Here is a 72,089-nt window from a genome sequence, read left to right on the forward strand (position 1 = left end):
TCTCACACACATATGCAACATACCCATGCACACATATATACACATCCACATCCATACATGCACATATACTCACAGAATTCAACACACATGCAGATTACACTCATACACTGATACGCTCATATACACCCATTAACACATTTATACACATACATGGGCACACACACCTGTATGCACACAAATAAATACCCAAATACAATCTCTCTCTCTTATGCACACATGCATGAATACACACAGAGGCTCAGTCTGCTGGCCATCTTTACTTGCCAATCAAGAAAAAAACACGCTGTTACCAATGCCCAGGTCTCACCACTCTGTATGCAGGAGGAAGAGCGGCTGCTGTCATCTCCCCACCAACCCCAACCCGTCCTCCTGTGCACCCTCCCTGCTTCCACCACCTGGACGTTATCTGCCGCCCTACGTACCCAGCCCCACCATTCTCAACCCTGGCCGCCCATTAGAGTCACTGGGGGCCCTGCCCCAGAGTTTCGGCTTCAACTGGTCTGGGATGGCACCTGAGCAATGAGACTTTTTCAAATTCTACAACCTTCTGGCATACATTCCTGTTAACAACCCCATGTCCCTGGGGAAGTTACATAGAAACTTTCTGGCCTTAGTTTTGTCATCTATACAATGTGGGGGGAGGGACGTGCCTATTTTAAGATTAAACCAGATAATTCATCACAACCATACAGTACAGGGCCTGACCCATAGTAAGACTGCACAAATGTCACTCTTGTTACTTCTGTTGATTGTATACAACTCCAGAAGAGCTCTGAAAATTTTTCAGACCGAAGTTTTAAAAGCTGAAAACTAGTCCCTGAAAATGTGTTTGACCCAGGAACCCTCTGTGCTCCATTTGATCATCTCCCGTCCCCCTTCCCTGCAATATCAGCAGTGCACTGGGGCTTCCCCACTTGGAGAACATCTTTAGGAGTTACATAAAGCCCTCCCCCTGCCTTTTCTTTTCTTCTATTATTTTTTTCTTAGTGTAAATAACAACAAAGGTGCCACCCTACACATGTCCAAGGATACACAGGCTAAAGCAGGAGATTACCATCTAGTTTTATCACCACTCCAACCCGCTGTGGTCTCTGGTTCCCATTTTTGTGATGAGACAGTGGAGGCACAGAGAACTTAAGCCATTTGCACTGTGTCACATAGTTAGCAAGCGACAGAGTAAGGTTCAAACTGGCATCTGGCTGCACATCCAAAGCTTCTTCCCCCATTGTCATCCTGCAAGCCTGCAAGTCCCCTCCATTCTCTGTGCCCACTTCACACTCCACACACCATCCCATCTGCCCAGAGGCCCATCACAACCATGTTAGCTTGTCACATGTCAGCATGTCACTACGCCAAGTCCCCTCTGAGTGAGCACAGCTACTTAGCCTCTTCCAGCTAAGATGGGGACCATATCCTTCTTACCGGTGTATTGTGCGATCTGATGAGATAATGCCCAGCAATTATCTGGTGTCTGGTGCATGCTAAGAACTTAATAAGCACTAGTTGTTTTTACATTGTTAACTATTATCCATATTTCAAAGTTTTATTAAAGAACCAGGTGAGACTCTAGAATATGTCAAAATACAACTATGCTGAATAAACCAAATGGTATTCGTTGGTTGGACTCCGCTGTCAGTGCTGCCCAGCAGTACTGAGTCTCAGCTGTTAACGGGGTGTGCTCCCCATTTATAACCACGAAGGAGGTATGACCCTTCCTCCCAAGAAGCTTAGATTCTCTTAGAGAAGAAAACAGAAGTTTAGAAATCAACATAATGTAAGAAAGTAGATGAAAAACATAGAAAACAACACATACGCATTTGAAATTAAGGAAAATAAGAGTCAGAGAAGCAAAATGGCACAGCTGATAAACGGCAGAGTGGGGACTGGAACTCAGGTCTGTCTTGGTGTCAAATCTCATACTCTTTCCACTGTACAAAAGGGCTCAGGGGCCTCCATTTTTAGTGCAAATACAAACTCCGGCAGATTAGGATACTGGGTTCCTAGAAAACACGACCTAACCCTCTCAGAGTAACTCAGACTTAAAGAAAATAAAAAGTCTTTGAAAATGAATAAAGAAAAGAAAATGGGGAATGTTTAAGATTCCCATCCATAAACATAGCAAAGGACATAAACAATCCAGGAAAGACCCTAAAGGGAAACTAACACTGCATTTTCACAGAGGGACTTAAAAAGACCGGAATAAATGGGAACACATATCATATTTCAACATTTGAAGAGTGACTACTGAGAAGATGGTAATTCTTCTTCTTAGATCATGACTTTAACAAATTCTAATTAAAATTTGGGGGAATTTTCTTTAGAACTTGGAGATATGGTTCTAACATTCATATGGAAGACTGAATAAAGTTGGGCAAGAAATTATTGAAAAAAGAAACAGACATACTGGTTAATGAAAACATAACTATAAATCTATAAAATTTAAAACATTGGTATTGGTACAAGAACATATAGGTCAATAAAACAGAACATGTAGCCAGAAACTGATGCTGGTGCATATTAGAACTTAATGTCAAATCAAGGATGCTTCATAAACCACTGGGAGCAGGATGATGACTCAATAAATGGAGTTGAGATCACTGGATACCTAGAAAAAATCATTTTAGAGCCTCACCTCATAGCATTATACAAGGGTGCAAAAGAAGGAGAAAATGTGGAAGAATATGTATCTGGTTTCTTGATGGGAAAAGACTTTCTAATCACAATGGAGAAACCACAAATGGAAGAGAAAGAGTGAACCATGTACAAAATTTAAGCTTCTGAAAGTAAAAAAATCAACATATGTACAACTAATGTATATGTGGGTATGTATACATGGGTATGTCTAAATTTTTCCATGGTTAAAAATGTAGGTTTTACATGGGATTAATGAAACAATGCCATCCTAACCAAAAGGGGGAAAAGAAATGCAACAAATAAGGTATCAGTGGCTGTGACAGTTCAAATACAGTCAAGGTACCACTCTGGAGGTCACTCTTAGGCAAGCTTCAGTTAGACATTGCTACCTATCATAACTTGACAAACCCCAACCAAAACCATTCCAGACAATCCCAAAGAACACTTAGGGCAATATATAAGATTCTACAAAGGTTCCACACGCTAGGGTAACTTTCCAGAAACCTACAACCTCCATATGGGCCCCTGGACCAGATAAGTTCTGTAACCTGGAGGGGCCAGCCTCTCCAGAGCATCAGCTAGTTCCAACTCCCTACCCCATATTACTGACAACATGAAAAAGTTAGAATGGGCATAGCCCAAATACCCCTAAAGAGTGGTGTGGTAGTTAGGTTCAGGCGTCAACTTGGCCAGGTGAAGGGGCCTAGTTCTGTTGCTGTGGACATGAGCTAATGGCATGTGAACCTCATTGTTGCTGATTACATCTGCAGTCAGCTAGGAGGCGTGCCTGCTGCAATGAATGATGTTTGATTTAATTGGCTGGTGCTTACATGAGAGAGCTCAAGGTAGCACAGCCCAAGCATCTCAGCATACCTCATCTTAGCACTCACATCTCAACCCAGGCCTTTAGAGATGCAGAAAGGAATCACCCCAGGGAAAGTTGTTGGAACCCAGAAGACTGGAGAAAAAGCCTGCAGAGATCACCCTGTGCCTTCCCATGTATGAAAGAACCTCAGCTGAAAGTTAGCTGTCTTTCCTCTGAAGAACTATTCATTTTTAACTAAATCAACCCTCTTTTATTAAAAACCAATCTATCTCTGGTGTGTTGCAATCTGGCAGCCGTGGCAGACTAAAACAAGTGGGACTGAAAGATCAAAGGTGATGGTGGAGTTATACAGAGAAGGTAGGGTTTAACAAACAAATATGATTGCCGAATCTTTATATTGATACTTCTTTTAGTCTCCAGTATCTTAGAGCAGCTAGAAATAAAAACCTAAGATTGTGGAATTGTAACCCATACCAAACTCTGAAATCTGTTCTACAACTAATTGTTGCACTGTGCATTAAAATTTATTGCTTTTTTTGTATATATGCTATTTTTCACACACAAAAAAGTCTATTGTAATGCTTATATATATATATATATATATATATCCCTTCCAGCCTCCAATGTTCTGGAGCAGCTAGAAGGAAAAATCTGAGATGATGGTATGGTAGCCCATGACAAACTCTGGGATCCATCCTGTAACTACTTGTTGAAGAGTGCTTTGAAAACTATTGCTTTTTTCTTTCTTTGCCTTGCATATATGTTATATTATACAATTACAAAAAAAGTTTCTAAAAATGCAGTTTCTAAATAAACATAAAATTTAAAGAAAATAAAATATTTACCACCAAAATGGCATACAAATGGTTATTCTTTTTAAGGTGTAAAGAGCTCCTCCAATCGACTACATGCACTATAGCCTCAGTAGACAGAAAGTGACCATTCATTACATTACCTTCTCAGCCTTCTCCTTCGCAGCCCCGATTCCTATTAACTGACCTACAAGCCAACTTCATCCGGGGTGCCATAAGGAAATCATGTGATCTGTCTACACCAATCAGTGCAGCCCAGTCGCCAGCCACTGTGATTGGCTTCCGCTGGGGCAGGTGACCAAGGTGGCCGGCAGAGTGGGGAGAAGACCCCTGAGAATAAAACCAATACTAGGAGTCCGAGCTGAAAAATAAAGACAAGACCAAATTCTTGGTGACAGCCAGTTAAATCAGGACATCTGCTGGGCCAAACCGACCGCCACTGCATCCGTCCACAGCGGTGGCCTTCTCTTTGGAGACTGTAATACCGCCTGTGGGTGGCGCCCTACAGGCCTCTGGGCATCTGAACTCAACGCGAATACAACTCTTCACCCCAGCTGTGAGGGGCCCAGGAGTCTGCCTTGAAGGGCCAGAACTCTCCACACCCTCCATTCCAGATCTCTGAACGCTGCACAAAAAGGTATTTTGCCAAGTTTACTTCTAGGAACGCCGCTTTTCCAAGAAAGTCATTCCTTCTTTCCCACAGTTATTTTTGTCTGTTTTTTGAATTATTTCCCTTCCTAATTATAATTTTTGCATTCTTTCTAATTATATTTTGAGCACAACATTGAATAAACATGAAAGAATAAATGTAACAAATAAGTTAAAATGCACAATATTAAAATGGCTAGCCATCAATTGCCCACTGAACTTAAAAGTAAGAAATCATCAGTAATTTTTATCTACCTACACTTCCCCACCCAAAATATCCAAGTCTTGAATTTCATGCTTAACATTGCTTTATCTTTTTTGCAAAGTGTCCTCACATACAAATGAATTATAAAATTGGGCTCAGAATGTTTCGTAGTCTTCTGTAGGCTTACTTATATCATGTAATATGAAGTTTCCAAGATTCAACTGTGTTCCAAAGAGCTGAGGTTTGTTGATTTTTAACTGTTACATAATATTCCATTGTATAAATGAATACCAATGTATATAACCATTCCCCAGACTACAGGCATCTGAGTTTGAGTAGCTGAGGCTTTACTGCTTTACTAAACATGCTGCTGTAAACATTTTTGAATATGTCTCATAATAGTCATATGTGAGAGGTTCTCCGCGGCACTGCCAAGTCAGTAGGTACGCAAACGTTCAGTTTAACAAGATAATGTCTGAATTTTTGCCCACATTCTAAGTTTGTGGTTGTTTCTGTTATTGTTTCCTGTTACCCATATGCCCAAACTATAAGAGAATTGATTTAAAACCCTACCTGTGCCAGTGGCTTGCAGTGGCCTCTTGTGGACAGAGTCTGTGCCCCTGCCATAAAACTCATGTTGGCCAATGGAACATGAGCAGAAGGACGAGTACTTTGTCTAAGCAGAAACTTTAGGAGCCATCACAAGGTTTTGTCTTTGCTCTTTTTCCCTCTTCCATGGGAAAAAGATGATTCCCAGCTGCAGGCTGTGCTGTTCCACCAGTTTGCATGCTAGGATGAAGATACCTGGAGTAAGAAGTACAGCCAACATAAATGGCAAAATGTATGAGTGAAAACTGTGCTTATCTTGTTATATAGCATTGCAATTTGGAGATTGTTACTGCGTAAAACCTGATATTATGCTACCTGGTACTAGTATTTACTGAGCATCTCCCACACACCAGGCCCTGTGCTAGGTTTTATAAAAGCAGTGATCCCCAAGGCATGGTTCATGGCTTTGAGAAGTTCGCACTAGATAAGTAGCAGGTCCCAATGGCCCAGAGACTTTCTGGTATAACTCTCAGAAACAACCTCATCAGTTAGGACTCTTACTGTTGAAAGCGACACACAATAGAAAACATGAGAATTTATTGATTCTCATACATAAAAAGTCCAAGAATGAAGCTTGAGGCCAGGATAGATCCAGGAGATCAAACAGTGTTATTGGGGGGCCATTTTCTCTGTCTCTCGGCTCTATTTTCCTTCTTGTTTTTCTCTAGTCTCAGACAGACTCTCTTCTCCTGGTGACAGAATGGCCACCCACAGATCCATACTTCTATCCCCACAGCTTCAAGGCCACCAACTCAAACAAAAATCCTCCCACAGCCAGAGTGGCTAATACGCCCAAACCTGAACCAGTCCATGTCCAGGGAGATGGGAAAAACTGGCTAATCCAGATGTGGGTCACACACACCCCCCCTGGAGCTGGTGATGTGGTCACACAGGCACTGAGAAGAGGGTGAGTACACTCAGGAAAACACAGGGCACTGTTACCAGAAGAAGAAACAGTTGCTGGACAGGCAAACCACAGATGTCCATGCAGCATCCTCATTCCACCTCCCTGTGTCTGCTGGAGCCAGCTCACACTGGTGTGGGAGAGACCCTTGCACATATCTCTTCTCAGCTTCTTATTCAATGACATCATGTTGGTAGCTTGAAATTGGCCACAATGGGAGTATTTATACCACAGAGAAAGGCAGGCACTACGAATTAAGGCTCTAATTTTCCTGGCTAGATGGCTGTTACACATTTACCAATGCACCACTGCCCCTAACCCTGAGTTTCCTGTTGGTTATTGTTCTAGTTCTGTCCCTATGCCAGAGTGTCACTTTGTTAAGTCCCTTGCCCTCCCTGGTACTTGATTTTTCCACTGTAAAGTGAGGAGGTTGGGCTTATTCGCCTCGACTGTATCTTCTATCTCTGACAGTCCTTGACTCTGTAAGGTACTGCAAGGTGGGCATGTGCATGTGCGCGCGCGCGTGTGTTTAAATCTGCTTTCTCTGCATCAGAAATCATGAATGCAAGCATTGCTATAAACTCCAGTCCAATTTGGTGAGCTGTACCTCTTCACTTGGGTTATTAAATCATTTTCCCTCCAAAGGTACACATGTTGTGGCATAAGGAGCAAACTGTTGACAGATGGTGGAGAAACTTCACAGGCCCATAATTGAGACTTATTTTCATACATTCGTGCCAGTTTAAAATCTAATTGCCAATAAAACAATACTGTGATACTGCCACATCTAATACCTCTGCCACTCTCCAAAGTTACACTTGAATCCACTAGTAAATTCTAATCTCCCAGAGAAAAATATTTCCCCCTCTCTGTCGGAAAAGCCGAGCTATAAATCCATGTACAGTGGTTCATTTTCAAATGCGAACCTCCTTTCCCTGGTCCCCAAAGAGCCCTCATTTGGCTAATGTTAGTGCCTGCCTGAGAGCAGTAGATATTCTTTGTTTACTTGACAGAAGCACAGATGTGGCTTGGCGAGTCTGTGATGGGGTCTTTTCAGGGAAACGCTTTGATGAACCAGGTGACCCCCACTTTGGAGGGACCTACTACCCTGCTTGGGTGATATTTCACCCCTGATGATAGGAAAGTAGCCAGAAACTCAGCACCACCCACTGAGCAAGGAAGGTGGAAGTGCCTCCACCTCCCTCCCTACTTTTCTGTTTTCACTCTCTTGATGAAAAGGTTTGAGGACAGATCGATTGAGATCAATTTGAAGCTGTAAATAAAAAACGGGCTTTCCGTGGGATGAAGGAGCACATGGGCTGGGTTCATTTGTGTCTATGGATAAACACAACCTGTCACCTCAAACCACAAGCCTGCTAATAGCACAAATAGTAATCCTGCACATGTCAGAGCATTGCCCAGCTTATAAAGAATTATTGGTGCCAGATCTGTGCCAAGCCCAGGGATGCCATGGTGAGTATTGTAAATGTAGTCCTTGCCTGTGCAATCTTCACACTAGTCCTAGGAGGTGAGTTATTATTTTTCTCCTTTTGCAGACAGTAAATTGAGACAGTGATTAGCAGAAGTGAGGTTTGGAGCTGATTTTCTGACTTAACTCCAGGTCCAGTTCTTTTCTTAGAAGGACTCGAGTGAAATAGCTGTGGGAGCTCCCCTTCCTCCCACACCCTGCCCTTCAGTCCCCAACCATGACCCTCCTCCTTCCACTCGAGACCAAAGCTTCCCCACCTTCCACCTAACAGACCTTTAAATACCTGGTGTGTTAACAAAACTTCCTGAAGTCTTCCCTTTCCCATGTAAATACACTCACTTTCTTAAATCAGTGCCTGAAATCCAGACCCCTGCATCTCAAACCATAATAAGCTTAGGAATCATCTGAAGAACTTGCTAAACTGCAGATTTTGATTCAGAAGTTCTGGATGCGGCCGGAGATTCTGCTTTTCTAACTAGCTCCAAGCTGACGTGGATGCTACCGGTCGGCAGACCACACTTTGAGTAGCACAGACACAGGCCTGCGCCATCCAATATTGCACGCCACCAGCTGCATGGAGCTCTTGAGCCCCTGAAGTGTTGTAGTAGGACTGAGGACCTGAATTTGTTAATGTATTTAATTTTTTAATTCAATTTTAATGAACTAAAATTGCGATCCAGAAACTAAAGCAGTATAAAATATTTATCTACTTTATTATTTTGGTAAGATGACATTTTCATTTTAACTACTGAAAATTTAGCATCTGAATGAAGACGTGCTGTAAGTGTAAAAATTTGCACTGGATTTTAAAGACTTCACACTTAGGGGAAAAAAGGATGTGAAATCTCAATAATTTGTTTTTATTGCTTACCTGTTCACATGACAATGTTTGGGATATATGGAATGAAATGCCATTTTTACTTTTTATGTAGTTACAGAAAAATTTAAATTATGTATATATATATATATAGAGAGAGAGAGAGAGAGAGACACCCGCACACCCACCCAAGTACATGTGACTGTAGATGTGTGTGAACATACATGTGCGTATAGCTTGCATGGTTTTTCTATTCCACTACTCTGGTCTAGGTCATTCACCAGCTTGAACACCTTTCTTTGGCTGAGCTCCAGCTTATCAGCATCCAACTTATATATACTCAAATTGATACAGCCTGAGGTCCTTAGGCATTTTGCCTAAGTCTGTGGGGCAGCCACATCGCTTTGATCCTTGTGTGCTTGCATGCAGCCTGATATCCAGCTGCGTCTATGCCACCCTTCACATGTGTGGTCTAATTTTTTGAAACGTTATCATTGCAAGCAAGTCCAGTTTTCTTATTCAGTTTTCCCCTATTTGTTGCATCCCATTCTTCCCGCCAGTTAGGGTCTCCTTGCATCTTGAATCTGTCATTCAGCAGATCTCTCAACTTCACAGCTTCCCCATATTTGTTAAGCCTGCCTTCCTGTCTTCTTCTGGGGCAGCGATTAAATTGTTGAAGGGGCCAGGCCACATCTAGAGACTTATCTCTGGTCCCAGAGCCCTGCTTCCCAGATGACAGCAGCTGTTTTTTTCAGACACTTTGGGTAGGTATCATTGTTCCCTCAGTCTGTCTGTGTTATCACCCACAATCTGCTCTTTATTCTGTGTGCAGGAAGGTGAAAGGGCCTGTCCTCAGCTCAGCTGAAATTCCAGTGCTGGGAAGCTGCCCTAAAGAAATAAACAAGGATGTGGGTAAAAATAGAGTTGCAAGGAAGTTCATTACGGGGCTGTTTATAATAACGAACAGTAGAACAACTTACATGAGGTCTACAATCAGGAATTGGTCAAAATAGAATATGGTAAGTTCTCCTGATAGAATGAACCACATCCACTAAAAAAAAAATGATGTTGTGGAAAATTGTATTTAATGTAGTTAAAAGCTAAAAGCATGTTACAGAACAGTATGCAAAGAATGATACTATATTTATGTTTGTATTTATATATATGGGGAAAGAACTTGCAGAAAATACATCAAAATGTTAAGCATGGTTATCTCTCGATGATGGGATTGAATCACTTTTCTATTCTGTGCCAAGTGCTCTGCTCGCAGTGTCTTGTGGAGTAGGTGGGGTCATTTGCATTTTACAAAGAAACCAAATTTGAGGCTCAGAGAGGTCACACAGTTTATCCCCAGCCCCTCTGCGGGAAGGACAAGCACCACTGGAGATCCCTCTTCCTGCTAACAAAACCCAAGGGCTCTCCCCCGAGATTCACCTTCCCCCTCAGGAGTGGGCATGGAAGGTCTAAGAACAGGATCCCTGGACTTGAGCAAAATGCCTAATTATGGGCAACCCTTCCTCCTATGCATTAGACCTCCCTCTTGCCTACTCAAGAACGTGGTCTCAGCAATCCCTCCTCTCTCTTCTGCATCACACTTTCTCCTCTCTACTGAATCATTCCCTTCAACACACAAACAGGCTCTTATCTTTTTTAAAAAGGAAAAAAAATAACCTCTCCTAACCCTATTTTTCCTTCAATTGCCACTCCACTTCTCTCCCTCCCTTTTCAACAAAGCTCCTAAAAAAAAGTGGAGCAGAACAAAGTATTCAATAAATAGGAGCAATTTTTAGGAACCCGATTAAACATGGAAAAGACATGACAGAGTGACAGCTTTGCAAAACACTTCATGACAGTTGCCTTATTTGTTGTTCAGAGCCAGGGCATCGTGGCACAGAACAGCCTGCCGTTTTACAGCTGGCTTCCTGGAGAGCTCATGTCTCCTGGTTTTCATAGGAAACCTACATAAAGAAAATTGTGAAACTCCCAGGAACCAAGCCTCAGGCAATGCCCCACCTCTTTAAGAATAGCAGGTGTGACAGCTCCTCCCCAGGCTGAGCATCATAAGGTCATCATGTGTCAATAATAAGGCCTCATGTATATCACAAGTCATCCCCATCATTTTGTATTTTCTGAGCATATCTGTTAACTGACCTCATGGAAAGTGCATGATTTCTGGGGTCACACAGATCTGTATTTGAATCCAGATGCTGTGTATCTTTGGGAAAGTTACCCAACCTGTCTGAACTTCCATTTCCTCAACTGTAAATAAATTGCCATGAAATCAAAAGAAACAACAAATATGTACCATTAGAAACTTGATCTCTAGCACCAAGATGTCCATAAAATTGCATTCATTGACCTTTTCAACTGCACTGTGAGGTACTGAGGTGGTAGGTGTCTCTAGCAAAATTCCACTTTCTGTGGAGTCTGGCCTGCAAACAAAAATCACCTTAAATGAGATGTTTCCCTTTTGGGAACCAGCTTGTCCCCTATGTAGGTTGAAAATTCTAACCTCAAGTTATAAGAAGCACATGTGAATTTGTTAGAGGACAGTGGTTTCAGTTCACATGCAAAAGTGACCATGAAATCGTAAGAGCATGTTAGGCTTATAGTGACATAATCTGAAAGGGTTGTAGAGGTGTGGCTTCAGGGTGCCCTAGTTCGTGAACACTTGGCTATCTCCATGAAGGGCATAAATACTCTCAGGTACCCCCATAAAAGTGAACAAACACCATCAGGACTCTGTGAGGGCCACCTGCTGTACCAGGACACGAGAGTCCTGTCTGGAGTGCTGCTGTTATTCCAGATGATGGAATGTTTCTCCTACCTCTGAGCAGACAAAGTGGACGAAGCACTTTCTCTGCAGAGACCTACCCATGTCCCCGACGACAGGCCCCAGGTCCCCACCCTCAGCATGCAGCAAACCCTGCCTAGAGGATGGCATTGTAACCCTTTACTCTGCCCAGGGATGGGTCTCCCCACGTCCACCTCAGCTGCATCTAATGGCAAGAGGCAGCGTCATTCCTTTCATTGCTTTACTTACACTTGGTGAGACTATGTTCTCTGGGTGAGGGTCCACTTAATAAAAGGAAAAAGAGTCTGATCTTGGTTCCCCAAAGAGAGGATTCGGCTGACGGTGAGTGAGACAGAGGTGTGCACTATTAGAGTCCATATACAATTTAGGTACCACCACTTGGTAATGACAAAGGAGTCAGTCATTTGAGCTGATTTACCAGGCGCCTGCTTTACAAAAAAAAAAAAAAAAATTCTGATGAGTATATCCATTATTCAGGAATAATGATCAAAAATAGAATCTTTATTAAGACAGTTAAGTTTCATCAATAAACCAGACTTTCAGAGCAATACCTGTAGAAGTGTTTATGAGATAAGTCAGGGCTATTCTCACACTGCTTGGCTATTCTCACACCGCTTGGCTATTCTCACACCGCTTGGCTGTTCTCACACCTGCTCCTAATCTTGGGTGGGAGGCAAGAGCCTTCCTGTATTTTCTCAGAGGAATTTAAAAGAACATGGACTCTTGAAAAAAAGACCAAAGCAGAGCTGGAAGGGACAAGAGGAGATGAAAAGAAAGCCATAAAAGCTCAGGAAAGAAATTTTTAAAAAGAATAAAATTAATTACAGAAATGCACACTGCATTAGAAGCAGTAAGAAGGTGAAAGGAAGACAGGCCTAGAAGACAGCTTGAGAAAAAGACACAAAATATAACAAAAGAGATCAACTCTTTGACAGCGATATGAGTAGATAGATGATATCCAGCAAGCACTTATTTGATGTTCCTGAAAAGGAAAACAGAACTTAGATATGATAGAAAACAACATTCTAAATTAAAGAAAACCTGAAACTGCCAATCAAACGGCAATTTGTGATTTCAGACTAATTTACTTAAGGAGAAGTGAAAAGTCTAGTGGGCATCCAAGCAGATAAATCAAGTCAGCTACACAGGGACTCAATCGGTGGCCTCAGTGTTCCTCTCTGCCATAATAAATGCTAAAAGGTGGAGGAACAACTCTGACAGAATTCGGGGAATAGAGATAAACAGGATGTGGGAAACCCAGCCAAAGTGTCATTATGAATAAAGACAACATAGAAGTTATCAGGAAAATATTGTCACTGTCAAGCCGTTCTAAATGATGAAATCTAGCCAGCCAATAAATGACTTCAAAAGGAGTAAAACAAAGAATTCATAGAGGAATGCCATGCTGTGAAAGATGTGGTAATAAAAATCGAGTGTATTTTAACCACAGAGGAAAATCCAGAGAAATGTAAAAACTAAGATTACCAAAAAAACTTCAAATATCATAGACCTTGACAATATAAAAATAATAATATAGGGTGGGCCGCAATGGTTCAGCCGGCAGGGTTCTCACCTGCCATGCCAGAGGACCCGGGTTCGATTCCCGGTGCCTGCCCATGTTAAAATAATAATAATAATAATAATATAACTAAAAAAATCAGAAGGGTCAGAGGAGAGAAGAAGATGGAGGAAGTCTGTGTGCCCTGAGTCCCTAACACTTCCTCGTGCGAGGTCAGTACTATCTAAAGTTGAGCTCATGTTTTAACCTTCAAAGCCTTGTTGCATCACTATTCAGCTCCTTCAGCAACAGAGTGCTTCAAATTCAACTTTACTGTGCAGGTGTGAAAATATTATGTACCCCAGAAAAGCCATGTTTTAATCATGATTCAGTTTTGTGGAGGCAGCCATTTCCTTTAATACTAACTCAATGCTGCAGGGCAGAAACTTTTTATTAGATTATCTCCATGAAGATGTGGCATGGCCCTTTGATTAGACAGAGATATGATTCCACCCATTCTAGGTGGGTCTTGATTAGTTTACTGGAATCCTTTAAAAGAGGAAACAGTTTGTACAGTCAGAAGCCTCAGAAGTGAAAGAGCAGATGTAGATGCTTGGAGAAAGTAGTCTCAGAGAACAGAAGTATGGATATTTGGAGATGCTTGGAGCCCAGCAGACATCACCATGAGATGTTAAGCAAGCCAAAACCTGCAGAGAGCCAAGGGAAGCCGAAAGATGAAAGCCAGCTTCAGAGAAGCAAAGTGAGGAGCCCCCACAGGTACAGAGGCTGAAAGCAAGGAGCCCAGGGGCAAGAGACCAACAGATACCAGCCAAGTAACTACCTAGCTGACAGATGTGTTCCTGATGCATCAGCCTTTCTTGAATAAAGGTAACCTCTTATTAGTGCCTTAATTTGGACACTTTCACTTCCTTACAACTGTAAACTTGTAACTTATTAAATTCCCCTTTATAAAAGCCTTTCCAGTTCTGGTATATTGCATTTCATAGCTTGCATACTAACACACAACTATCATGGGCAAAACTACTTACCCACACTCTCCTGTGGAAGCTTATTTTCACAAACTTAGCCCATTGTCAGCATTCCGATTAAAACACTACAGCTGATTAATCTTTCCCAACCCCTCCATAACAGAATCCTCCCTACTTGGGGCTGATCTCATAGCTTCAAACTTCCTTGGAGTTGAATATCTGTCCCCAGCTCTAATCTTCTCCCACCTCAACATTCCCCCAACTCTAGTGTTCCTTTCATGCCAGCCTCTCTACTCTGCTCAATAGTCCCTGCACTCCTCGATGTCCTCACCCTCCCCATTGCAGTCTGTCCTTTCTACTATGCCTTGACTCCATGGTTGAGGTGGAGAGGTTCATTTCTTACTATCCACAGACACTTGCCAACTATTGTTTCCCTTCAAACATTCAGTAAAATCCCTTGCTCAAAAGTGCCCACTTCCATCATCCTCCTTTTCTAGTGTTTCCCAAAACATGTACCATAGATACTAGTCCTACAAAATGCTCCACTACATAAGGGTTCCATAGTAACATGTATTTTAGAATCACAGATACTATACCCTCCATCCTGGAAATTCCCAAGGTACAGAGATGTGTTAAAGGCTATGAGAATTCCAAAGTAAAGATATCCAGCATTTCCAAAGCTTCCTCCTCTACTGAACATTTTTGCCATTAGATAGAATACATTCAGTAGAGCTGGCACTCCGTGGAATACACTTTGGAAAACTGCTCTTCCAACCTCCCAAGGCAGTCTCCCACTGTCCTAGTACCTTCATCATCAGGCACAAGTTTCTTTCCTGCGTGGCTTCCTTCCTCCACAGCCCCTCTCCACTTTGACCCTTCTGCTCTCATATGGACATGACTCTTTCTGCTTTCTAAGTATCCTTTCCCCATGAAAAAAAAAAAAAAGCCTTATTTTCTTTTGGAACCATCCCCCTCCACCCCCCACCCCAACTCTCAGACTGTAATTCAGCTCCAAGGTTAAATAGTACTTATGTCTGGTTAATGAAAGCATTGCATCCGCCAGTCACAATAATCAGATGACTGATGGGCTGCAAGCACCAGCCAGGTCCATAAGAACCAGGTCCCAGAGCTCTGCTGGGGATTCCAGGAAAGGTGTTGGGTCTTCTGCTGGCATTGCTGAGCTGTTAGGATGTAAGTCTGGAGCAGCTGGTGGCCAGCTTTCAAAGAGCCTTTCTGAGAAATAAGCCAACCCAGGAGAAAACAGAACCGCAAGATATTCCTGATAATCAGAATGGATCCAGAAATGTCCAAAACCTAATCCTTTTCAGTTATAAGAGTCAATAAATTTCCCCTTTTTCCTTAAGCAAGTTTGAGTTGAGTTTCCATTACTTGGAACCAAATCAATAATAATAATAGCTAATATTTATTTAATGCTTGCCATACTCCATGCATGTTATAAATACTTTTGTTGTCATTTATTCTAAATGTGAGGAATTCAAAGCATAAGGACATTAAGTAACTTGGCAGAGTTCATGCAACCAGTAAGTTGCAAACCCGGTACTCAAATGCACGTAGTTGCTCCTGAGCCCACCTTCTTAACCATAAAGCTAGCTGGTCTATAACTCAATTCAAGGATTCTGACCAATGTAGCAGGCTCTCAGCCCAAACACAGCACCTGCCCCTGTCCTTCATCAGGAGGGATTTCAGTGGCTGTTTAATTCAGGAAAATTTGACCTCAAGTAATCCTAAGCTCCGCTGAATCCCTCTTGCTGCTCAGCAAACCCTTTCAACCAACCTCTTGTCAACTCCCTATTTACATAGATTTCCCACCTCAGCCTTTCTGAGTTTTCTCTCTTAAAAAACTGAGAAAACAGAGGCTCTCTGACATGATTTTCCTCCACAACATTCAACTCAAACTCAAATTTTGTCTTCAGTTATTTATTCCTCACGATTTTCTGAGAAAGGCCCGTCCTTCCTCCCTTCCATGGCTAACCATGGACCTTGGTCCTGTCCTAGGTCTCTTCTTCAAAGTAACTGTCCCCAATTGGGGAAATGATTTAGCATATCGGAGCACCACACTTTTGATGGGATACTCTGGAACGATTTTATATGATGTTATCAAGTTGTTACAGCAACATGAAGAAATAGCATTCAAAGTAAAAAGCAGAATGCAAAGTTGTGTCTGAAATAGAATCTGAAATGCAAATGTAGAAAGATCAATAGGTAGATAATAAAGAGTGAAAGAAATCCACAAAAGCACTGATATTAGGTGTCTTTTCCCCAGTAGTACAATAGGTGATTTTTGTTTGGGGTTGTTGAGGTGTCTTGTTTTGTTTTGTTTTGTTTTGTCTTTCTCCTCTTCTCTACTTACCACATTTTCTGTTTGTAGGTATTGCTTTTATAAATGAAAAGAAAATTTCAGAAAATATTGAAAATCACAGAGAAGAGCATAGGCAAATTCATTAATTAAAATGTCTTTTAGTTACCATGCTTTCTGTTTCTCAACCCCCTGAAACTTTTGGGGAAAGGTACCTAAACTTACTTCCTCCACCTTCTTCAGTCCTAATCCCATCACTCCATCCCTCTGTTTTCTGGCTTTTCTCCACAACAAACCTCTAAAAAGCCCCACAGGAACAATACGATTGGCCTATTTCTGATCCTCTCATCAGATAACACTACTGACCACCCTTCACTTTATTAATGGAAATTTTCTCATATATATATATATATTTTTTTTTTTAAGTAAAGACAATAATGTAATGAGCTTCCATAAACTCATCAGCTTAATGAAGCCCATAGTCTTGGATTCAAGATCAATCTTTGCTTCATCCATACTCTACCTACTTCTCCCTATCTGATTTTTTTTCACATGCAGTTTTCTAAGTTTATTTTTTCAATTTTAGTAAAATAAATGCACACTGTAGGAAATATGGACATTCAGAAAAGTAGCTCAGCTAGTAGCATTTTCATTGTAAATGACAAAAAAAATGCTCTGTAATCAAGAAATTAGGATTTAAGGGATGATTTTTTTAATTTTTTTTAAATTTTTAAAAAATTTTTATTAATAAAACCAATCAACATACAATATGAACATTCTTTTTATCACATAGTTTGTATATTCATCATCATAATCATTTCTTAGAACATTTGCATAAATTCAGAAAAAGAAAACAGAAAAAAATTCATACATACCATACCCCTTACCTGCCCTTTCGTTGATCACTAGCATTTCAATCTACTACATTTATTTTAACATCTGTTCCCCCTATCATTTATTTATTTTTAATCATATGTTTTACTCATCTGTCCATAAGGTAGATAAAAGAAGCATCAGACACAAGGTTTTCACAACCACACAGTCACATTGCAAAAGCTATATCATTATACAATCATCTTCAGGAAACATGGCTACTGGAACACAGCTCTACATTTTCAGGCAGTTCCCTCCAGCCTCTCTATTATGCCTTAACTAGAAAGGTGATATCTATTTAATGCGTAAGAATAACCTCCAGAATAACCTCTTGACTCTGTTTGGAATCTCTCAGCCATTGACACTTTACTTTGTCACATTTCACTCTTCCCCCTTTCAGTCGAGAAGGTTTTCTCAATCCCTTGGTGCTGAGTCCCAGCTCATTCTAGGATTTCTGTCCCATGTTGCCAGGATAAACACCCCTGAGAGTCATGTCCCATGTAGAGAGGGGGAGGGCAGTGAGTTTGCTTGTCGTGTTGGCTGAGAGAGAGAGGCCACATCTGAGCAACAAAAGAGGTTCTCTTGGGGGTTACTCTTAGGCCTAATTTTAAGTAGGCTTAGCCTATCCTTCACAGGGTTAAGCTTCATATGAACAAACCCCAAGATTGAGGACTCAGCCTGTTGCTTTGGTTGGCCCCACTGTTTGTGAGAATATCAAGAATTCTCCACTTGGGAAAGTTGGATTTTCCCCCTTTCTCACCATTCCCCCAAGGGGACTTTGCAAATACTTTTTTATTCACTGTTCAGATCTTAAGGGATGATTTTAATTACTGAATCATTATATAAATTTTCCTTTTTGCTTTCTGGTAAATTGGAATAGACAGAGGGAAATAGCTGAAATCTCTACATTGTAATCCAGGTGCCTTGATCTCTGATAATGATTGTATAGCTTTTATCTTCTGCCCCTGTGATTGTAAAAAACCTTGTGACTAACCTTCATTTGTACCGTTTTTCCAGTTTTTCAACTTTAGAGTTTTGTACTCACTAAAAATAGCCCTGAATGTTTATTAATGAAGCCACTTGGGTCAGGCTAGAATTAACCCACCCCAAGTACAAAGTTATCTTGATAACTAAGACTGGATTTAACCAAAATAAGCCCGTTTGATATGCACGGTAGCTTAGACTTTAACCTACAAGTCACCTAACCTCACTCCACCATTTTCTTACACTCTGTGACTAACTAAGCTTTGTAATCAATCTGCACATGGTCATAATTAAATCACCTCTAATTACATCATCTGGAGTCACTGTGCTCATTAGCCTAAACCCTGCCCATCTTTTTTTTCTAGTAAAACTATCAAAATTACTGCAGTTCGGGGAAGGAGACAGATTTGGGGCTGATAGGCCATCTCCTCTCCTTCTACTGCCTAGTAATAAACGCTCCACTTTGAAACCCAGTTGTCTCAGGAATTGGTCATTGAATGCATTGGGCAAAATAATCCACTGCCTTTGTCTGGTAACATCCCACTCAAGTCAGCCTAATTGGCTCATTAATAAGGAAAACAAAATGAAGTGAAACAGCTTCAGGCATGGCTGGTTCCAGGAATTCAAACAACATCACCTGGGTGGTATATTTCAGAGGTGTAGATGAACACTCCGGCTGCACATTCCACTCCAAATAAGTCTCATTTAAAAAAAAATAATCATACTTAAAATTTTGGTATATTTTCTTCCAGGCTCTTTCCCATGCATAGTTCATTCTGCTTGTGTGGCAAAGTTTAAACCAAGCCAGGTATTGTATCCTAGAAGGTGAAATAAAGACATGGATACATTTTCATTGGCTTCATCACAATAAGTAAACAATGTACTGACATGGCTTCATAGGCCTTGCAATTAGGTGTCTAAGAAGGGGTGTTTGCAATGCCTCCTCACCCTCTCTAGTTGCCTTTCTGCAACAATGGAAATGTTCTATATCTGTGCTGTTCAATACGGTAGCCACTAGTCACATGTGCCTCCATTTCCACTATGGCTGGTGTGGCTGATGAACTGAATTTTTTATTTTATTTAATTTTAAATAATTTAAATTTATTAACAGCTTTATTGATATATAATTCACATAATTTAAAACTCAGCCTTTTAAAAGGGTAATATTCAGTTGTATTCAGTGTATTTACAGAGCTATGTGATCATCACCACTATCTAATCTTAGGGCATTTTCATCACCCCAAAAAAGAGACCCTGTACTCATTACCAGTCACTCTCATTACTCTCTCTCCCCATAGCCCATGGCAACCAGTAATCTACTTTCTGTCTCTATGGATTTGTCTATTCTTGACGTTTAGTATAAATTGTGTCCTTCAAAATGTGGTCTTTTTCAACTGGCTTTTAAAAATTAGCATAATGTTTCCAAGGTTTATCTGTGTGTAATATATATCATTATTTCTTTACTTTTTATTGCCAAATGATACTCCATCATATAAATATGGCACATTTTGTTTATCAACTTATCAGCTAATAGACATTGGGTTGTTTCCACTTTTTGGCTGTGACGAATAATTCTGCTGCCATGAATAGCTTTTCTATTGAGAATACAGAGTATCACACAGTTCTCTTGCTTGGACATGTTTTTATTTCTCTTAGTATATACCTAGGAGTGGAATTACTGGTCACATTACCATGCTATGTGTAACATTTTGAGGAATTGTCAAACTGTCTTCCAAAGCCCTGCACCATTTTGTTATCCCACCAGCAGTGAATGAGGGTTCTATTTCTCCACATCCTCATCTACACTTATTATTACCTGTCTTTTTTATTATAGCCATCCTAGTATGTTATGTTTTTTATTTGTGTTCCCCTAGTAACTAAGATGCTGAGCATCTTTTCATGTGCTTATTGGATTTGTGTTTATCTTCTTTGGAGAAATATCTATTCACATCTTGTAGCCCTTTTTATTTTTTTTTTGTTTGCTTTTCTTTTTCGTGAAAAATAACAGATACACAAAAAAGAAATAAATTTCAAAACACAGTGCAACAATTAGTTGTAGAACAGATTTCAGAATTTGGTACGGGTTACAATTCCACAATTTTAAGTTCTTACTTCTAGCTGCTCTAAGATACTGGAGACTAAAAGATATATCAATATAATGATTCAGCAAACATACTCATTCGTTAAACCCTACTTTCTCTGTATAACTCCATCACCTTTGATCTTTCTCCAGCTCTTTAGGGGTATTTGGGATATGTCCATTTTAACTTTTTCTTATTGGAAGGGACTGTCGATATGGGATAGGAGGACAGGACCAGTTGATGTTCTGGAAGGGCTGGCCCTTTTGCATTTTAGGACTTATCTGGCCCTGGGACCCATCTGGAGGTTGTAGGTTTCTGGACAATTAGCCTAGTGCATGGAACATTTGTAGAATCTTATGTATTGCCCTAGGTGTTCTTTAGGATTGGCTAAAATGGTTTTGGTTGGGGTTTGTCAAGTTATGGTAGGTAGCAATGTCTAACTGAAGCTTGTGTAAGAGTGACCTCCAGAGTAGCCTCAACTATTTGAACTGTCTCAGCCACTGAGGTTCCTGTAGTCCTCTTTAAATTGGGTTATTTGTTCTTTCTATAATTGGGTTGTCACAGTTTATGTACATACTAGACAAGCCTTTATCAGATAAATGATTTGCAAATATGTTCTCACAGTTTGTGGTTGTCTTCTCATTTCCTTGATGATGTTTTTTGAAGCATAAGTTTTTCATTTTAGTGAAGTCCTGTATCTGTTTTTGTGCTTTTAGTATCATGTCTAAGAAACCATGCCTAATGGAAGGTCATGAAGATTTAAGTCTATGTTTTCTTCTAAGAGCTTTATAGTTTTAGTGCTTACATTTAGATCTATGGTCTGTTTTATATATGGCATGAGGTAAGGGTCCAGTTTCATTCTTTTACATGTGGATATTCAGTTGTCCCAGTATCATTTAGTGAAAATAAATGATTTTCTTTCCCCCATTGAATGGTCTTGGCACCCTTTCCAAAATCAGTGCCCATAAAGGTGAGAATTTATTTCTGGATTTTCAATTCTACTCCATTGATCTACATGTCTCTCCTTATTCCAGTATCACACAGTTTTGATTACTGTAAGTTTGTTGTGAGTTTTTAAATTGGGAAATATGAGTCTTCCAACTTTTATCTACTTTTTTCAAGATTCTTTGGCTATTTTTAGGTCCTCCTTTGCATTTCCATATGAATTTTAAGATCAGCTTGCTAATTTCTGTTAAAAAAGAAAACCAAGCTAGCTGAGATTTTGATAGGCATTACATTGAATCGATAGGCCAATTTGAGGAGTGTTGCCATTGTAACTCTATTACGTGTTTTCATCCATTAACATAGGGTATCTGTCCATTTATTTGGGTCTTTAATTTCTTTCAGCAATTTTTTGTAGTTTTTAGAGTACAAGTCTTGTACTTCTTTTGGTAAATTTATTCCTAAGTGTTCTATTTTTTATGCTATTATAATTGGTATTGTTTTTTAATTCCATGTTTGGATTGTTCATTGCTAATGTATAGAAATACAATTGGTTTTTGTATTTTGATCTTGTGTCCTACAGTCTTGCTAACCTCATTTATTAGTTCGAAATGTTTGACTGTGGATATGTGTAAAGTCCTCAAGATTTTTTACACATAAGCCATTTTAAATGCAAATAGAGATAATTTTACTTCTTTTTTAGTCTGGGTTCCTTTTATTCCTTTTTCTTGCCTTATTGCACTGGCTAGAACTTCCAATATAATGTTGAATAGAGGTGGCAAGAATGGACATCCATGTCCTATTCCTCATCTTAGAAGGAAAGTTTTCAGTATTTTACCATTAAGTATAATGTTAACTGTGAGATTTTCATAGATGTTTTTTGATCAGGATGAAGACTTTCCCTTCTATTCCAAGTTTGTTAAGTGCTTTTTAACATGAAAGGGTATTGAGTTTTCACAAGTGCTTTTTATGTTTGAGTTGATCATGTGGTTTTTGTCCTTCATTCAATTGATATGATGTCTTACACTGATTGATTTTCATATGTTGAGCCACTCTTGCATTCCTGGGACAAATCCCACTTGATCATGGTATATAATCCTTTTCATATGTTGCTGGATTTAATATACTAGTATTTTGCTGAATATTTTTAAATCAATATTCATACAGAATTTTGGTCGGTAGTTTTTTCTTGTGATGTCTTTGTCTAGTTTTGGTATCTGGATAATAATGGCCTTACTTGCCTCATAGAATGAGTTAAGAACTGTTCCTGCCTCTTATGTTTGGAAGAGTGTGTGATTGATATTAATTCTTCTTTAAATGGTTGGTATAATTCAACAGTGAAGCAGCATCTGGACCTGGCTCTTCTTTGTAGGAATCTAATTGGATCTCTTTACTTATTCAAGATCTACTCAGATTTGCTATTTCTTTTAAAGCTGTTGGGTAGTTATATCTTTCTAGAAAATTGCCCATTTCATCTAGGTTATCTAATTTGTTGGCATAAATTAGTGTTCATAGCATTCCCTTTTAAACCCTTTTATTTTTGCAGAAATTGTAGTCACAGCCCCTCTTTTGTCTCTACATTCTCTCAGATACCTCATCCTCTCCTGGGGGTCCAACGATCATCTCAATACAGGTGATGTCCAAGGTTTGCTCTCAGGCAGGAGGCTCACACTTTCAGCTGCCTGATGGCATCTCTGCTTGGGAGCCCCAGTTCAAGATGAACACCTCATCAGACCTCCACACTTGCCCTCCTCCAATTTTTCCATCCTGATTGCCCAACATCATTCTCCAATCTCCTACGCTCAAAATCCCCTTAATGTGAGGCATACAACTAGGCGAATGAACCTTGAGAGCAGGATGTTGAATGAAATAAGCCAGAGACGAAAAGATAAATATTATAATGCCTCACTAACATGAATTAACTATAATATGCAAACTCTGAGAATTTAATTCAAGAGCATAGATTATCAGGTGAAGAGCTTATTGTAAAGTTTCCTAGATCATAAGTTCTTACAGCAGTCACATCTATCCCAGAGTTTTAACTGTTCTTTCTAAATTCTGAGCTGCTGAGTTCTTTGTGTATAACCTGGAACTTCAGGTATTTGCATGAAACCTGAGAGTTAGAGCTAGTGTTCTGCAGCTATGAAAGTCAGCATTGCTCCATAGCAACTGTTAAACACTGAAAAAGTGAAAAGACTTCAATTAGAGGTATGAATGATGTTGATCTGGGTAGGACTAATTAAATCAGACTAAAGGGTAAAGGATGATATTGACTGTTTTTTAAAACTTCAACTTCTGTGTGAGGCCAAATGAAGAGATGATTATTTGATGCAAAATTTATATTTTTGGTAGCACACTATCTAATGTAACTTGTATGGTCAGCTTATTCAAACACCATAACTTCATGGAACCTTGAATAGGGAAGAGATCTTGTTGGTTTGTGCAGTTTGGTGTGATGCCCTGATACATCCCAGAGTAATCTGGGCAGAAGATTTAAAAGCATTTGCCGAGTCCCCTTGAGGGACTGGGGGCAAAAGGTGGAAATATTAAACTTCCTCACCTGGGGAAGATCTGATATACTCACAATCATTGAGGACTGCAAATTTGATGGACCAAGCCCTCCATCTTGGGGCTTGCCCTTATGAAACTTATTCCTGTAAAGAAGAAGCTAAACCTACTGTTCTAGTTTGCTAGTTGCCAGAATGCAAAACACCAGAGATGGATTGGCTTTCAATAAAAGGGAATTTATTTAGTTAATGTACAGTTCTTCAGAGGAAAGGCAGCCAACTTTCAACTGAAGTTCTTTCTTACATGGAAAGGCACAGGATGATCTCTGCAGGCTTTCTCTCCAGTCCTCTGGGTACCAACAACTTTCCCTGGGGTAATTCCTTTCTGCATCTCCAAAGGCCTGGGCTGAGATGTGAGTGCTAAAATGAGGTATGCTGAGATGCTTGGGCTGTGCTACCTTGAGCTCTCTCATGTAAGTACCAGCCAATTAAATCAAACATCATTCACTGCAGCAGGCACGCCTCCTAGCTGACTGCAGATGTAATCAGCAACAGATGAGATTCACATACCATTGGCTCATGTCCACAGCAATAGAACTAGGCACTTCACCTAGCCAAGTTGACAACTGAATCTAACTACCACATGTCCACCCCTTGTTAACTTGACAACTACACACATCACCTTAATATTAAAATGCAAAAAAATTCTCTTCCAGCTGTGGACCTATGAATCTCAAAACAAGTTATCTGATGCTATAGAATATGCAAAGGAGGGACAGTCACAGGATCCACAGGGAGAAATTGAAAGGAAAGCCTGCAGGGCAAATACCATTGGATTTCAAAGTCTTAAAATCATTTATCCTTCAGCTTTAGAAAGTAGCAGTCCCACCCTTTGCAAGGGCCTATGCAGTGGCCTGCCTCTTTCTGAATCAACCTTGGGGGACACTGAGGAGACCACCTTTTCCTTGGCTCCACCCTCTCCAGGCATCGGGGCCACACCTGGGTTCTCTGCCATTTCTGGTGGTGGCAGCCAGGCTCTCCCCAGTCCCCAAGGAGTGTGCTGTACCTTCTCCAAGGCCTAAGGCGGCACAACTCTTCCACTGCAACGAGGTGGGAGACTCATCCTCTGCCTTCAGGGCAAACTCACCCTCTCCATGTATATGGGTGGGTCCACTCTCCTGGCCAAGGTTTCCTGGCTTCAGACCTGAGCTTCCACGGTTCTCACTCTGCAAACTCCAATTTTCCCTTTTGTGTCTCCCTTTGTCCAGATTGGCAGTGGTTCCATTTATACCAACAGTCTCTTCAAGCACTCCAGGACTTCTCCATCATTCTCTTCACAGTTCCTCCAAAATCTTCCCCTTATCCATCCAAAACACTGATCCAACATGACTGGTATTTGCAAACTGCAGCAGCACCCCAGTCTCAGTACCGAAATCTGTTCTAGTTTGCTAGCTGCTGGAATGCAAAACACCAGAGATGGATTGGCTTTTAATAAAAGGGGATTTATTTTGTTAGTTCTTCAGAGGAAAGGCAGCTAACTTTCCACTGAGGTTCTTTCTTACGTGGGAAGGCACAGGATAGTCTCTGCTGGTCTTCTCTCCAGGCCTCTGGGTTCCAACAACTTTCCCTGGGATGATTCCTTTCTGCATCTCCAAAGGCCTGGACTGAACTGCAAGTGCTGAGATGAGGTATGCTGAGCTGCTTGGGCTATGCTATGCTGAGCTCTCTCATTTAAGCACCAGTCAATTAAATCAAACATCATTCATTGCAGCAGGCATGCCTCCTAGCCAACTGCAGATGTAATCAGCAACAGATGAGGTTCACATGCCATTGGCTCATGTCCTCAGCAATAGAACTAGGCACCTTCACCTAGCCAAGTTGACACCTGAATCTAACTATCACACATACTTATGATTATGCCTGAGTCACCTTCAGAGAACCTCTTTTGTTGCCCAAATGTGGCCTCTCTCTCCATGTCCACAGATAAACTCACTGCCCTCCCCTCTACATGGGGCATGACTCCAAGAGGTATAAATCTCCATGGCAACATGGGACATGACCCCTGGGGATGAGGCTGGCCCTGACATTGTAAAATTGAGAAAATTTTTTTTGACTGAAAAGGGGAAGAGAAATGAAACAAAATAAAGTTTCAGTGGCTGAGAAATTTCAAATAGAATTGAGAGGTCATTCTCAATTCTTATGCAGTATATAGACATTTCTTTTCAGTTTTGGGGGTATTAGAGTAGCTAGAGGGAAATACCTGAAACTGTAATCCAGTAGGCTTGATTCTTGAAGATAATTGAATAACTATAGAACTTTTAAGGTGTGACCATGTGATTGTGAAAACGTTGTGACTGACGCCTCCTTTATCCAGTGTGTGGAGAGATGAAAAAGGAAAAAAAAAAAAAGAGAGAAAATATAAATAAATAATAGGGAAGAGAGAGGTATGGGATGTTTTGGGTGTTCTTTTTCACTCTTATTTTTACTTTTATTCTTTTTTTGGAGTAATGAAACTGTTTAAAAATTGTGATGATGAATGCACAGCTATACAATTGTACATACGGTGAACCACCAATTGTACACTTTGGATGATTATAAGGTATGTGAATATATAATACATCTCAATAAAATAGCATTTTTTAAAAATAAAAAAAGGATGTATACCAAAACAAAGTAAAAAAAAAAATTCTTGTAATCTGAGCCACATTTGGGCTATTCCCCTTGCCCACCACTTCCTGTCTCTGCCTGATTGTCTCTGGTGCATCTTTGGGGTTTCAGTTCTCATATTCCATCCATACCTGAGGGAGACCTGTCCTATCACACTGCTACCAAATGGCCCCTCACCTTATCTCATCATTAGTACACTTTCAGTGAAATCTTCCTTGCAATTCCTTTGGTTCATAAAGGTTCTGTCATGTCTTTTTGCATCTCAAAATGCAGAAAATGGGATGTGCTGGTTTGAAACTATTGTGTACCCCCACCCCCACCCCAGAAAAGCCATGTTCTTTAACCTTGATTCATTATTGCTGGGTGAGATCTTTCCAAGGAGATGTGACCCATCCAGTTGTGGGTGGGACCTTTTGATTAGGTGGTTTCCATGGAGACATGACTCCACCCATTCAAGGTGGGGTTGTTTACTGGAGTCCTTTAAGAGAGAACCATTTTTTTTGGAAAAAGCTTCAGAGCCCACACAGCCAGAGACCTTTGGAGATGCAGAAGGAAAACACCCCCAGGGAAGCCTTTTGAAATGAGGTGAGAAAGCTAGCCATGTGCCTTCCCAGCTGACAGAGGTGTCCTGGATGGTATCAGTCTTTCCTGAGTGAAGGTACCCTCTTGTTGGTACCTTAATTTGGACATTTTCATAGCCTTAGAACTGTAAACTTGCAACTTAATAAATTCCCTTTTTAAAAAGCCATTGCATTTTTGGTATATTGCTTTCCAGCAGCTTTAGAAACTAAAACAGGAGGATTGTGGGAAGGTAGCAAGGGAGGAAGCTCCAGGAATCAGTCCATCCACCAAAATAGCTATTTAACTGACAAGAATTACCTGAATCTACTGTTTTGAAACTCTAGAGTCTAATGGAACACTGTTCAGTATCCAGGGAAGAGCTGAAAGAAGATGCTGATAAATGACAGTGAATATTGGTGAATTTCACCCTCTGTGAAGCAGCTACCACTCCTAAACTCCAACTGTATGGCAGGAAGCAGTGGGGACTGCATCCCTATACTCCTGGTACAGCTTACTGGTACCAAGGTAGACTGTGAAACACAATCCACCAAAACCCAGGGCAGGTATGGTCTGATTGCTGATCACTGCCTTTGATCAGCTACTGCCGATTGCTGGGTGGCCACCTCAGAGGGCAGCCATTTTCCCCCACCATCTCCCTCAGGCAAAAGTGGCAGAAGAGTGGCAAAAGTGGCAGTATCTATTCTTTTCCTCTTCTCTTTCTGCTCCTCATTTGGCAACAAAAACAGTTTGGAGACTTCCGGAGAAGATGGCGGCTTAGTAAGACGCGTGGGTCTTAGTTCCTCCTCCAGAACAGCTACTAAAGAAATAGAAACAGTACAGAACAGCTCCCAGAGCCACGACAGAGACCAAAAAGACAGCATACCCCATTCTGGAAAGGCTGAACCGGCAGGGAGAATCCGCTGCAGTGAGATACCCAAGGGATGCGCGCTTCCCCGGGTCGGGGCGGTTGGCAGCCGGAGTCCCTCCCTCCCTCCTTCCTGGGCCGGCTGGGAACATTGGACCGGCACTCCCCCAAGCCGCGGCAGCTGGCGCCCCACGCCACACTTGGCATCCCGGGCTGGCTAGGAGATTTGGACCGGCACTCCCCCAAGCCGCGGAGGCCGGCGCCCCCCGCCACGCACGGATTCCCGGGCCGGCTGGGAGATTTGAATCAGAACTCCCCCAAGCCGCTTCGGCTGGCGACCCTCCCCCACAGCGAGAACTTTCCAAAGTTAAAGGAGCCACAGCATCTTTTACTGGTGGGACCCGCAGACAGATGAGCGCCACGAGTGCCACATACTGGGCAGGATAAGAAAAACAGAGCCCAGAGATTTCACAGGAAAATCTTTCAACCTGCTGGGTCCCACACCCAGGGAAATCTGATTAAATGCCCAGACGCCAGCAGAAAATAACGGATCACGCTAGGAAAATTGAAGATATGGCCCAGTCAAAGGAACAAACCAATAGTTCAAATGAGATACAGGAGCTGAGACAACTAATTCTGAATATATGAACAGAAATGGAAAACCTCTTCAAAAACCAAATCAATAAATTGAGGGAGGACATGAAGAAGACATGGGCTGAACAAAAAGAAGAAAAACAGTTTGGAAAGGTCAAATGCTGAGGGCTCCAAACCTCAACACAACAATGATAAAAACCTAGCAATCCCAGAGAAGTGCTCAAACACCATAATATTCAGAATATCCAGTTCTCCATTAAAAAAAGAATTGCAAAAACACACAAAGAAGCAGGAAAGTATGGCCCATTCATAGGAAAAAAAGAATTTTCCAGAAACCATCCCAGAGGAAATTAAAACATTAGAATTATTAGTTAAAGACTTTAAATTGTCTGTCTTAAATATGTTCAATGAGCTAAAGGAATCTATGCCAAAAGAACTACACGAAATTAGGAAAATATCTGAACAAATAAAGAGATAGAAATTATAAAAGGAACCAAACAAATTTTGTAGCTGCAGAGTACAGTCATTGAAATGAAAAATTCATTAGACAGATTCTACAGCAAATGTGATCAAGCAGAAGAGAGAGTCAGTGAACTTGAAGACAAGATGATTGAAATTATCCAGTGTGAGGAACAGAAAGAAAAAAATAATGAAAGAAAGTGGACAGACCCTGAGGGACCTGTGGGACATCATCAAGCATACCAACACATGCATCATGGAGTCCCAGAAGAATAAGAGAGAGAGAAAAGGACTGAAAAAATTTTTGAAGAAATAATGACTGAAAACTTTCCAAATCTGGTAAAAGACATGAGCAGACACATCAAGGAAGCTCAACAAACTGTAAGCTAGATAGACTATTAAGAGATCTCCACCAAGACACATTATGATGAAATTGTCAAAATCCAGAGATAAAGAGGAGATTTTGAAAGAACAAGAGAGAAGAGAGTTGTCCACACACAGGATTTCCAATAAGATTAACGGCAAATTTCTTATCAGAAACCATGGAGGACAGACGATAGTCAGATGACATATTCAAAGTCCTTAAAGAAGAAAACTGCCAACCATGAATTCTATATCCAGCAAAATTATAATTCAAAAATGAAGGGGAAATTAAGACACTTACAGATGAAAAAACTGGAAGCATTACCAGAAGACCTGCCCTACAAGAAATACTAAAGTGAATCCTTCAGGCTGAAAAAAAATTAAGGACACGAGATGGTAACTCAAAGTCATAAGAAATAAAGAACAATGAAAAATCTAACTACATAGGTAAATATAAAATCCAGTATTGTATTTTTGTCTTGTAACTTCTTTTTGGCCCCAGATGACCTAACCCCGGTAAATGTGTAAAATCACATTTAAAGCATACAATGTTTATCTTAGACAACAACAACATAAAGAGGGAGGAACAGCGATATATAGGAGTAGGGAATTTGTATACTACTGAATCTAGTTTGGTACCAGTCAAATTAACTGTTACTAGTTTAAGATGTTCATTGGATTTACAAAGGTAAGCACTAAGAAAAGAACTAAAAAATATAGAGAACAAGAAACAAGAAGAGAATTAAAATGGTATGCTAAAAAAGCAACTAAATACAAACAAAAAGACAATAATGGAGAAATTGTGAAACAAAAAGCATAAAAAAATACAGAAAAAAAATAGTTAAATGGCAGAAGTAAATCCTTCCTTTTAAAATGGAAAAACAACTTATAGAGTGGGAGAAAATAGTTTCAAGCTGTGTATCTGATAAGAAATTTTTTTATGCTATAATGGGGGGGTCACATTCCATTCTTTTTCCATGTGAGTATCCCATTATTGCAGCACCGTTTGCTGAATTTTTCTTTGTTTGTTCTTTCTTTTGTTTGCTTGTTTGTTCGTTTGGGAAATGCATGGGCCAGGAATTGAACCCAGGTCTCCTGCATGGTGGGTGAGAATTCTACCACTGAACTACCCTTGCACCCCTCTGATAAAAATTTAATATCCAAAACTCCTACAACTCTACAACAGAAAGACAAAAAGGGGGGGGGGGCAAGAAACTACACTCAAATGTAGAGAAAATGATACATAGATGGATAGATAAATAAATGAATAGATAGATGATAAAATGATATAGAAAATATGACAAAAAGTTAAAATTTGTGGATCTGGGTATGTTGGGAAGGGGAGTGGTATATCGGTGTTCTTTGTAAGGGGTTTGTATTGTTTTTGTAACTATATAGTATAATGTCTTCTCCAACTTGGCCGATAAGATGCTTGGCATCATTAAACATTAGAGAAATGCAACTTAAAAGTACAATGAAAAATAAAATATAAAATAAAACTACAATGAGGCTTCTTCTGGGAAGACGGCAGAATGGGATACATCAAGTTAACCGCTGCTCCAAAGAACAGCTAGAGAAGGGACAGAAAAAAGACAGGAAGAGCAATTCTGGAGCGTAAGTGACCTGGGAGGATCTTCTGCACCACATGGGGAGGCCCTGGCTGAAAAGGCGGTAGAATTAAGACACAGAGAACCAGAGACTAGCCAGCTAGTGCAAACAGCCTAGTACATCCATTTCCACATGGAGGCCCAGAGCCATCAGCAGTGCACAGATAGGGAGATGGGGGTAAAGATAGTACACAGATAGGGAGATGGGGGCAAGGAAGCATCAGCACAGAGTCCCCAGCTTGTGCTTATTCCTACACCACAATGTGTCACCACACTGTTGTACCCTGCCACACACCCCACATCCTGCTCCACATCCATCTTGCAAATACAAAGCTTTAGACTGAAGGAGATAAACATACAAAGTAACCCTATCAAGATATTTACATGCTGCGAAGAAAACAGAAAATCACTAACTATATGAAGATGCAGGCAGATACAGCCCAATTTAATGATCAAATTAAAATACCAGAGGAGACACAGACTTCGGAACAACTAATCAAAGATGTTCTAAATAAAAGATGTTTTCTAAATAAAATCAGCGAGATGCCTAATGATATAAAGATATCAAGAAGATACTAAAAGAGCAGAAAGAGGAATTTGAAAAAATAAATAGAAAAATAGCAGATATTACAGAAATTAAAGATACTGTAGACCAAATAAAAAATATACTAGAGACATACAATAGAAGATTTGAAGAAGCAGAATAAAAAATAGAGAGCAAGGCAACTGATTTTGAACATACAAAAGAGCAAATGACAAAAAAAAGATGGAAAATTTTGAATTGGATCTCAGGAAAATGATGTACAAAACAAAGCGCACACATTTAAGAATCACTGATGTCCCAGAAGGAGAAAAGAAGAGTAAAGGCCTGGAAGATTCGTAGATGATATAATGGGGGAAAACTTTCCAACCTTTATAAAAGACATAAATATGCAAATCAAAGGAGCCCAACAAACTCCAAATAGAATAACTCCACATAGGCCTACCCTAAGACACATACTAATCAGTCTGTCAAATGTTGAAGAGAAGCAGAAAATCGTAAAAGCAGCAAGAGAAAAACAATCTACTACATACAAGGGAAATCTCATAAGACTGAGTTCAGACTATTGAATTGGCACTATGGAAGTGAGAAGGCAGTGGTATGATACATTGAAGATCCTGAAAGAGAAAGACTTCCAGCTAAGAATTCTCTACCCAGCCAAACTGTCCTTTAAAACTGAAGGAAGGGGGAAATCAAGAAACGAATCCCATATACAATTGCAACTAAAAGAATAAAATACCTAGGAATAAATTCAACTAAAGAGACAAAAAACCTATATAAAGAAAACTACAAAAAAACTGCTAAAAGAAATCACAAAAGACCTAAATAGATGGAAAGGCATACCGTGTTCATGGATTGGAAGACTAAATATAGTTAAGATGTCAATCCTACCTAAATTGATCTACAGATTCAATGCAATACCAATCAAAATCCCAACAACTTATTTTTCAGAAATAGAAAAACCAATAAGCAAATTTATCTGGAAGGGCAGGGTGCCCCGAATTGCTAAAAACATCTTGAGGGAAAAAAACGAAGCTGGAGGTCTCGCGCTGCATGACTTTAAGGCATATTATGAAGCCACAGTGGTCAAAACAGCATGGTATTGGCATAAAGATAGATATATCGACCAATGGAATCGAATAGAGTGCTCAGATATAGACCCTCTCATCTATGGACATTTGATCTTTGATAAGGCAGTCAAGCCAACTCACCTGGGACAGAACAGTCTCTTCAATAAATGGTGCCTAGAGAACTGGATATCCATATGCAAAAGAATGAAAGAAGACCCGCATCTCACACCCTATACAAAAGTTAACTCAAAATGGATCAAAGATCTAAACATTAGGTCTAAGACCATAAAACAGTTACAGGAAAATGTAGGGAGATATCTTATGAATCTTACAATTGGAGGCGGTTTTATGGACCTTAAACCTAAAGCAAGAGCACTGAAGAAGGAAATAAATGGGAGCTCCGCAAAATTAAACACTTTTGTGCATCAAAGAACTTCATCAAGAAAGTAGAAAGACAGACTACACAATGGGAGACAATATTTGGAAATGACATATCAGATAAAGGTCTAGTATCCAGAATTTATAAAGAGATTGTTCAACTCAACAACAAAAAGACAGCCAACCCAATTACAAAATGGGAAAAAGACTTGAACAGACACCTCTCAGAAGAGGAAATACAAATGGCCAAAAGGCACATGAAGACATGCTCAATGTCCTTGGCCATTAGAGAAATGCAAATCAAAACCACAATGAGATATCATCTCACACCCACCAGAATGGCCATTATCAACAAAACAGAAAATGACAAGTGCTGGAGAGGATGCGGAGAAAGAGGCACACTTATCCACTGTTGGTGGGAATGTCAAATGGTGCAACCACTGTGGAAGGCAGTTTGGCGGTTCCTCAAAAAGCTGAATATAGAATTGCCATACGACCCAGCAATACCATTGCTGGGTATCTACTCAAAGGACTTAAGGGCAAAGACACAAACGGACATTTGCACACCAATGTTTATAGCAGCGTTATTTACAATTGCAAAGAGATGGAAACAGCCAAAATGTCCATCAGCAGACGAGTGGCTAAACAAACTGTGGTATATACATACGATGGAATATTATGCAGCTTTAAGACAGGATAAACTTATGAAGCATGTAATAACATGGATGGACCTAGAGAACATTATGCTGAGTGAGTCTAGCCAAAAACTAGAGGACAAATACTGTATGGTCCCACTGATGTGAGCGGACATTCGAGAATAAACTTGGAATATGTCATTGGTAACAGAGTCCAGCAGGAGTTAGAAACAGGGTAAGATAATGGGTAATTGGAGCTGAAGGGATACAGACTGTGCAACAGGACTAGATACAAAAACTCAAAAATGGACAGCACAATAATACCTAATTGTAAAGTAATCATGTTAAAACACTGAATGAAGCTGCATCTGAGCTATAGGTTTTTTTTTTACTATTATTATTACTTTTATTTTTTTTCTATATCTTTTTCTGTTGTGTTGCTAGTTCTTCTAAACCCATGCAAATGTACTAAGAAACGATGATCATGCATCTATGTGATGATGTTAAGAATTGCTGATTGCATATGTAGAATGGTATGATTTCTAAATGTTGGGTTAATTTCTTTTTTTCCGTTAATTAATAAAAAAAAAAAACACTGAAGGAGAGATCAAAATTTTCACAGACAAACAAAGGCTGAGAGAATATATCAAGAGACCAACTCTACAAGAAATACTAAAGGGAGTTCTGCCAGCTGCAAAAAAAAAGACAAGAGAGGGAGGTCTGGAGGGGGCACAGAATTGAAGAGTACCAATAAGGATAACCTAAAGGCTAAAAAGAGGAAAAAGGAAAAAACATATAGATCTGACAAATAAAATCCAAAGGATAAGATATTGGTTTCAAGAAATGCCTTTACAGTAATAACTTTGAATGTTAATGAACTAAACTTACCAATTAAAAGATACAGATTGGCAAAATGGATTAAGAAAAGTAATCCAGCTATATGCTGCTTACAAGAGACTCAATATAGACATGAGAATACAAATAGATTGAAAGTAAAAGGATGGAAAAAGATGTTCTACATAAGCTGTAACCAAAAGAAAGCCCGAGTAGCTATACTAATATCAGACAAAATAGACTTTAAATGTAAAGAAATCATGAGACAAAGAATGACACTATATATTAGTAAAATGGACAATTAACCAAGAAGAAATAACAATCATAAACATCTACAGTCCCAATCAAGAAGCTCCAAAGTACATGAGACAGACATTGGCAAAACTGAAGGAAGTGATAGACATTTCAGCAATAATAGTAGGAGACATCAATATACCACACTCCTCTATAGATAGAACAACCAGGCAGAGGATCAACAAGGAAACAGAGAACTTAATTTGATAATTGAATTAGACCTAGTGGACACATATAGGTCATTACACCCCCAAACAACAGGATGTATATTCTTCTCTAGTGTTCTTGGAACATTCTCCAGGATAAATCATATTTTGGGTACAAAACAGGCCATTATAAATTTTAAATCATTTAAATTATTCAAAGCACTTGCTCTGATCATAATGGAGTGAAACAGTAACCACCAAAGAACAAAAACTTTCAAAAATATATGAAGGTTAAATACACACTGTTAAATAATGAGTGGGTCAAAGAAGAAATTGCTAGAGAAATCAGTAGTTACCTGGAGATGAATGAAAATGAGAATACAACATATCAGAACTTATGGAATGCAGCAAAGGCTTTGCTGATAGGAAAATTTATTGCCCTAAATGCCTATATTAAAAAAGAAGAAAGAGCAAAAATTGAGGACATAACTGCTCACCTGGAAGAAGTTGAGAAAGAACAGCAAACTAACTCCAAAGCAAATAGAAGAAGAGAAATAACAAAGATTAAAGCAGAGTTAAATGAATGGGAGAACAAAAGAACAATAGAAAGAATCAGTAAAACTAAAAAGTTGGTTCTTCAAGAAATTCAATAAAATTGATGGGCCACTAGCAAGGCTGACAAGGAAAAAAAGAGAAAGGTATGCAAATAAACAATGGTATGATACATTGTTATGATCCTGAAAGAGAAAGACTTCAAGCCAAGAATTTTTCTATTTATTTTTTCAAATTCCTCTTTATGCTCTTTATGCTCTTTTAGCATCTTCTTGATAAAGATGATGACTCACATAAGACTGAGTTCAGACTATTCAGTGGTATGATACACTGATTTTGAATATATCAGAAATGAAAGGGGGTCATTACCACCACAGATCCTGAAGAAATTTTTTTGAAAATCATAAAAGGATATTATGAATAACTATATGCCAACAAACTAGACAACTTAGATAAAATGGACAAATTCCTGGGAACACACAAACAAGCTACACTGACTCAGGAAGAAATAGAAGATCTCAACAAACTAAGCAAAAGTTAAGAGATGCAAACAGTCATCAAAAATTTTCCTACAAAGAAAAGCCCAGGGCCAGATGGCTTCAGAGGGGAATTTTATCAAACATTCCAAAAAGAACTAACACCAATCTTGCTCAAACTTTTCCAAAAAAAAAATAGAGTAAAAAGGCACACTACCTAACACATTTTATGAAGCTAACATCATTTTAGTACCAAAATTGGGTAAAGATGCTACAAGAAAGGAAAACTAGAGACCAATCTCCCAAATGAACATAGATGCAAAAATTCTCAACAAAATATTAGCAAATCAAATCCAACAGCACATTAAAAGAATTATACACCACGACCAAGTGGGATATATATATAGCAGGAACACAAGGATGGTTCAATACAAGAAAATCAGTTAATATAACACAGCACATTAATATATTGAAAAGGTAAAATCATACGACCATCTCAATTGATGCTGAAAAACCATTCAACAAAATTCAACATCCTTTTATGATAAAGACACTTCAAAAGATAGGAATCAAATGTAAGTCCTCAATATAATAAAAGGCATATATGAAAAACCCAAAGCCAGCATCATACTCAATTGTGAGAAGCTGAAAGCTTTCTCCCTAAGACTGAGAAAGAGACAAGGATGCCCTCTGTCACCACTATTTTTCAACATTGCACTGAAAGTTCTAGCAAGAGCAATCATGCAGGACAAAGAACATAAAAGGCATCCAAATTGGAAAGGAAGAAATAAAACTTTCATTATTTGCAGATGACATGATATTATACTTGGGAAATCTACAACAAAGATACTTGAGTTAATAAATAAATTCAGCAAAGTGGCAGGTTATAAAATTAATGTGCAAAAAGTAATGTTTCTATACACAAGCAGTGACCTAACTGAGGAGTCAATTAAGGGGAAAATTCCATTCAAAATAACAACTAAAAGAATCAAGTATCTAGGAATAAACTCAACCAAGGACGTAAAGGACTTGTACACAGAGAACTACATAACATTGTTAAAAGAAATCAAAGAAGATCTAAATAGATGGAAAGACATTCCATGCTCGTGGATAGAAAAGTTAAATGTAGTTAAGATGTCAGTTCTGCCCAAATTGATCTACACATTCAACACAGTACCAACCAAAATTCCAACAATGTACTTTGAAGACTTGGAGAAGCTAGTTACCAAATTCATCTGGAAGGGAATGAGACCCTGAATAGCTAAAAACATCCTTAAAAAGAAGAATGAAGTGGGAGGATTAACACTCCTCAATTTAAAAACATATTCTAAAGCCACAGTGGTCAAAACAGCATGGTATCTCCCTAATGAACATAGATGCAAAAATTCTCAAAATGTTAGCAAATCGAATCCAACAACACATTAAAAGAATTATACACCATGACCAAGTGGGATTATACCAGGAATGCAAAAATAGTTCAACACAAGAAAATCAATTAATGTGATGCAGCACATTAACAAATCAAAAGAGAAAAATCACATGATCATCTCGATTGATGCTAAAAAAGCATTCAACAAAATTCAGCATCCTTTTCTGATAAAAACCAAAAGATAGGAATCAAAGGCAGCTATTCAATATGATAAAGGGAATATATAAAAAACAGATAGCCAACATCGTACTCAATGGACAGAGACTGAAAGCCTTCCCTCTAAGATCAGGTACAAACACAAGGATGCCCACTGTTCCCATTATTATTCAGAATTGTGCTAAAAGTTGTAGCTAGAGCAATCAGGCAGGACAAAGAAATAAAAGGCATCCACATTGGAAAGGAAGAAGTAAAACTCTCATTATTTGCAGATGATATGATACTATACTCGGAAGATCCTGAGAAATCTACAGCAAAGTTACTTGAGCTAATAAAGAAATCAGTAAGGTGGTGAGACATAAAATTAATGTGCAAAAACCAGTAACATTTCTATGAGCAAGCAATGAGCTAGTTGAGGAGTCAGTTAAGTGAAAAAATTCCACTCAAAGTAGCAACTAAAAGAATCAAATATGTAGGAATGAACTTAACTAGGGGCATAAAGGACTTGTACACAGAAAACTACATAACATTGCTAAAAGAAATCAAAGGAGATCTAAATAGGTGGAAAGACATTCCCTGCTTATGGATAGGAAGGTTAAATACAGTTAAGATGTCAATTTTCCCCAAATTGATCTATAGATTCACCACAGTGCCAATTAAAAATCCAACAATGTACATTGAAGATTGGAAAAGCTAACTACCAAATTCATCTGGAAGGGAAAGAGACCCCAAAGAGCTAAAGCATCCTAAAAAAGAAGAACAAACTGGGAGGATGAACACTCCCTGACTTTCAAATCTATTATAAAACCACAGTGGTCAAGACAGCATGCTACTGTTTTGTTTTTCTGTTGTCTTTTTATTTCTTTTTCTGAATTGATGCAAATGTTCTAAGAAATGATCATGATGATGAATATGCAACTATGTAAGGATACTGTGAATTACTGATTACATATGTAGAATGGAATGATCACATATTAAGAATGTTTGTGTTTCTTTCCTGTAATTTTTTTTTAATTAATTTTAAAATTAAAAAAAAAGAGACAGCATGGTACTGGCACAAAGACAGAAGCATTGACCAGTGTAATCGAGTCGAGAGTGCAGAAATAGACAACCAAATCTATGGTCAACTGATTTTTTACATGGCCCCCAAATCCTCTGAACTGGGACAAAGCAGGCTTTTCAATAATTGGACATGGAAGACTATGTTTGGCGTTTCCTTAGAAAACTAAATATCAAGTTGCCCTATGTCCCAGCAATGGCACTACTTGGTATATACCCAGAAGAGCTGAAAGCAACGACACAGATATTTGCACACTGATGTTCATAGCAGCATTAGTCACAATCGCCAAAAGATGGAAACAAACCAAAAGCCCATCAAAAGATGAGTGGATCAACAAAATGTGGTACCTATGATGGAATATTATGCAGCAGTAAGACAAAATGACATCCTAAAGCACATGGCAAGATGGATGAGCCTTGAGGACATAATGCTGAGCGAAATTAGCCAGACACGAAAGGACAGAAACTGTATGATTCCACTTGTATGACAAGCATAAAGGTATAATCAGAGACTTATAATACAGAATATAGGGGACTTAGAGATATATAGAAACTAGAGGTGGGTGAACCGTTAGCTAAGGAGGTTGAATTCCAGTGTAAGGGAATAGATAGGAGTGAAGGTGATTCTTAGTGGATCTAGAAGTAATATTACCATATTGAAGATGAACAAGATTGAAAGGGGTTGTATAGACCTCTGTGTCCCACTGACTCACACTAGAAATATGAATGAGTTCTTCTAAGAATTACTTCAAAGATATGATTCTTGTATAAAGAGTGTTTAAGTCCAGGGTACAAGGGAAATCTGCTATTGCAGGCCATGACATATATTCAAAAGGAAACCATGAGCACTTCCACAGCAACAACAGAGGTAAATAATGGGGTAAGGGACAAGAGTTAAGAGGAGGTTTAAATCTCCTATTTGGTGAGGGTGTTTTTATTGGTTTTTGCCTCTTGGGAACAATGAATTTATCTAAAATGGAGAATGTTGATGGACTGTGGACTTTGGGCCCTCTACATGATGCCTGATGAATGCAGGTGGCTGAAGGATGCGCTGATGGAGAAGTGGAGTAGCGAACAATGGTGTGTACTTATGAACGAAGGCTGTGCTGCTACGAAAAGGAACAATGTCGTGAGGCATGCAACGATGTGAATAAACACGTGGGACATTTGGTGAGACAAAATAAGCCAGAAACAAAAAAAATCAACAATGGTATGGTCACCGTTAGAAAATGCTTATAAGAAAACAGGAGCTAGATTGTAAGCTTTTACAGCAAACACATTAAGTCTGGAGTGGTGATTATTATTTCTGGATTTTGAGAGCTGTTTTATATATATAACCTGAATATATGTATAAATATATATATTTAGAGATAAGAACGAAGCCGAACAGGTTGGGGTTAAAGTAATTCAAAGCATAGTGGTGAGGAAGACAGAGTCTATATTTTAGAACCACACATATTCTTTGAGACCAGTGGAAGAAAGGTTTATTTGATCTGGAACTGAAATTTTCTGTAGTGCATAATCTAATTCAACCTATCTGTATAGCTCATTTGAACAACTGAAACACAGAGAACACAGAATGAGAAAGAGGTCCTTTAATCCTGTATAGATTGTTGTAATGCCTGGAAACATCCTAGAGTATATTAACCAGATAATCAAAGAGTATTGGCAAAGTCCCCTGAGAGAGGGGTAAAAAGACTATGGAACTATTAAACCTTACCATCAGGGAATCCCCTGATACTGTGTCAAACTTTAGGGACACCCAAATCAATAGGCCATGCCCTCGATCATAAGGTTTACTCTTGTGAAGCTTACGTAGGTAGCATAGAAGTTTAGACAACCTATAACATACCTAAGAGTTACTTCCGGAGGTCCTCTGTTGTTGTTGCTCAGATGTGGCCTCAATCTCTCTAAACCCAACTCTGCAAGTGAAAATCATTGCCCTCCCCCCCTATGAGGGACATGACATCCAGGGGTGAAAGTTTCCCTGGGGATGTGGGAGAGGACTCCCAGGGATGAATCCAGACCTGGCACTGTGGGATTAACAATCACATTCTGACCAAAAGGGGGAAAAGAATGTAATTAATAAAGTATCAGTGGCAAAGAGAGTTTAAATAGAGTCGAGAGGCTACTCTGGAGGTTGCTCTTACGCGAGCATTGGGTAAACCTTGCTACCTATCATAACCTGCCAACCCCCAACCAGGACCATTCCAGCCAATCCTAAAGAACACCTAGGGCAATTTATAAGATTCCACAAGGACTCCAGGCACTAGAGCAACTTTCCAGAAACCTACAACCTCCAGATGAGTCCCTGGTCCAGATAAGTCCTGAAACCTAATCCAGCCTCTCCAGAATATAAGATAGTTCCATCTCCCTACCCCATATTAGTGACAGACACTTTCAATATCAAAAATATAGAATTGCCATAGCCCAAACAATTCCAATGAGAGGTATGGAAAGGTCAATGGTGATGGTGGAATTATACATAGAAGATAGGACTTAACAAATAATATGAATGCTGAATCATTACATTGATATCTCTTTTAGTATCCAATATTTTAGAGCAGCTAGAAGTAAAAACCTAAAATTGTGAAATTGTAACCCATGTCAAAGTCTGAAATATGTTCTATAACTAATTGTGGTGCTGTGCTTGGAAATTTATAGCTTTTTTGTATATATGTTATTGTTCACAAAAAAAAAAAAAGAAGGAAAAAAATGTCAATTGTGATGATAAAAAAGTATTTAAGCCCTCTAGTCTCCTATATTCTGGAGCAGCTAGAAGGAGAAATATGAGAGGATCGTATGGTAGCCCATGACAAACTCTGGAATCTATCCTATAACCACTTTTTGAAGAGTGCTTTGAAAACTATAGCTTTTTTATTTCTTTGCTTTCTCTATATGTTATACCATACAATAAAAAAATTTTAAAAAAACAGCATGATACTGGCACAATGATAGAAGTATTGACCAATGGATTCAAATTGAGAGCACAGAAATAGACCACTAAATTTATGGTCAACTGATCTTTAGCAAGGTCCCCAGGTCCACTGAAGTGGGGCAAAAGAGTCTTTTCAATAAATGGGCATGGGAGAACTGGATATCAATAGCCAGAAGAATGAAAGAGGACCCTTACCTTACACCCTAAACAAAAATTAGCTCAAATTGGATCAAACACCTAAATACAAAACCAATACCATAAAGCTCCTAGAAGAAAATGTAGAGAAACATCTTCAAGACCTACTATTAGGAGGTACCTTCCTAAACTTTACACCCAAAGCACAAGCAACAAAAGAAAAATAGATAAATGGGAACTCCTCCAAATCAAATGATTTTGTGCCTCAAAAGACTATGTCAAAATGGTGAAGAGGCAGCCAACTCAATGGAAGAAAAATATTTGGAAATCACATATTGGATAAAGGTTGATATCCTGTATACATAAAGTAATCACACAACTCAAAAGCAAAAGAACAAGTAACCCAATTACAAAGTAGGCCGCAGATATGAATAGACATTTTTCTGAACAACTAATACAGATGACCAAAAACCACACGAAGAGATTATTAGCTATAAGGGAAATGCAGATCAAGACTATAATGAGGTACCACCTCATACCTATAAGAATGGCTGCTATTAAACAAACAGGAAACTACAAATGTTGGAGAATATGTGGAGAAATTGGGACACTTATGCACTGCTAGTGGGAATGTATAATGGTACAGCCACTATGGAAGACAGTCTGTCAGTACCTCAAAAAATTAAATATCAAATTGCCCTCTGACCCAGCAATACCACTATTCAGTACATACCCAGAAAAGCTGAAAGCAGAGACAAAATCAGGGATTTGCACACTAATGTTCATAGCAGCAGTATTCACAATAGTGGATCTTCCAAAAGATGGAAACAATGTAAGTGCCCATCAACAGACGAGTGGAATAACAAAATGTGGTATATACATACGATGGAATATTATGCAGCAATTAGACAAAATGACATCCTGAACCACTTGAAAAGATGGATGAGCCTTGAGGACATAATGCTGAGTGAAATAAGCTAGACAGAAAAGGATAATACTGTATGATTCCCCTTTTATGACCATGGTAAAGGTAAAATCAGAGGTATATAATACAGAATATAGAGAACCTAAAGATACACAGAAGCTTGAGATTAGTGAACAGTTGCTAAGGAGGTTGAACTTAATTGTAAGGGAATAAATAGAAGTGTAGGTGGTACACTCATGGGTCTATAAGTAATGTTACCATATTGAAGGTGAACATGATTGAACGGGGTTGTATGGACTCATGTGTCCCACCAATTAACACTACAAATATAAATTAAATATTGCATAAACTACTGCAAAGGTATGAATCTTATACAAAGAGTATATAATTTCGGAGTATGGGGGGGGGAAATGTTCTTGCATACTATGGGCTATGTTTAACAAGAGAACATCAACAGTACCACAGCAATACGAGGGGTACATAATGGGGGAGGTACAAGAGTTGGGGGAGGTTTGGATTTTTCTATTTGATGACAGTGTGTTTATTGGCTTTCTCTTGGGAACAATGAAATTATCTAAAATTGAGCATGTTGCTGGACTACTAACTTTGGACATTTTACATGAGACTGAGTAGATGGAGATGGCTGAAAAATGCACTGACTGAGAAGTAGATTGGTGAATGATCGTGTAAACATATGATCGAACACGGTGCTACTACAAAAAGGAACAAAATTGTGAGGCATGCAGCAATGTGAATGAACCTGTGGGACATTTGGTGAGGCAAAATAAGCCAGGAACAAAAGAGCAAATATCGTATGACCCCATTTAGAAAATGCTTATAAAGTAAACTGGGGCCTAGATTACAAGCTCTTATAGCAGTCACATTTAGTCCAGAGTGGCAATTGTTATTTCTGGATTTTAAGGGGCTGTTTTATGTATGTATAATCTGGTATTTAGAGATAAGAACGAAGCCGATCAGGTCAGGATTAAGGTATTTCAGAATACAGGGGGAAGGAAGACATTGCCTGCATTTTAGAATTTCACCTACTCTTTGAGATCAAAGGAAGAAAGTTTTATTATGTCCAGAAACTAAATTTTTTGTAGCACAAACTCTAACTCAACCCGTCTGGATAGAGCATTTAAACAGTCCAAACACAGGGAGCCCAGAATGAGAATGAGGGCCTTTAATCCTGTATAGTTTAATGTAATCCCAGAGTATACTAAGTAGATAATCAAAGAGTAGTGGCAAAGTCCCTTGAAGGATGGGAGAAACAATATGGAACTATGAAAACTTACCACCAGGGAAACCCCGGAAACTGTGCCCACTAGGATGGCTATTAAAAAAAAAAAAAGAAGGCTGAAAATAACAAGTGTTGGTGAGGATGTGGAGAAATAGGAGCCATGGTACATTGTCCGTGGGGACGTAAAATGGTACAGAGAATTACCATATGACCCCGCAATTCCACTCCTAGGAATATATCCAAGGAATTGTGAGCAGGGATGTGACAGGTCTTTGTACACCAGTGTTCATCACAGCATTACTCACAGTAGCCAAAAGGAGTTCTCGGCAGAGGAAGGGCATGCTCACACAGAGGCCTGAGAGAGCAAGAATCATGTAGCAAGCAGTTCTATGTGACAGAAGGACAGAATTCATGGAAGGAAGAGCAAAGAGATGAGATTCAGAAAGACCTTGAATGCTATGCAGAGGTGTTAGGATTTTAACCTTTAAGCAGAAGAGTAAGATGAATAAGGTTTTCAATAGGAAAGATCAGTCTGGAGGCTAAAATACGGGAAATGAACTATTCCAGTTGTTGATTGCTGTATAACAAGCTATCCCAAACTTGGTGGCTTAAAACAACAGCAGTCTTATTTCTGCGCAAAAGTCTGCAATTTGCACAGTTCCCTGTTCCCTGTGGCATCACCTGGGGGGGCTCAAATGCTGGGACTGATTTATATGGCTTGGGGGATGGAATCACAAGATGGCGTTGCAGCTCCTGCCTCACCTCCCTTTAGGAATAGTGAGGGAATGTTTTTCCCAAAATTCCCCACAAACACCTTTGAGTTTTGTCAGATCTGATTGGGTCACACATGTCTACTTGTGAACCAATCACTATGTCCTGGCCAAAGCACTGCTTAGCTCGGCCCCAGTCACATGACAGCCCCCTGCTCAGCTGGAGAAGAGCCCTGCCCTGGCAAGGTTGGAGAAGGATGAGGCTGGGAGTAGAATAGTTGCTGGAGGAAGGCAGATGGATGCTGGGAAGACAGACATCAGGGATGCATACTTCTTTGTCTCCTTGTGTCTCCTCTCTGCCTCTGCCTGCTCCTCCTTTCATTCTCCCTGCTCCTATGTCTTGCAGGGTGGAAGAAATGCTAATTCCTCTAACTGGAGAGCTTGGTACTCGGAAGGCCCATTTACACTCTGCTCAATACGATTGATGAAGCATAAACTAATTAATTCTTAGCATTAGAGCATCCCTATCAGATTTTTTTCCCAAATAGTAATGAATCATTATCAGCCAAAACCTTAACATCTGCTTACTCAATCAATCCACTGCTAGTCACATGCTATTAATGTCATCTGCACGTTGCCCCAGTGCCAGGCAGCCTGCATCCCAGCCCCCAGAGTCTCATTAGCCTATGCAGCTAGAGAACCCTAGGCCTGCAAGAGGAGCAGTGTTTTATTACAAGCACAGGGGTGCGCCTTGTTGGGGGGATGGCTGTGGGCATAGTGAAAGAGTGACCTATTTCCAAATCATAATCAGAAAACTATGGAGCAGAAAAGATCTTTAAGCCAAAACAGTCCTCCAATCCCATCTTACACATCTCTAATGACAGTGTGCTCTCAGCCTCACAAGGCAAAACAGTATACTGTTTTTGCTCTTCTGTTAGATCTGAGTATGTGCCCAATTTTTAGTTAATTATGTCCAAACTTGAGGTAGCTTTTGAATGAATATGTCCAATGCAAAGGGATAAAATGAACAGGAAAGGGGAAAAAAAGGAAGGAAAATAATAAAGTAAGGAGTAAGATTAGCAGGCAGAAAAGCAGACCATTCCATTATATAGAGAGCTACAAATTTGACTTCAGGCTTCCTTGTGACTAAAATGAAGAGGGAAGCATGATCAATTAGAAATTCACAGCCTCCTTAAGAGTAAAATAAATGACCAGAAAAAAGTTGTTAAAGCAACTTGTTACTAAAGCTTGTTTTTCCTGAAAGTGTTTGTTCATACAGCCCAAACCTCCCTATAATTTCTAAACATGAATTCAATTCAACAGACATTTAAGAAAGTTCATTCCATGGACTTCCACTGTGTTCCTGTGATGGGCAAGAGATTGTAATAGGTACTCTTTGAAGTTAGAGTTCCCCAACTTCTACCATTACCTGTGTGACTTTAAGCAAGTCTCAACTCAATTTCCTCATCAAAACATGGAAACAGATATCCCTGGAGTACCTACTTTAAAGAGTAGAAAGGTGCAAATGATATGTGAGCCTCCCCTCTAGGGTTTAGTCCCACGATACCTGTTCAACCTCATTGCTAGCCACTCCCTTTCAAGGTTAACCCCAAATTTGTCCTGTTTCCAACTTCTCAATCTTTGCTCAAGCTATGCCATCCACCTGGAATGCCTTTCTCTCTATTCCTACCCACAACTTCCAATCTCTAAATCCTGCCCATCCTTCCTAGCACAGCTCAAATACCAGCTCCTCCAGGAAGTCTTCCATAATTCCTACATTTGCTAATTATATTTAGCTTTCCCCAAATCCTCTACTTTCTATCTCCTTCAAGACCAGTGTATCAATGCAGACATTTCTTCTCTTTATGTCTGAGAACATGTAAATTGTTTTCAAAATTTCAACTCCAGAGAAAAATCAATTCAGAAGACAGTTTAAAAAGTATTATAATTCCCCTGTGAGAATTAAAGCTTATCAATATAGAGGCATTACTGGTCTGAAGGAATCCACTGATGTCAAGTGAAAACCAAGGGCAGGAAATGCTGACATGCCAAGTTGGAGGTTATGGTTGACATCAGCCAGTCCTGCTTGTAGTAGCTAGCGGATGCCATGTTGTCGGTGTGTGTTTGTTGCCCTTTCTGCTGCTAGTGATGAGTTATTCTTGCAAACAGAATAAATATTAATAAGTTTATACACATGGTATACTTTATACAAATTCTATGCGTGATGTTCCAAGAAATAACATGTTTTAGAGGCAAAAGAAGTTCTCAAATTAGTAATTTCAACACGTGATTCAGTGTAGTGCTGTTAACCTTGGCTAAGAGATCTCAAGGTCATATTATTCAAATGTTGCCTAGTAATGTTTGCTGGCATTTTCCCATGTTTTAACATCCACTATAGGTTACAGTTTTATGTGACTAACCTAATACTTTCTACTTCTGAAACAGAAATTCTAGCTGTACATAATAATGAGTAAGGAGAATAAAGATATGGGGAGTCTTCAGAATAACTTAGGATTTTGAGAATCACCTGGAATTCTGATTTTTTGTGTTTGTTTCCAAATCCTGAAGATTGATATCACTACATGAAGATATTCCCACTCTCTGCTTTGTATTATTTATTCACTCATTGTCTCCGCTACTCTAATAGACCGTAGGTTTGCTGACAAGATTCATACCTGGGTCACTGCTACATCTGTCCTACCTCACCCCTGCAGTGCTTAGAGTACCGTGCACTCATGGAAAACAGAGGCAACTGTTCAAAACAAAAAGAACATGGGCATTGGGGTTTGAATTCCAGCTTTGTCACTTCTCATTGTCTGGATTTAGGTAAACTGCTTAATCTCTCTAAGCTTCATCTTACTCATCTGTAAAATGGGGATGATAATACTAATGTCCATTCCATAGGGTATGAGACTCAATTGAGATAACATTTACAAAAATTATCCAGTACATTTCTTCCCGTTCTTTCCAATTAAAGCTCAGTGCTAACTGAATACATGCTTGACTGGACGGATGGCTAAATTGTACTGAAGAAAATGGTAGGTGCTTCCTCTGCATACATTCCCCACTCTTACCCCCAAATCCTTTCTCCCATCTCTGAGGGAGAGTTTAAACTAAAAGAATTTAGCAGGCAGCTGTGACATTCTGTGGGTTAGAGAAAGCTGCCATAAAACACTGGTGAGGTTTTGTGATACTACAGACCCAGGAGAAGCAAGAACAAAGCCTATTTTCCTGAGCAAAACTGAGGACATTTGTGGTATCTTACAGGGCAGGACCACCGTCCAGCTAATAGAAACAGTGGAGTTTTTGTTTCTTCAATATGGGTTTAGACTGTGCTACTCTGAAAAAAAATAAATGCTTTTGAACAATGGGTCTATGTGATAAGTCACCTAAGTAAAGAAACCAGCAGGGCCCACAGCTCTCTCTCATAGGAAGACGCCATGAGAATTGGTAGAACCATGTTTCTTCTTTTCCTCATTGCTATGAAACACACACACACACACACACACAGACTTGCAAAGCTGGGCCAAGTCAGCATTGGATAAGTTAGAACTCTTTCAGCTGCTGGTGGCAGGCACCCAGCTCAAAATGGCTTTGGCAAAAAAGTTATCGTCTTATCTCCAGTAACTGCAGAGTCCAGGGTAGACCTGTCTTCAGGCAAAACTGAACACTGAAACTCAAATCCTTTCTTCAAATATTTCTCTTTCCCCTCCCTCACTCCCCCCACCACCCCCTTTGGGAAAGATGTGGAGTAAACTGCATTGCTTATAGAAGAATATAATGTTATAACCACCTTGGAAAATTGGGGGGCAGTTTCTTTTAAAAGTAAACTTATACCTACACTGTAACCCAGCAATTCCACTCGTAGGTGTTCTCCCCAAAGTAAATAAAAACATGTCCACAAAAAGATTTGTACAAGAATTTCCATTTGCAGTTTTATTCATAATAGCCAAAAACTCAAACCCATTCCAATATCCATTGATAGTGAGTGGATAAACAAATGTGGTATATTCATAAAACAGAATCCTACTCTGCTATAAAAAAGAACCAACCCCTCACATCACAACAACATGGATGACCCTCAAAAACATTGTGCTGAGATAAAGAAGCTAAGCATAAAAGAAGATTATATGATTCAATTTATATTAAGTTCTAGAACAAGCAAAACAAATCTGTGGTGATAAAAGTCAGAATAGCGATGGCCTCTGGTGTGTGTGCAGGGGAGTGGATGTTATTGACTAGAAAGGAGCAAAAGGGAACTTTCTGGGATTAACTATAAGAGCTTAAGGGAATTCCTAGAGTGATGGAAATGATCTACATCTTGATTTAGGTGTTGGTTACATAAATGTAAATAAATTTGTCAAAACATTTCAAACTGATCACTAAAGATCCATACATTTCACTGTATGTAAATTACATGTCAATTTTTTGTTGTTCTTTGTTTGTTTACATGTCAATCTTTTAAAATGTAAAAGACATCTTCTCTGTTACAAAGTTCTAGTAAGTTCCCAGGACTGTCTTTTGTTGCACAGATATGGGTCACCTGTCCATTCCTGGACCAGATACTGGCCAGAGGAATGGAACAATCAGACTGGCCAGGTCTGAGTTACCTGTCTATCCCTGGAACTCAGATAAGTAGTCAGCACCCCTTAACCACATGACCTGAGGTGATGCATTTCTTGAAAAGAAAGGGTGCTCATCCCTTCAGTTTAAGGGATTATAGGAAAGAGAAAATTGATGAGTCTTCCTCTCCTCTCTAAACTGCAGTACCACCTTAAAGAGATAAGTTAGATAGGTTGAAGGGAAAATAAAGCCCACTGAAAAGTCTTCCTCCCATGCCTATAGCAGGAATCTGTAAACTTCTAAGAATAGCCACTCTTAAAAGCATTTCCAACATGGTGGAGGGTGGTGGCACAGCAAGGATGCAGGAAATGGACAAACAGATGAGCTAGAGACAGCTCTCCTGACTCCCCATCAAGGAGGAAACCTGAAGACAATACACAAAGGTACCAGGGTGCCGAGGCCTGGGATCGAGAAAAAGAGGCCACCATGGACGGGAAGTTTGTGATCTGAGGCCAGATGGTTGAAGCACAGATTCCACCAGCACCGCACCCCAGAAAGCCAGAGAGGACCAGTCACACCTTTCTACTCACCAGTGCAGTTGGTAGCCAGACTAGTCCCTGGCCATGGAGAAAACCATGTGGATACAAAGTCCTCTCCCCTTGCTGCCTTGAGAATGCTATAAACTCCTCAAACACCCAGTCACTATCTTGGAGAGGGGAAGAAGAAGGGAATGGAACTTGGAAAGACTAAGCATTTACATAAAGAGTCATTCCGTAATCCCAAAGGAAATATTTAAACCAACCCTGATAAGAAGATAAAAATGATGCGTGGAGTATTTTAACTGAAAGGAGATTGAGCGGACTAATGGAGACTTTAACTGGCATAAGTTGTCCTCTTCTCTTGTAGGAAAGGGGCTCATAAGGAAGGTCAGATCACTTAAAGGGGCTAATTTGGGGGCATGTTGAAATATGATATAAGGAAATATGCAGGTTCTACTGCACAGAGCTCATTTTAGTTGAGGGTCAAAAGCAGAGTTAGTACTGAGGGTCACATGGTCAGTAAAAAAATTGTCCAAAGACTTTCTTTCTGCTGCCCTATGCTACCTCCTTTCCTCTGGCTCCTTCCTTTGTCCTGCTACATCTGGAACCTTCTCCCACCATCTCCATTACTTTCTCTTTAGGGATACTTCTCCCTAGACTAGTTTCTCCTGTCTTCTATCTGCTAAAGGGACAATGACTTTTTCTGCAGAAAGTCCCCAGCCTTCAAGCTCAGCAGTAGCCTCCATAACTCCAGACTCCCGCGCTTCCTATTTCCCCATCAACATGCCAGTCCTTTCCAAATGGTCTTTCATGGCCAGAGAGAACAAAGCTAAAATCCTCAGCCTGACATTCTAGACAATTCCCCATCTGACTCCAATCTGTCTTTCCAGTTGCCCCCACTGTTCTAACACACTCAGTGCCAATCAGAGCTGCCTATCCCCAAACTCCTTGTGTACCTTCTCTTCTCTGCAGCTCTACTTGCCACCTTCCTTGTCCATACAAATCCTCTCATCCTTTGAGGCCCACTCAAGATTATCCACACACACACCCACAATGCCCTCTTTTTCTTCTAACTTCTCCAAAACTCATTCATTGGGAAATTGTTATTGGGTGGAAAGAGTTTTGAAAAACAGACAGAACTGGGTTCAAATCTTGGCTGCGAGTTGCCTAATATTTGGCAAGTCATACTATCTCTTGATGCTCAGTTTGGCTTAACTGCAAAATTGGAAGGAATTGCTTATTTTATAGAGTTGCCTTGAATATTAAATGAGACAGCAAATGCCCGGGCCTGGCACATAGTAGGTGTCCCAGATATATCAGTTTCCTTTCATTACATCCTAAGCACCTTTATGATTTTACCCTCTTATCCACATAGGGATAACTCACAGTGTAAACCCATCTCTTCCTGTCTTCTCCAAAATTGCCTCTTATACCAAGATAGTATGGCACAGTGGCTTTTAGAAGTGCATTCTTGGAGTCAGACAAATCTGAGTTCAAATTCTGGCTAACTGTTTATAACTGTATGCCATTGGGTACATTATTTCTCTGAGCCTCAGTTTTGTCATGTAAAATGAAAATAATAATTATGACTATTTCATAGGATTATTTTGAGGATTAACATATGGATAGTTAATTTATTAGAGCCTGAAATCCATTTTATTTTCATCTAAGCACTACCTTCATCTGTGTCTTGATAATCTCTCTTTCCTACATTGCAGTGACATCGCAGGAAGATGCCCAAGCCTCCAGTCCATTATCAAAACTTAAACTGAAAGTCCGGTCTGGTTTTAAGTCTCAATCATGCATCTGATTTAGTAATCACATCCTCTCCTTCCTCCCATGCAAGCCAGACATCAACCTGAGAGCCTTACCATGAGGGAGAGCACATGGTCTGTTCTTTTGCCCATTTTCCATTCATCTCATTGGGTCTTTTCTCAGGTTCTTTGAGACCTGGAAAGTAGGATACAAAGGGGAAAAGTAGGGCATTAGTACTGGTCAGAAATTTCCCCAGTTCTAACCTCTTCCAGGCACATGGTAAAATTATACTTCCCTGTCCCCTTGAAGTTAGATGGAGCCATGTAACTTGGTTTAGCAAATGACATGTAAGCATGGATCCCACTATGTTGAGTAGAGATGAACATGGAGCATGAACAAGGAATTATCTTCATTGTTATAAGGCACTAAGATTTGGGAGGCCATTCATTACTTGGTATAACCTAGCCCATCTAACTAATCCAGATGGCTGATGGTTTTTGCATGGTACATTCTTCACTATCTGTGGTAATAAACTCCGTCTAGTAGATCCCAAACTGATCTTGGAATGGATGTGTGAGCTCTTGAAGAGACCTCACAGGAGGTGATAACCTCACCTCATTTCCAAGAGTTGCTCCAACCTGACCTCTGATACCCCTCAGTTGCAATCCTTGGTGGTCCATCCCAAAGCCTCTTGATGCTGACCTCCCTTCCTCTGAAGCCAGCCTCTTAAATAATCTTGGCAGAATACCTCAAGCCCAGCTGCATCCCAGGATATCCACTCAACCCATGGATACTCATGCATCTGTGTTCTGCCAAATTGCTGTCCCATCTGTCCAACCCAGTATCTCTATTTGTATTCATTTTATATTGCTGCTGTAACAAATTACCACAAACTTAGTGGGTTAAAACAATACAAATGTATTCTCTTATATTCTATAGGTCGGAAGCCCAATACAGATCTCACTGGGCTAAAATCACAGTGTTGACAAGGCTGCACTCCTTTCTGGAACCATCTTCAAAACCAGCAATGGCAGGTCAAGTCTTTTTTCACACCTATAACTTCTCCTGCCTTTTCTTCCATCATCCCAGTCATCCCATCTCTCACTGACTACAGCCAGGAAGGCTTCTCCACTTTCAAGGACTTGTGATTAGATTAGACCTGCCAGTTTAAAGCATGATCATGTCCCATTTGAAGGTCCTTAACTTTAACAGCATCACTTATGCCATGTGAGATAACATGTTCACAGATTCCAGGAATTAGGAAATGGACATCCTTAGGAGTACATTCTGCCTACCACACTCTCCAGTTACCTTTTCCTCTTGTTCAAATAAGCAGAGGGAACAGATCAGCAATTCCCCTACTTAAAGAGAAGTTCAACCAAGGAATAAGATGATAATCTTCCCTTCCTTTGTCTGGCAACTGCCCACACATGATCCCTAAAGAAATGGGAGGAGGAAAGCCACATTACTATCCTAAAACTCTGTAATCCCATGAGATAAATTCCTTGAATATCTAAACCAGCAGTGTACAATAGAGATATAATGCAAGACACATATGTAATTTAAATATTCTAGTAGCCACACTTTAAAAAGCAAAAAGAAACAGGTAAAATTAACTTCAATGCTTTATTTCATTTTACTCGATGTATCCAAAATATTATTTGAATGCGTAATCAATATAAAAATTATTGAGATAGTTTGCATTCTTTTTTGTATTAAATCTTCAAAAACCCGATATATATTTTAAATAAATATAAAATATATATAAAAAAGACACTTAAAGCACATCTCATTTCAAATGCTCAGTAGCCACATGGGATTAGGGGCTACATACTGGATAGTCCAGGTCTAGGTTTTCATTTACACAGGCTGGGAGGAACAGTGTGCAGCCAGGGCTTGGCAATATAATTACTGGGGGTAAAAGAATCCATCCCGTAGCTTCTGTAGGAATGTCTGTCACCTCTTGGTTTGAGTTTTCTTTATAATATGTGAGCTTTCTGCCTCTTATCCCTATCAATAGCTCATAATGACCCATTCCCATACAATGGGAACAATCCCATCCATCATGCTTTTAAACATGTAAAGCACTTAACTCATTGCTTAGTACACAGTCTGTATCTAATAAAGGTTACCATTTTTCTACATAGTACCAAGTATAGGGACAGACGCACAATAGGTGCTCAAAATAACTTGCTGAATGAATTGGCTTTTACTTAGTCCCGAAGTAGAATTCCCAAGTCCCACCAAGTTATGTCAATCCCAGACTCAGGACCAGACACAAAGTAGGACTCAATGCATGACTACAGCAGGGGCTCAACAAGAATGAACTTTCACTCCATGAAGATGTAGAAGAGAAAATTACAGTCTGCATATAGAAACCATACTTCCTTATTCAAAGCACAAAGTCATGGCCAACTGAAGAACCTAGAAAGTAGATGGCAATCACGGAATGTCAAAGCTAGAATAAGAGACCTCCAAAATTTCACCTTATCCAACCTTTTTGCTCCATGACTAGAGAAGCTGAGGTCTGGAAATAGATAGTTGCAGACCCAAGAAGGGCAACCCAAGCCCCTGACTCCTATGCAAGGGCTCAGTTCTTAAATAGCCATAAATGCTTTCCATGGCTGTTAGTACAGAGAAAAATCAATGTCTGGACTTGGAGGATGGAGGGGTCATGAAAAGTGAGTCTAAAAGTTCTCGTCTAAACTCTGACTCCAACTTCCCATGTGGTCTTGCAGAAGTCCCTTCCCAGGGCCCTCCATCAGGCTCCAGAGAATAAGGGAACATTCCAAACAGATGCGATACTGCTGAGCTTCTACCAAGAGTTCAGAAAATCACACAAACCATCCAGCTCAATCCCCATTTTCAAGTGGGAAAACTAAGGCCCACGCTGGGAAGGGACTTAGGTGAGATCACTAAGCAAATTAGTGCCAGATCCTGAACTAGAGCTCAAGGTTACGGGGCTTTTTCTTCCAGGCCTGGAACTATCTCCCCTGATAACAGCATGCACCTCCACTCCATCCTTATTTCTTTGCCTCTGAGCTGTTGGGCAGAGGCAACCACAGCCTCTCTGGAAGGCATAGAGAGAGTAAGAGGCACGTGGAGGATGGGTGAGCAATTGGCTTTACTGAATAGGGCTCTGACAATGGGGGAATAAATGGGAGACTCAGGGCCAGGCCAGGGTACGGGCAGCCAATAATCAGACCTAGAGAAAAATGCAAATAAAATGCAACCAAGGAGGAGAAATGCTGAGACCTGAGGCTAGTTCCACGAAGCACACACACTCACACACACACACACACACACACACACACTCAGTCTTAGCCTTGCATCCCACGTCATTCAATTCCCCTGCGTGTTCTAAACCTAGATGATCAGATAATAAGAGGTTGAGTGGTATGCATAACATCAAGTTGATTAAATTTGTTTACTGATAATTCTTTCAGGTTCCCATGAATATCGTGTAATTTCCTTGCTGTATTTCAAACAGATTTGGGCTAATGCATTATTGACAGCACCCTTGTAGGCCATCTCGACAATGTCATTCAGGATAATTATTTCACAACAGATTTCCAGAGCCCCTGGTTCCTGTTGGGATTCACTTGGGCATAAATTACAGAGCCGAATATTTAATCAGTGTCCCCATTAGAACCCCGTGGCTTATTTTTAGGAATTGAGCAGGGAGAGCGGGTGGGGAACAGGGTATTTGTATTATTATAGCATGAATACATTTCTTCTGTTCTGGGTAGGTTGTTTTGTTTTTTGTTTTTTTTTCCAAAGCTCAACCAAGCTGAAAAGCAGCCTGAAGCATCCTTGCCTTTTTTAGAAATAAACACAAGCATTAATCTTTTGACTACATTAAATTAAATATTAATGTTAACGGATCACATAATGTGAAGTTAAAAAAACGATTAACATTTACACCACATTCTCTCGCTGTGACTTTCCCATTAAACGAATTAGTCCCTCTCTGAACTAATAATACCTAAGCAATGGCACCTTCAAGAGGCAGGATCAGGAGGCCAGGACTGGCTGTTGTTTTGGGCATGTCTGAAGGAAAACTGGGGGAAGGGGGTCGATAGGCAGCTGCTGACTGCACCCGCCTCCCCTCCCCGTGGTTCTGCCATAACTCAGGTGTGAGTTGCTGCTCCCTTGCAGGGAACCATCTCAGGGCTAATTAGCAATGCCAAGGGGCACTGTGCTGGGATCCGGCAGTGTTTGTGTGTCCGGCTATTTGTATTGTCCAGCAGCAGAATCAGTCCACAGGGAGCTGTGGTAGCCGCCCTCTCTGTAGTCCACCAGCAGTGCCTCCCCCTGCAGTCCAGCTTCACACTGTCACACCGCGGAAAGTGACCTCACCAGACTGCCCGGGAAGCCATCTCTCCTGCGGTCTGTGAAACTGGCTGTCGGCCCTCTTTTGCAAAAAGGTGTGCCCACTCAGTCTTTTGTGGTTTTATTTTTATTTTTATTGTGATTATATATATATATATATATATATATATATATATATATATATATATATATATATATATATATAAAACACAAAATATCCCATCTCTGTCATTTTTAATTGTCAAATCCAGTGGTTTTAATTACATTCACAATGTTGTCCTCCCATCACCCATCCATTAGCAAAACTTTTTCATCACCCCAGACAGAAAGTCTATACTCTTCAAGCAATAACTCCCCAGTCCCCCTCCCTCTGGCCCCAGGTAACCTCTAATCTACTTTCTGTCTCTATGAATTTGCCTATTCTAGATATTTCATACAAGTGGAACCATACAATATTTTGTGTCTGGCTTATTTCACTCAGTGTAATGTTTTCAAGGTTCAACCATGTTATAGCATGTATCAGAACTTCAATCCTTTTATGGCTGAGTAATATTCCATTGTATGAATATACCACATTTGCTTATCCATTCATCTGATGATGAACATTTGGATTGTTTCCACCTTTTGACTATTATGGATAACGCTGTTGTTAACATTTGTTTACAGTATCTGTTTGAGTCCCTGTTTTCAATTCTTTGGAATATCGACCTAGGAGTAGAATTCCTCTTGGTTTTTTGAGATGTCCTCGTCCTCCTCTTTTCTCTTGTGATTCTTACTACCCCCAACGACAGCCCATCAGAGGTGAGCAGACAATGTAAATCCAATCTTGCCCTTTCTTCCCTACCTCTTCTTCCTCTACCTTGACTACCGATTCCAGCTCTGAAAATAGGTCATACACCAGCCCCCAGCCCCCTATGACTCCACCACTACCTAATTCAAGAGTCCTCCACCTACTGCGACCCCTGGCATTCTCCATCCGGGCCTTACCTGTAGCTTTCAGCTTCCCACCTTACAGCTACAGACCATTTCAGGGCTCGATTTATTCGGCACCTTCATTGGCTTCCATGGCCTCTGGGATAACATCTCCCCACAGCTGGGAGGATTAAGAGCCTTCACAACCAGCCCCAACTCAGTTTCCTGTCTAATCTCTGGCCAGGAAATCTCCAGGGAAGGGCACTTGAAGGAATAACAGGATTTCAATAAGCAAATGAATGTCACTCATTTACCTGTCCTGATTGACACTTGGCAACAAGAAAAGAGAAATGAGACCAAGCCATGGCAGAAACTCACAGTGTTAAAAAACATCTTTCTCCTCCCTATGAGAAGTGCAGCCACCCCAGCCACAGTAAGCTCTGCTTGTCGAGCAGCTGTGTGAAATGGCCAGCACTGGCAAATCCATGGCTTCAGCCATCCAGATCTCAGATCTGGACTCCTGAGCTCTTGAAGCCTGGACAAGGTAAGAAAGGCCCACTGGGCCATTGAGGGGATGATGCCACTCTGTCCCTAATAATTGGCAACCAACAACCTCTTTCCACTATTCATACTGTACAGGATTTGGAGCCAGTAACTGAGTTTTAATCCCAGCACAGCTATTGCCACTGGGGTGGTGGATTTACTTGGCTGAGCCTCCATTTCTTCATTTCTAGAAAGTGGTTAACAATAATGCCTTCTCAGACATGGAGGAGATGGAGAAAGAAGGGCCTATGAATGGGAAGCCCCGTCAATGAAGTGATCTGTGCTCTAACACCTCCCACCCCCCACCCCCCACCTCTGGGGTCCTTGACTTCATCATAGGAGTGCCTAGGGGAACAACAATGAGGCCATGACAGGGTGGCAAGCACAGCTCTGCCCTCCAGAACTTCCAACAACCTTGGAGCCAGCTCTCTGCCCCTTTGCCTTTGTAAGGTGCAGAGACAGGTCTAAAGATCTGGGCCATTTGTGAGCATCCAGTGGAGGACACAGCCAATATCCTACACTTCCCTCTTCTCCTCCCTCAAAGCACAAACATGAGCCTGATTCATTCTAATCCAAGAATCAAAACATCATCGGGCCAGGCAGGACTTTGGCTTTCTAGTTATTGTGCTTCATTTTGGTTTGGTTTTGGTTTGGTTTGGTTTGATTTTTTTGAGTTATACTAGTATATGCTTTAAAACCTCACATAGTACCAATGACATAGTGAAAACTCTCACTCCCACCCACCTCCAGCTCTAGACCCTAAGTTCCTCTTTCCACAAGGCACCTATGATAACCAAAGAGAACTTACATATATACAAACATATTTAGATATATTATCCGTTTAACACAGATTTTAACATACAGTACGTACTGTTCTCAACTTTGCTTTTTTTCATATAATGTATCTAGGAGATTGGCCCAAATCTGTTCATAACACATTTACCACAGTCTTCTGAACAGTGCAGAATATCTTGTTATATGAACGTGCCATAATTTGTTAAGCCAGTGCCCTCTTGATGGATATGTAGCTGGTTCCAATTGGACCCTATAAGAATCAATGTGACAAGGAGTCTCTTTGTAAATACATCGTGGAACACACATGGAACAGATGCTACAGAGTCTGTAGGCAGCCTTCAGGGGTCATCCAGTGCATTCCATGCCCCAGGTACCAACTTTTCTGTGAAACTGTCTGAATTCCTTTCCTTTGATGGTTAAGGAAACTGTTCCCAGAGCAGGAAAGTGACTTTTATCCTTTGACACACAGTTAATTGATATCAGAGCAGAATGAGGATTCCAGGTTCCCTGACTCCATGAAACTATTTGAATTTGTGGCTAAAAGATCATCCCAATTTTCCATTTTACAGATGGGGAAACTAAGACCATTAGAGAGGGGGCATGACACCTCAAAATCCAAAGATAGTGTTTCTCCTACTTCAATGGGCGTCAGCATCACCTGAACGTTGGTTAAAATAGAGAGTTGTGTCCCACCGGCAGTTTCTGATTCAGCGAGTCTGGGGTAAGACCTAAGAATTTACATTTTTAATATGTTCCCAGTTGATGCTGAGGCAGGAACCACATCTTGAGAAACATTGTCCTATGGGTTCTATGGTGTGACTTTAAGTGATGCCAGGAAGGCTGTGTGGGTTCTGTCCCCACAGACCATCTGTGACCAGAACAAAGCAGTACTCCTTTTTTCTCTTGTATAGATAAGATTACCTTAACTACTTTATTGGTGTTTGCTTGAAAAATGTTTTCAGGAAAGTAGACTAGATCACAGATAATTCTAACCATTTGGTGATGAGAAGCTACTTTTCATTTCCCTGAAGCATGGAGGTCACCCACTGTGGGGAGTGGTGCAGGTAATAAAGTCCTTGAGAAACAAATTGTGTTGTCAGAGCAGGGAAAAGCCTATTCATCCAGTAGCCTCGCTGCTGAACACCACACATCACAAAACGTGGAGCCCAATGAAGAGGAGGCATTGTAACCCAAGCATATCCTAAGAAAGCATGGCAATTCCCCAACATGGTGGCTCCCCAACATGGCTGCACTACCAGCCCTTCTCCTGCCCCGGGACCCTAGCCTGACTCACTGACTACCTTGACAGTACTTTGCCCTTGGCATAAATCTGTCTACTGATTTACTTTAAAAGCAGTGATAGATCACCAATTTCCTCAACCTTCCCCTCCCTCCCCCCAGAGCTCCCATGCATGCTGTCATTGCCCATCTTGAGACTTTCCCTCAATTTCCAGGAGCCCAAGTCCCTTTCTCAACACAATCGGAGGAAATAGAAGTGCCAGTCAACTCAGAAATATGCCAGAAATGCACCAGGTAAGGCTTCATCATCATCGTGATTCACTGCCTGGGGATTCTTGAAGATCTCTAGCATTTGTAGTTGACTACTACTTTTTGACTGTCCCATATCTGAATCTTTTTACCATGTAATAGTCCTGCTATGTGAGTCTTAGGGAGGCAGAGCCTCCTCCTAACACAGAAAACAATACTTGTTTAATACTGCCCTATCTCCTTTTCAGAGCCCAGGCATGTCACCAAGGAACAGTCAATCACACTCAGACACATTGGTCATTTGCAACAGAGCGGCAGGGTCAGGAGAAAACACTTCCCAGAGGTAGAGACAGTGCCCAGGTTCCACAAGCATCAGTGTAGTGGTCCCAGCTGAGTGTCCAGCGAGGACATTGGTAGCGTGGGCTCCATGCAAGGCTTTCTAGTGGCTTGGTTCAGACCATGGACCTGGTGCTCAGCCATCCTTATGCTGGCTCTCCAGTTTCCCCACTGACACTAACTTTATTCTCTTTTACCAAATTCTTTTTTTTACCAAATTACTCTTTTACCAGAGTCAAGTTCTGTTGTTTGCAACAATTAACTTGAACTAACACTCACCTCAAGGTCACTCTGAAGTTGAGAGGAACATTTGCCCCGAACTTTCTGTCCTATGTCATCAGACCCAAAGAGCCATCCCTGAAGGATTCTGAGGCCTTCATCTTAGCTTTTTGGTCATAATCTCTGACAATGAAACAACAAATGTGTCATTTTCAAAGTTGTCGCATTCACTATCCCATACTTATTATCATATCCCATAAGAGAGACACTTGTTTTTGGCAGGCGAGGCTAATAGAGACCAAGAGAGAGACAAGCATAAAGACTGGGACTCAGGACACCTGAGGGCATTTTTTTACTGTTATTACTGTTAAGAATAATAAAAAGCCAACATTTGTTGAGTTGGCTATTTTCAAGCACTACCTTAAACATTTTATATAGATTATGCAACTTTATAATGTAGATATTTTGATCCCTACTTTAGTAAAAACGAAACAAGCTCAAAGACAATGTGTAATGCCCCTAAGTTCATCCAGATGCTATGCAAAGAGCAAAGTCTTCAATCCAGGTCTGACTGGCTCTGAAGCCAAAATTCTTGACCATTATATTAAGCATCTTCCTGCTGTTTTGTCACTGCCTAGCCCTCTGGACAAGCCATTTAAGCCTCTCTGAGTTCCTGGGTCACCCACTTCAAATGGACTACTCTGACTTACAATCCTGAATTTCAGTGGTTCTCCAGGCAGAGACCAATGCCCTAGAGACGAAGTGATTTGCCAAGCTCTAGTGGGGGAAGGAATTGTCTTAGAACCCAGGTCTCCTGAATCCCAGCACCAGGGCTTTCTTGATAGGCTCACATCTAGCTCAAACATGGAGCCCTGATTTTGTAGCCTCATTGTTATAGAATCATCTCTCCTCCTCTTCTGGCTGCCTTTAGAGGCAGGGTGCCTGACTGAAAAGGTGGGCACTGCCATGTTATTAACTTGGATGCTGATTCACTCTGTGTCCCAACTGGGAAAGATTCTAATTACAAGCCCTGGGAGGTGGCAAGTCCTAGAGGCTGGTTGGATCTGCCCATTACTATTCCTTCCTTTGCCTTGCCCTGGAGACAACATTGAAAAGGAAGACAGAGCAGAGGGAGGGTTGGCCTGAGAGAGAGAGGTCACATCCTGCCAGGTGGGGCAGGGGGTAAGAGACCCTGCTGGGTAGCAAAGGAAAGTAGCTGGGTCCTGGGTGCCTCCGTTGGAGGGCCCAAATAACTGACTCTGTCCTTTTCATTGTATTCAGAGGAGGTAGAGCTATCACCCATCTCCCAGCCCAGTGGGACCAATTAGAGCATTTGCAGTAAAACATGGGAGGGAATGGACCTCCCCAGCTCTCTCTTGCAGGGTTTGCTGAAGGAGCACCTATGACATTACACATACTCCACTGAGCAAATTAATCCTTGGGCTTTCACTCACTACCTGTGGCTTATAAATTTTAATTGGCTCTAAATTGCCACCTAAAATGATGTGAGAGTTGGTGATGCAAGGGAAGACATTAGAAACAGTACTAGCCACACGTATAGCTTGGTGGGGGAGGGGCAGCGTATTCAAGGTGCCAGAGGGGTGAGGGAAGGAGAGAACATCACAGGTCTCTAGTATTTCCATCTGTATTTGAGGGGGTGGGAGGATAAGGAAGAAGTAACCCTCTGCTTCCACCATCCCCTCTGCTCATCTCAGTTTTGTCCATCATTCAAGCCCCATATCAATTCAACAACTCGAGCAGACTTTGAGCACCTGGTACCATATGTGCCACAGCCTTTCTTGGGTGAGGCAAATCAGCATGCTTAGAGAGTGTCGGGTTGCATGAAATAGAAACCCACTCAAACTAGCTGCGGTAAAAGTGGAGGGCAACATTGCTGTAAAAATGCAAAGGTGCCTCTGGGAGAAGAGGATCTCATGGGAACTGGAAGGTGATCAGGCCCTTATACTCTGCTTCTGGCTCTTTCAGGGGCTTGTCTCTTGCCTTCCTTTCTTTCTACGTATCTGCTTTGTTCCTCTCTCTCCATAGATGAACTGCTCATCTTTCTGCACACAGCCTCCATAGCCACCAAGCATGGCAGCCTCAGAACCCTTCCCCTGAGTCTAATAACTGTCCAAGTCAGCTCCCACAGTTGATGGATTTAGTTGCTGTGTCCCAATTCAAATTTCCAGGAGAAAGGAAATGATTGACCAGCTCAAGTCCCATGTCCACCATGCTCTTGCTAGGGTCACCAGTGGTTTCCTAATACTTGAAATTGTTTCCTCTTTGACTTCTAGGACCCACCTTAAGCAATATTTCCTCCTAGCTCTCAGATTGTGCCTTCTCTGGCCACTCCCATGTTTTCAGAACTCTGTTATAAGCCTCTGAGTACTGCATCAACCCCGCCCACATAGTTCTTGAACTTAAACGACTAGTCTTGCACTTTTAGAGGCTTCTGCACTGCTTCTCCGGCCATCCTCCCTCCCTGAGGTCAGGAGTCCACGGATCCAAAGGGATATGCTCACCCAGCTACCACAGTACCTTTCTAGACAAGCAATATCCAATAGAAATTTCTGCAGTGAAGGAGAACTTCTGTATTTGCACTGTCAATGGTAACCATTAGCTACATATAGCAACTGAACCCTTGAAATGTAGCTAGTACCACTGAAGAACTCAAGTTATTTTGCTAATTTTAGTTCATTTTAACTCCCAACTTGTCTTCCAGCCCTGCCAAGCTTCTTCCCTAATCCCACATCTACCTAACAGTGATTCTTGAATCATTTCCTCTACTTCCTACCACCTGTATTTCAAAATAAAGTATTTTAATCATAAAAATCAAGGTTTTTGCAGTCCTGCTTCATCTCCCACTACTCCTCCCTTCATCTCCTCCTGCACACATATAGCTACATTCCTCTATCCCTTTCTCTCCACTCCTGGAACAAGCCTTGCCTTTTCTCATCTTTGAACCTTGCAAAAACTGTTCCCTCTGCCCAAAATGTGCTACACCACACCTCACTCCAGACCTAGCAAACTCCTACTCATGCTTCAAGCCTCAAGTGAACTGTCACCTTGCCCCCTTCCCCTGTGACTTTCTCTCACCTCCTCTGTCTTCTCCGGGTTGGTCATGCCTTCCTCAGTGCATGATACCAAGCCTAGGCCCGTATGTGCTTTAGGCAGACCTGGACACTTACAAATTTAACAGTGAGATAACATTCATATTACTTCCCATTTACTTCCCTCACAGTCCCATATATGTGAGCATCTCTGGAGGCTTCTGAAAAGCACGAATTTGTCATTTTGCCAAAGTGTGGGTTTGAATCTCATTGCAGAGCTGGTGGACAGAGGAAATCATTTAGCTGCTTGGTGAACCTAGCTAGCCACTCCATTCAGCATCCCCATCTTAGTCTATGTTAGTTATTCTCTATTCATTTTATGAAACAGTGAGAATTTTTTTTAGAGGGGAAAAAAAATTTATTTGTGGGGAAAAAATGTGAGCCTATTCCCCAGTCCTAAAGAGCTCCGTAATAGTGGTGTACGTAAATTTAGATACAAATCAAAATGGTCTCAGGATGTCATCTCCTAAATCCCATCAGCCTACTGCAGTGGTTCTCAAAGAGTGAGCCCTGGACCTTGGCATCAGTAATACCTGGGAACCTGTTAGATATGCAAATTATCACCTTTCCCAGACCTGCTCAATCAGGAACTCCAGACATGGGGCCCAGCATCCTGTGCTTTAACAAGTCCTCCAGGTGGTTCTGATGCACTGGTGTACTTATATATTGTGAACATTCCTTAGGGGGAAGGGGAGAGGCGCAATGTGTCATCCTCAGGCCTCCTTGCTCAGCACCCAGCCAAGTGCTTACCTGTAATGGGACTTCCATCATTCAGTTACTCTATTCTGAATGAGCGAATGCCTGCATGCGTTGAGTGAATGAATACAAAGTTAAAAACAAATGAAATTTGTTTTGAGCGACAGATCCAAAAGAAACTCGGAGATCCAGTTGGGAGGCAGAGATGTGTGTAAAAGAACACCGTGTGTGTTGTTGGCCCTGCTCAGATGGTCCTCACTCCCACCCCCTCCCCGCTACCCCTCCGCAGTCCTTTACCTTTACATCCACCCCCACCTCATCACCGACATCACCACCTCATTCCACCCCCATGCTGAGATCTGAATGGCAACCCTTGGCCACTCAATCTCTAACCTAAGTCTCAAGTGAAAACTCCTGTCCCAATGGCCTCCTTAAAGAAGAACCCCAGAAGCAAGGGAGCGTTTTGTCCTAAACAGCCTGTGCAGGACCCATAAATTAATTACTTAATATAATTTACAGAAGGCCAGTTGGTCTCAAAATGAATAATAGATCTAATGCTGTTCTTGGCATCCATAAAGGCGCCATAAATACAAAGGAAGGCTTCTTTCAACTTTCAGACTAGCCGGCTGAAACAAGCTAGAAGGATGGGACGGGGGTGGGGGGGGGCGGGGGGCAGGGGCAGCACGGGGGAGGGGGGCTATTAAAAGAAGGAAGAAAGGTTTCTTTGGTAAAGAAATATTAATCTCAATATTCACATGGCGTTAAAATATATGTTTGAGATCTCCAGAATGAGATGTTCATAAATAGATAAGCTCTAAGTGGATGATTTTTTAGCCTTGATTTTCCTTTACTGAAATATAATTAACACTTCCTGAAACCAGCTAGCTTGGAATAATTTAGTTCAATTGTAAGTATGCAAAACACTTAACAATTAGCTCCATGAAATGAGACCAGCAAGCGCTGAGCCGACTTCATTAATGCCCTAAGTGCATATGCCCTATTATAAGAGCTTTCAGAAATATTGTATAAATCTGAAATGCCCCCATAGAATGGAACGTGGAGGGAGTTTCCGATTATTTCCATTCATTTGAAAGCTACATCTCATAATCACAGGAGTCTGAAAGATGACAGCAATTGGTTTTAATATTTTTACAGCCGCTTCCGAGGTGGTTAAAAAAAAGAAAAGAAACCAAGGTATTGTAATAGGATCTTTAAAGCGAGTCTGATTTAACCTGCCATAATGAGGGGCAGCTTGGGTGAAGGAAAACTCACTGGTTCTGAGTCAGGGCCCTGGGGTTCAGCTTTCTCACTTGTAAAATGAGTTTTCTCACCTATGAGTTTTCTCACCTGTAAAATGGGGACAACCAGGAGTATTATTCAAACAGGCATCGATCTGTACAGCTCAGGCCCTGACCAGTTGGAATGCTCACCAGCAGGAAAAGGCTAACACTGGGCACGCTTGCACCCTGGTCCCATGCATCCTGGTTGAACGCGAGAGCAGCAGAATAACGATACCTTCCTCAGATAAGTTCAGATAAGTACTTCCATTTCTTGAATCTCTGAGGTGAGTGAAAAAGACATGCCAAAGTCAGAATGCAAAAAAAAAGGGATGAATTTTAAATGTGTACATTTACCAAAATATTACCTTAGGCCATCTACAAAGAGTGATGCAACATGCCTAGTCATAAAATTAATTCTGTGTCCTTCAAAGTATGGTATCACAGGCCATTGCAGGTAGCGAGGGTCAGGACTGAGACCCAAGTTCAAAACCTGAGGTGCCCACCTCTACTCTCAGCCCCTCCAGGAGGCTCTGTGATCTGCGTCCTTGTCTGAGGCCATGTGAAGACCGAGCCAAACATGCCTCCCAGGCTCTTGGGGGACAGGCCTGCAGAAGGAACAGCCATAAAGCCTAGATCCCCTCAAAATAAGGACGACATCTAGGCGCTGATTCCACCTCTTGAAAGCTCTGGCTGAAAACAAATTCTTCCCCACCACCTGCTCCTCCTTCTGCCTTGGGACCGCACAGACAGGATGTCCACTCCTCCTGCCTCCGGTCAGCCCCCAAGCACAAGAGCGACGAACCATGACCCCCAGGGTCTGCTTTTGCCAGGAAGAGGGTTCTCCTGGGGAAGAGAGTTGTTGTGCATCTAAGTCTGGGAGAAGAAGTAGGAATATTAATTGGATTAGAATCTACTGTGTGCTGGGCCCATGAGAGACATTATAGGTTAGACTTTCTGTAGGTAAGGAAATTTAGGCTCAGAGAGGGCAGGTAACTGGCCCAAAACAGCTCTTCCTTTTTCAGAAATTTGACCAAAGCTATAGCATATATTATAGCAACTTTTCAGAATAAAATTCAGAATCACACTCCTTGTCAAAAATAATAATTTAGTGGCTACAATTTACATACTAGATATCATGCTAATTGCCTTCAAAGAATTACTTCATTTGATCCTAAAAGATCCTATAATTTACATTACCCTCCCCTCTACATGGGACATAATGTTCAGGGATGTAAGCCTTCCTGGCAGCCTGGGACATGACTCCCAGGGATGAGCCGGGCCCTGGCACCATGGGATTGACAATGCCTACCTGAAAAGGGAAAAAGAAATGTAGCAAAGTAAGATATCAGTGGCTAAGACATTTCAAAAAGAATGAGAGAGGCTATTCTGAAGGCTGCTCTTATGCAAGCTTCATCTAAATATTGCTAATTGCCATAGTATGCCAAACCCCAACCAAAAATATTCCTATAAACCCTAAAGAATATCCAGAACTCTACCTGAGACCCTATAAAAGTTTCACTCACTAAGTTTATTTTTCAGAAATGTATAACCTCCAGATGATTCCTAGGCCAGATTAGCCCTGAAACCCAGAGTTACAAGAATCTCCAAGAGCAGCAACCAGTTGCATCCCTCTACCCCATAATGTGGACACCCCTTTTCAACATGAAGAAGTTAGAATGGCCATTGCCCAAATATCTCTAAAGAGTGGGAGAAGGATCAAAGGAGAAGGAGGAGTTATATCAGAGAAGATAAGATTTTAAAATAAGTATGACTACTTAATCATTATATTGATATTTCTTTTATATAAATATATATATTTTTTACTCTCCAGAGTCTTAGAAATGTTGGAAAGAAACACCAGAATGGTGGAATTGTAACCTATACCATACTTTGAAATCTGTTCTAAAACTACTTGCCAAAATGTACTTTGAAAATTATCACTTTTTTGTATGTATATTTCACAATTAAAAAATGTTCAAAATATATAAGAATAAAACCTTCAAAGTGAAAAAAAAAAAAAGATCCTATGATTTAGACACTATCATCCCCAATTTACAAAGTAGAAACTGAGGCTTCAACAATCACATAACTTGCTCAAGGCCAGTTAGTTAATGGAGGAGCTGGGATTTGAGCCTGGGCTGTTGGAGGATAGACTGGCGAACCTAGTTGTCGGTTCAGGAATTACTGGCACCAGATTAACAGCCTGTCCATGGAAGAGAAAGTCCTCTGGAAAAAATCTTAGAGTAAAAGGAGAGCACAAGGAGTAATAAGGAGGCATTGGGATCAAATCCTGCTCCTGCCACTTGAGCGCTATTTCCTCATCTGCAAAGTAAACTTAAATAACACAGACCTTCTTGGGCTTTGTGGATATTAATGGAGATAATACATGCAAGGAACTTTAACGGTGCCTAGCATCTCTGAACCGCTCTATATATGGTAGCTGAGCAGGGAGGAATGTCAGGCTTGGCCTTAATTGACTCAGTGCCAGAACTAATTCTGTTTGACCTTGAGCCAATCCCTTCTTCTGTCTGGGACATGAATCTGTCCCCATGTACAATGAAAGGGATAGACTAAATGCTCTCCAAGGCCTGCCTTCACTCTAGAATCTTACAGCTTTCTTCTGACTCCAGACCAAACAAATTTGGAGCACGGAGTCCCAAGCTGTAAGCATCCTCATTTCTCTGGTCCCAGGGCAGCCTCTGAATAGATGGGAATGTGTGAAAAGGTCATAAAGAATCTTGCTCAGAGCCACTTTCCGCAGATGCCCTTCAAGGCTCTTCCAGCAGAATCATTTATCAGGTGTGTGAAAACATGGCAGCAGTGACAGGCTCTGGAGTCTGAGCCCAAACTGTTTTACATGTGGATTAATGACAAGTGTGATCAACCAGGAAAGGCTGGCATGGCACGTCTTGGTGCTAACAACATCTGGGGGAGTTCTTCTGTCCCTGGGCAGAGAAGCTTTTCTTCTCTACTTTCTCATACCCTTGGGAGATGCCCACAGCCTGACTAGAGTGCCAAAACATAGTGGGACAGGCAGGGCACTTAGAGACAGCCACTCCATGGTCAAGGATCCCAGAGACCTGGATCAGGCCTCACAGAAAGTTAGCAGCTAGGCAATGACCCTGCATACAGGTTAAGTGTCACATCACTGTCTACTCTGCCACTATTTGGCTGTGTGACTTTGGGCAAGTCACTCACCCTCTCTGTGCCTCAATTTCATCTACTATAAAATTGGGGAAATAATACACCTATCTTGTATGGTTGTTGTGAGCATTAAATGAGTTAAAATATGTAAAGTACTTAAAAGAGTGCCTCAGCCATAGTAAATGCTATTGATTGCTATTATCTTAGAACCTGATTCCAAACTTCCTGACTCCTATATTAGTGCTCTTTCTATGACATCAAAGCCACTTCCTTCTGCCTGGTTAGTGTTCTGATATTGTGATGTCTTTGTTACTCACCTAAAGTGGGTGTCCCAAACCAATGGAAACCCCAAGGTCATATCTCATACTCCCAGTGCATCCAGGATAGGATGCTTCTTTCACCAAATCCTCTCACTGGTGACTTTTGGATTACTGTTAATATAAAGGACAGTGTTATAAACCACAAGTAAAAGAATTAACAGTCAGAGGGGGGGAAAGAAGTATGATAAAAATGTTGAAAAGAAGTATGATAAATAAGGTACCAGCGGCTGAGAGAGTTCAAATACAGTTGAGAGGCTACTCTGGAGGTCACTCTTAGGCAAGCTTCAGTTAGACATTGCTACCTATCATAACTTGTCAAACTGCAACCAAAATGATTCCAGCCAACCCTAAAGAACACTTAGGACAATATATAAGATTCTACAAGGGTTCTATGCACTAGGGTAACTTTCCAGAAACCCACAACCTCCAGATGGGTCCCTGGGCAAGATAAGTCCTAAAACTCAGAGGGCCCAACCTCTCCAGAACATCAACTAGTTCCATCCTCCTACCCATTATTATTGACAGACCCTTCCAACATGAAAAAGTTAGAATGGGCATAACCCAAATACCCCTTTAGAGTAGGAGAAAGATCAAAAGTGATGGAGGAGTTATACAGAAAAGATTGGGTTTAACAAATGAGTATGAGTGCTGAATCATTATATTGATATTTCTTTTGGTCTTCCATATCTTAGAGCAACTAGAAGTAAAAACCTAAAATTGTGGAATTGTAACCCATACCAAACTCTGGGATCTGTTACGCAACTAATTGTTGCAATGTGCTTTGAAATTTGTTGCTTTTTTGTGTGTATGCTGTTTTTCACAAAAAAGAAAAAAAAAAGTCTATTGGGATGATAAAATTATTCCTTCCAGCCTCCAATGTTCTGGAGCAGCTAGAAGGAAAAATCTGAGATGATGGTATGGTAGCCTGTGACAAACTCTGGGATCTATCCCATAACTACTTGTTGAAGAGTGCTTTGAAAACTACTGCTTTCTTCTTTCTGTGCTTTGTATATATGTTATATTACACAATTTTTAAAAGTTAAAAAAAATAGCAGCCAGAAGCTCCTTCTCTATGATATGATGACGTCCACCAAGCAGAAGTCCCTCACCCCTGTTTCAGAACGCTGACCAAGCCAGCTGGTACCTGAAGGTTCAAGCCTTCTGGATTCTGAGAAGCAGAGGGAAGGCTGGCCCTATCTCCGGCCCCATTCAATTCTGAGAGTTAGCTGTCCACCCATGGTCCCCTACACAGCTGCACTTCCAAGGAAGCAAGAAGCCTGTATAGAGGTTGCAAGATCAGCCATTGGCAGTTGTGACAGCCAATTGAGAACTGTCACCTGCCATTTTGCCCATTCAAAACCCTAATACTAAAGCCTCTCTTTATGTCTGATCCACTCTCTCACACACACACACAGAGCTTGGCTTCTCAGTAGAGGGATGGGCTGACATCAGAGGATGCCCACAGGAGCACGGGGGAGATGGTTGAGGGGAACAGGAGCAGCCAGCTGGGCCAGCAGACCTCCCAGGCACAGCCGCAGTATGAGGACATGGCCCATGAGCAGGTCACGAGTCTTTGTCTGTGAGCCCAGGATGGGAAGCATCCTGCAGGGAGGAGCAAAAAGGAGACCAGGAGGCAGACAGCCCACCCTGAAAATGAGGGAGAAAAGCAGGAGAGGCACACCCAAGTACCCCACTCCCCACCACACCTTCACAACTCAAAGTGATCAGCTAAGGCAGAAGCCATGAGAACATTATTTCCCAAATCACTCTTTGACTGGCAAAGGCCTATCTTTACCCAGAGTTCCTGGACTGTGTGATAAGAGGTGGTCAGTTCTGGGTTCAAATTCAGCTGTATGACCTTCTATGAGGAACTTAACCTCTCTACACTTCATTTGCCTTCTCTGTAAAATTGATTAAAAACAGAAGTTCTCTCATAGGGTTATTGCATGGATTAACAAGAATAATATATGTGTATCAGAGTTAGAGTTCTCCAGGGAAACAGAACCAATAAGATACACATACACACACACACACAAATGCACGCATATATAAAGATTTATCTATTTTACGGTATTAGACCACATGACTGTGAGGGCTGGCAAGTCAGAAATCTGTAGAGCAGGCTAGAAGGCTGGAATTTCAGGCAAGAGTTGATGTTGAAGTCTTGAGGCAGAATTTCTTATTCTCTAGGAAACTTCATTTTTTTGTTCTGTAATAAAACCTTCAACTGATTGGATGAGGCCCACCCTCATTATCTAGGGTAATCTTCTTTAAGTCAACTGATTATAGATGATGATCACATCTACAAAATACCTTCACAGTGACATCTAGGATAGTATTTGACTAAACAACTGCGCATGATGGTGTGGCCAAGTTTGACACATAAAATTAACCATCACAATTTGTGCTGCCTTTAGCATGGCCTCTGATACAGCTACCTTGCACGAGTGGTAGAATGCATAATTATACCCTGGTCCCCAGCACAGCCTTGGCACCCAGTAAGCACTCAGTAAATATTTGATGAATAATGGATGTCTCTTCATTTGTGTAATGATAGTAATCAGGTCCATTTCTCCTAGCAGGGTTATGAAAATTAATGACACTTGTGTAAAATGTTGAGCACAGTACCTGGCACATGGGAGATGTGCAGAAATGGTATTATTCAGTTCTGACTAACGTGGCTGTGTCTCCCACATGCTTGACCTCCCTGTGGACTCACAATGACTTGAATCTGATAGAAACACCCCAGCGCAGGGTGGTACTATCCCTCCCCCTCTGCCCCTCAAAGGTACAGTCTTCCTTCTCAGAGCCTTCAGAAGATAGCTGCCCACTCTGAGAAGATCAAACCACAAGAACTAAGCATGGAAAGCTTTGCAGTGGGTTCTACCCTTCTACCCATGCTCTGGAGCAAGACAAACTGCCTCACGTTGCCCTTGGTCTGTGACAGATGTGTTTAGGTGTGCTTGCCCTGATCACACCCAGCTTAACGGAAGGAGCAGCGCTAAGTGGCCATATTCATACCACACGTTTTCCCCTGAATGGATCAGAGATGGACACCTGACCTAAGGACATCAAATTCATTGGCTAATCAATGACCAATTGGATTTTTTTCTCTCAAGACTTTGAGCCAGAGATTATGTCTGTATGAGAGAGGCAGGCATGTCTGAGTACTATCTGCATGATTTTTCTGTAAGCCTGCAATTCCTCTAATATATAAAGCAAGGGACTGAAACTATAGTTAAATGTTGACAGAAATCTGGTCTGTGTAGTGTCATGACCGGAGTTGGCTTCATAGCAAACCAAGCTACCTGCAAGTTAAAGTTGGAGGAGGAGGATGCTTCAAAAAGACTCCATGAGTAAGCAGAGGAACACTGCTTGCAGAGAAGAGAATGAAACAGGCTCAGAGAGAGGCAAAGAGCAAAGGCCACACAGCCTAAGAAAGGGAGAGAAACCCAGAGACAGACAAAGAAGAC

General features: G+C 40.7%; 1 long non-coding RNA gene across 1 annotated transcript; it reads right to left on the reverse strand.

Moving 5' to 3' along the window:
- Positions 1–19,042: 19,042 nt before the first annotated feature.
- On the reverse strand, positions 19,043–52,873 carry LOC143653043 (uncharacterized). Its single transcript, XR_013161050.1, has 3 exons — positions 52,753–52,873; positions 51,558–51,636; positions 19,043–19,238 (listed from the first exon to the last, which is right to left on the reverse strand). It is a non-coding gene; the product is annotated as an uncharacterized LOC143653043 (long non-coding RNA).
- Positions 52,874–72,089: the final 19,216 nt, after the last annotated feature.

This window comes from Tamandua tetradactyla, chromosome 13, assembly GCF_023851605.1.
Source record: "Tamandua tetradactyla isolate mTamTet1 chromosome 13, mTamTet1.pri, whole genome shotgun sequence".
Classification (NCBI taxonomy): Eukaryota; Metazoa; Chordata; class Mammalia; order Pilosa; family Myrmecophagidae; genus Tamandua; species Tamandua tetradactyla.